The 72,089-nt window shown below is 33.2% G+C and overlaps 2 protein-coding genes and 3 long non-coding RNA genes across 5 annotated transcripts in view; 1 reads left to right on the top strand and 4 right to left on the bottom strand.

Annotated features, from left to right (window-relative positions):
• LOC134238836 (fibroleukin-like) overlaps positions 1-475 on the top strand; it is a 3,192-nt gene extending 2,717 nt beyond the window's left edge. The window contains exon 4 of the mRNA XM_062720949.1: positions 106-475. Coding sequence (XP_062576933.1) covers positions 106-368 — 263 coding nt within the window. The 3' untranslated portion in view covers positions 369-475. The remainder of the gene's footprint in view (positions 1-105) is intronic.
• A 14,728-nt stretch (positions 476-15,203) lies between these two features.
• On the bottom strand, positions 15,204-40,575 carry LOC134238815 (transient receptor potential cation channel subfamily M member 3-like). The gene is made up of 16 exons (XM_062720927.1): positions 40,569-40,575; positions 40,336-40,448; positions 39,803-39,906; positions 39,241-39,523; positions 38,898-38,983; positions 38,715-38,763; positions 38,435-38,566; positions 37,661-37,921; positions 37,353-37,521; positions 36,646-36,799; positions 23,783-23,985; positions 23,125-23,206; positions 16,531-16,564; positions 16,172-16,255; positions 15,877-15,894; positions 15,204-15,321 (listed from the first exon to the last, which is right to left on the bottom strand). The coding sequence occupies exons 1-11, from the start codon at positions 40,573-40,575 to the stop codon at positions 23,940-23,942; spliced, it is 1,404 nt and encodes a 467-aa protein (XP_062576911.1). The 3' UTR covers positions 15,204-15,321; positions 15,877-15,894; positions 16,172-16,255; positions 16,531-16,564; positions 23,125-23,206; positions 23,783-23,939.
• On the bottom strand, positions 19,044-23,090 carry LOC134238826 (uncharacterized). Its single transcript, XR_009986095.1, has 4 exons — positions 22,536-23,090; positions 21,737-21,857; positions 21,021-21,078; positions 19,044-19,081 (listed from the first exon to the last, which is right to left on the bottom strand). It is a non-coding gene; the product is annotated as an uncharacterized LOC134238826 (long non-coding RNA).
• A 359-nt stretch (positions 40,576-40,934) lies between the features above and the next one.
• On the bottom strand, positions 40,935-49,541 carry LOC134238835 (uncharacterized). The gene is made up of 4 exons (XR_009986099.1): positions 49,462-49,541; positions 42,712-42,779; positions 42,185-42,325; positions 40,935-41,019 (listed from the first exon to the last, which is right to left on the bottom strand). It is a non-coding gene; the product is annotated as an uncharacterized LOC134238835 (long non-coding RNA).
• A 4,468-nt stretch (positions 49,542-54,009) lies between these two features.
• On the bottom strand, positions 54,010-54,811 carry LOC134238834 (uncharacterized). The gene is made up of 3 exons (XR_009986098.1): positions 54,741-54,811; positions 54,386-54,512; positions 54,010-54,070 (listed from the first exon to the last, which is right to left on the bottom strand). It is a non-coding gene; the product is annotated as an uncharacterized LOC134238834 (long non-coding RNA).
• Between the last annotated feature and the right edge of the window lie 17,278 nt (positions 54,812-72,089).

Genomic DNA, 72,089 nt, shown 5'->3' with positions numbered 1-72,089 from the left:
TGAATATTATAGATTTTTTCCTTAAGCTTTAATTTTTTACGTAAACAATAATGATCTAATCTGAAATAAGTGTCCATGTAATATTTTTCTTTGATTATTGTACAGGTGACGCTATGTTAGGTACTGTATTTTCTGACTACGATCTGTCTGGGATGGCCTTCTCCACCCCGGACAGAGATAACGACGCGTGGAGTGGTGGTAACTGTGCTGTTGTCTTTAACATGAGAGGAGGCTGGTGGTTTAACTCTTGTCACCTCGCCTTCCTTAACGGTCCTTGGTCCTCGACATACTGGTACTTACCATGGGCTCCCACGGTGAATGATGGTAGAGAGATAAAGGAGACTCTGATGATGATAAAACCTCACTGAATTTTTATATCTTAAATCTTTATACCCATTCTTGTTCACGCAAGTTATGAAAAGTTAAGCACTTATGTCTTACAATTTATATCCATAGTTGTGCACACATGTTTAAGCAAAGTTAAACATTTTAATAAATGATAGACTTTATTCTTGACATAATGATGGTATCAATAGTATATACTATGAAGTAAATATATAGATTTAAAATTGCCATGTTTACATAATTTATTGTAAAATCCTAATATGTATTATGTTTACATATAGTGTTATACATGTAACCTTACTTCCTAAAACAAGAAAATCGCAATGAATATTTGTACATATTAACAATTTTGTTTTTTATATTATTATTACTCGTTACTCAATAAATGCCTGGAAATGTTCAAAAAGACTACAAAACAAAATAGATTATGAAATCGATATAATATAGTTTTAACCAAATCGTATCTATTTAAAACTTTTATTTTGAATTAGTACTAACTGAAATATGTGTCTTTAGAAATAGACGTAAAGGGGAGATTTGGATTCTGTTTTCGATGAACACATTTATTAATTTATGTGAAATGTCAAAATTCTAGGTATATTGAATTAAAGCTTCCTCAAAAATGGAAGCTACATGTAATTAAATAATAAAAAAATCATTCAAATTCAAAAGCATATTTCTTTAAATAAAATAAAAAATAATGTTATATTTGTTTTTCAAAATCAACAGTAAACGTTTAAAATATGTCAATACCTATGACAGTTACATTCTTTTTCTCTTGTCTCTTTTATCAACCAACTCTATTAATATTTATCTATCTTATTTATATACGATGGGACTAACTTACAGGAATGAAGATATCGTGGATTTTTTAACTACATTTTTTTGCTTTTTCTTTCCGATTTAATACATCTTCAATTTAATTTATCTTTATTGTTTTCTTCTACATCTTTAACTCGTGTATTGGAATAACCAATCCTTTAGCATGTAAGTTTTCTTTCTATTTATGTTGTTGTTTATTCCGTCTTGGAATTTCTTCCTTATTCCTTAAAACAATATTAAAATTTATTTACAGTTACTTATATATAAAAATAACAAATTAAGGTACATTCATAAATTTACAAACAAAAATATATCCAAGATATGATTTCTTTAGCAGGATTAAATGCATAAATTTTAATATTTAATGGGGAAAAAACATGATTCGCCTTATTTTTTCTTTGTGTCATTTTCTAATTTACCTGTCTCACAATAACGATTTCACTGATACATTCATCGTTCAACAAGGACGATATATCACTCTTATCTTGGGAATTCAAACTTTAGCACAATTAATATCCTTTTTATGATATATTCAAAATAGTTTGCTTTGTTTACATCAATCACCGATTTTTTTTTAAATACGCACATATATCTCATCTTTTTTTGTAAACGCCTGTTCGTAAATAGCATATCAGAACTGAAAAAAAAAACATTTTTAAAATTTAAAGAACAGAAGTTCTGCGCAGAATAATTTTTAAATCATTTACTTTACACTGAAGTACAAACAAATTTATTAATGATGTAAGCAATAAGCAAATACATGCAGATTATGGGTAGGTAAAGATGTTTCCTATACGCAGTACTCTTTAGCTTCCAGGAGCTTTAAATGCATTTAAAATATAAAACTACATTGCAAAGTTGATTTTGAGTTTTATTTTTAAGTTGTGTTTGCTATTGAAATGCACTCTCAACCACTATTGATATAATTATTTCAATAGTGGTTGTATTTCAATAGTGGTTACTAACTATGTTTGCTATTGAAATGCACTCTCAACCACTATTAATATAATTATTTCAATAGTGGTTGTATTTCAATAGTGGTTGCAACATACGTCATTACATAGATAATAAAAAAAAAATAATAAATTATAAATCATACGATTGATTTAATAGTTTATTACAACAATCCTTACATGGAAAACATAGATCAAAAACCTTATCGAAAAACAGATGTTCCTGACGGAAACCTGTTGTAAAGTCACCTTTGAAAGAAATAAATTTATCTGTTATATCTTATTATGAAGAGACTTCAAACCCTAGTATTTATTTTCATTAGTAGAAGTTTAAGTCATATATATCTTTCAAAAATTAAGAAATTAATTGAATATAATCCATAACAATTTTTATATTAATATGCATATTAAGAGAATTAAGGAAAATCAGATATCTTTAAAGATTTTTTTAAAAGGAAATTAAGTAAAATATTGCCCGTCTGTATAGGTACATTGTTGTGAAAAAAGCTCAGGTTTGTTCGTCATGAGTTAAACATGTAAGCGATAAATTTAATTTTTCGAAGATGATTTCACGCAATATCATCAAAGGATTATTTATTGTGTGACCTAACAGAAATTATTTTTTAAACATTTGAATTTTGATATCTTTTAAATTTTCCAAAAAGAAAAGGAATATATTTTTTACCGATTAGAATCAGACTAAGCGGCTTTAAAAAATGAGGTAAAATGTGTAGAGAAAATTTCTGAAGTACTAGAAGGGGGTTAAAAGGACAAACTTTATTTTATTTCAAAGAAGTTAGCACACCCATTCACACAATAGAACAATCCAAGGAAAAGGCACAGAGAAAGCTTACTGTGATATTTGGCGGAAAAGATCAAAACACCCCTTTTGTAGAATATAAATGGACTGATCCAGTAGTACAGAAATGCAGAAAAAGAATAAACTTTCATGTTGAAACATTGAGTATTAATTGTTCCATGCAAAAAGATGAAAGGAAGTAAACACTACAGTATTTTGAATCAGTAGTATCATTCTTTTTTCTGAAAACTGTTTCTTTTAAAATGCAGTTAAAGAATTCCAATTTAAATCAGCTTGCACAAAATCTAGCCCTCTAGGTATGATGTATAAGTTTCGGATTTTGCAAATATCAATCCTTTTACAGCCTGACGCCCTGACTTCAGACAATCAGCTTGATAGGTTTGTTTCTTTTAACGTTTGTGAAATGCTTAAATCAACAGAATAAGGATTTTATTAAAAGCTTTACAGATTTCTTACATTATTAAAATACAGTTAAATATTTCTTTCGATCGGTCTTATAATAAACATGTAATACACGATGTCACTTTTGAATTATTACTACTTTATTTAAATCAACAGTTAGGTCTACATCATATATGCACAAAATTTTACTCTGTCCCTATGAAACTTTTAAATAGTATATATTCTTTAAAAGGTCAGGAAAGTCCTAATTTGATTCCATGACACCAGAATATAGGCTCGGATATATGATTATGGATACTGCAAATCATAGTCTTTTGATACCAGCACTTTTTACAGAATAAATGCAGTTAAAGCAAATCCGTCTGTTCCTTAAACTTCAGTATGCCAATAAGGGAATTGACGTGTAAACCGGTTAATATAAATAATATTAGAAAATCAACAGTCTCGTTTAAAGTCATCATTTCGTAAATTCTATGGTCGATACAATGACCTTGTCAGCAAATACAATTTATCATTGAGTCATATGCTGACTGACGTTTTTCATACCAATTGTTAGTCCATTATTTATACACAGAATTGACGACGGATTTTTTCCGCTATTTCCTGATCATGACAACGAGCACACGGCGGGTGTGACCGGTCGGCAGGGGATGCTCACTCCTCCATGGCACCTGATCCCACCTCCCATGTTTCAGAGGTCCGTGTTTGCTCTGCTCTTATTTTGTATATTGTTTAATGGACGTTGAGATTGAATACTGTACGTTATCTCCATATCCTTCTTCTTAATCAAAAAAGGGTGCAGTCTTAGATGACTCCATATTTCAAGTAAAAGACTACACATCGTATTTCCAACAAATATACATCGACCCTTGCTTTCAAAATTTTCAATTACAAAAAAAACTTTACATGGCCTGGATATCGAGTTACTGAAACATAATCCTCCATAGAGTTCATGTACTTTAACATCCTTTAACTACAATCCTTCATTACAGGTGACATAATATAGTTGATATAGAGGACCTTGAATCACTTATTTGAAAAGATGTCACAATTTCTTAAACGAGGTAAATTATTGACAATTAAGTTGATGAAGCAAGAATATCATCAGTCTTGTTTAATCCCAGATGCAATGAATAGAAACAAAATTAGCTTTAATCACATTTATTGTAAAACAATATTACATTTCGTGGCAAGTATTTGTCACAATCTATTTATACATAGATGTAAATACCCCGGCGGAATCCAGAGAATCACTACCTGCCTACCGGGATTACCTCCCTACTGACCTGGCGCGATAGCGCACCCACAGGTGACTGTGGTGGGAACAGACCTCTTGGAACCCACAAGAGTGAATGCCACATGGAATGAATGAATTCAAGTTCTGACCCAGGTCCTCACTCTATACCTGTCTCCCCTGGAATACAACAACAACATGGGGATAACACCCCCAGGGGTAGCTGGGTACCTTAGACCCCCAAAACCTGCCCTTGGTACCACAAGGATCAAGCCGGTCCCTCAGGTACCGCTGAGGTAACCCCAAAATCTTCCCCAGTTCTGAGGATAGATTACCCAGAGTTTTGAGCCAGACATGGTAGAAATCATCATTCGTGGTAATCCCCGAACTCCGCCGCCCCCAACCCAGATTGTGACTTCAAGAACGTTACCATAATCCCAAAATTATATGTATACAAGCTTTGTTGCTTGCGATACTTTAAAAAAAAGTAATTAACACTGTACAGTGTACATAACACATAATTATCAATGATCACCAATGACACTGACTTTCTGATTATATATCACACCTTAGAAATTTCCAATAAAACTCAGTATTGAATCATTTGTTACAACAGAAAATGTCCGATGGACACCAAACGGTCCCCACCATATACATAATGACCACATCCATCCTTTGATTCCGATTCCAACCGTTTGGGTGTTCCACATACACAACACTTTCCATTAAGGAATATGCTTCTGTCACTGAAATTACAGAAGAGAAAACAAAAAAATCATGTACACAAATTTTAGGGAAGGGTGGGTGGGTGAAATTTTGCAACATGTCTACCCTTCTAGCTTTTTCGGTAGATTATGACAATCAGCGTCATAAGGTGCTTGATAATATTACGTCATCTATTTAAAACCCATAGTCTCGATAATGTTTAACTACTACAATTAGAACGCACGAGTTATCTCCCTTGCACTGGTATTAAACGCATTTATCAAAATATGGTGATAAATGCGATTAATCCCAGATGCAATGAATAGAAACAAAATTAGCTTTAATCACATTTATTGTAAAACAATATTACATTTCGTGGCAAGTATTTGTCACAATCTATTTATACATAGATGTAAATACCCCGGCGGAATCCAGAGAATCACTACCTGCCTACCGGGATTACCTCCCTACTGACCTGGCGCGATAGCGCACCCACAGGTGACTGTGGTGGGAACAGACCTCTTGGAACCCACAAGAGTGAATGCCACATGGAATGAATGAATTCAAGTTCTGACCCAGGTCCTCACTCTATACCTGTCTCCCCTGGAATACAACAACAACATGGGGATAACACCCCCAGGGGTAGCTGGGTACCTTAGACCCCCAAAACCTGCCCTTGGTACCACAAGGATCAAGCCGGTCCCTCAGGTACCGCTGAGGTAACCCCAAAATCTTCCCCAGTTCTGAAGATAGATTACCCAGAGTTTTGACCCAAACATGGTAGAAATCATCATTCGTGGTAATCCCCGAACTCCGCCAAATGAACTTGTCTATACAAGTTCACCCGCCAATAACGCGTAAGATGTATCTATGAAAGTTTTAATTCAGCATTTCACCCACCTGACCTTTAAATATCAAATTTTATAAATGTACATGTATAAGAGACACTTGTAAGCTAGGGTCCGCATGTAATGAAGACTCGTTCTTGTATCTTGAGATAAACTTCTATCAGACCGACTAATTGAATTTGTACCAATAACTTGCAGGAAAGTTCTATACTATGAAACCATAATGATCCAGGCGAGATTCCCGGGTCATTGAAACCAACATGTACATGTTCCATCCAAGTGCAATTCAATTTATTCTAAAACAAAGAATCAATTAAATTCCTTTTTTTTTTTAAATCTTTTTATCAAATTGAGGGTTTTTCCCTCACGGACAAATGGTCTCACATTGGGTATCTCAATATCTTATGAATGCCCTATCCCAATATCCAAAACTACACACAATCTATGGATACCTGCTTCTGGCCTTTAGTTTGATAATTTGTTCGGGAATGACCTATAATGCTGCTGCTGAAAATAGTGAGATCTAACGCAGAATTTGTTCATGTTCCAGAAATGGCTTGCCCTACCATACGATAATACTGTATTTATATAAAAGGGGGGAAGACAAATACTGAATAGATCATGTAAGCCCCTATGCCAAGCTTTAATCTGTCTTACATATTGTTTTTATTCCCCGGGCAAATGGTTGGTACAATTCACTTGCACCTCCCTTACATTTACTAGCCACGGGTGTCAGGCAATGGGGTATGTCATCACCCGAATAATGCATTATAAGTTAGGTGATTACCATTGAAATAAAACCCAAAATTGGACATGGCTGTACCAAGTTCAGACTATAATTCTTCATGATTTTTTCCTCCAGTTAGCTTAATGATGCCAATGTGACATTGCTTGAAAGGAGTGGACCCATTATCGAAACTTCTGTTTCTGTTATTGACCTGAGATGCACGAGGACCCCAAAACCCAAAAAGAAGCCACTGTCAAACAGAATCTGCAATGTAATTTGATATAACTACTAATGAGCTCTTAAATAATTTAGCTTAACTAAAATAGTGAGATAATTGATATTAAGTACAAATTTTGCTCGTCAGTATGAAAGGTACCTCTCGACTCCAGATGTTAAACGTTTCACTGGAAGTGAGCAAACTGTATCACCCGAGACCTTAATCATATTATAGTGTTTTTATTTATTTTAACTGTGAATACTGTTTCTAAAATTTTTATCTTCACTAATAATTTAATACGTTCCCTTTCCAAAGCATTGAAATTTACTTTTCTGTACTTTTTATATCTTTTAATCAGATGCGCACATTACTCAGAGTACACAAAATTTGTGGGCGAGTATTGAGAGATGGATAGATAGATACCTACATGTATAATATTTTGTATAAATGTTGTTTTTATCAAATACCAAACGTGTCATTCTTATCTATTCGAACATAATATGGCGATCCTCTAAAGCTTACTCTTTGTGAAAAGAAATTCCCCAAAAACCCTAGATATATCACCTGTATATATCTACTTATAGTTATTATATATATCTGTAAATAACTGTAATGTATTGAAAGCCAATGACCTCTTCTTTGGAAAAAGAGTAAAAGGGGGGGGGGGGGGTGGCCATTTTTGACTATTTTGATCTCCTCTGGAAGAAGGGCTCCATCTAAAGATACACTAAAATGATCAAATTAAAACTAAAATTTATGAGATTTCCCTTGCCAAATGATAGTTGACAGCTTATGATATTATATGACCCCCTAACCTCCTTAGACTATTAAAATGAATAAGGCAGTCAGACCCCTCGGTTATAAAATCGGCAATTAATTGAACATTCTCAAAAAAAAAAAAAATGCTAACTCCTTATAAAGTAATGTGTATTTACATTGTACCAATGATATTTCTTCGAACTTACATGTATCGTTAGAGTTACCTGAAATCATGTCATAGAAAGAAAAAATTATCCAATTTCAAAATATGCATGTTTTCAGAAAATGCAAATGAAAAACCCTAAGCTAGTTGTGCAATTTTACATTGTAAATTCGTGGAGGAAAAAAAAAATACATTTACAGGTATCCTGGCATTTGGGGGAAATGCATGACATGTTATTTATATACGTTATGGTATTTAGTTCTTATATTTTCTTCAATCCTTATATAACACATACCTGGTGTAAAAACATGTGCTTTCCCTAAGAAAATTATCCATATTGAATATAACTTTTTTTTTTTAATTTTATTTGTGTTACTTAATTGGTGTTAGGCATCTAGACACCTATCTTTGGGATTATTAAATAGCTCAGTTTAAACACATAAGCATAGCTAGTCTCCATACTATCCCATAGAGTCAAACCTGATGTGAGTTCCGCTGTCTTGTCTTTGGATACCTGTATGCCACGTTCAACACAAACCTAATGAAAAATATCTAGCACATGCTTACAAATAGTGTCTCCCAATTTTCCTGTAAAATGAAAAATTATCTTCATTCATGTAATTAATTACATTTTGAATATTTTTTCAAACTTTGTCCGACCTGGCAAGGGTTTGTTAAAGAGATATTGAGGGGGGGGGGGTAATATACGACAAACAGAATGCATTCTAGATATACTCAGGCCCAATAGGTGATTAATAAATACACTGTACTGGTTCATCTACTTTACTTCATTTCACTGTACATGTATCCAGATCGGGGACTTGCATCTAAATTGTAAAAGTCAATAATTTATAAGTGAAATTACCCCCTTTGGCACAAGGCTTACTCATGACAATATGAGGTGATTGTGGTCATAACTTCTACCAGTCAGAGAGAGAGCCATGCTTAGGACCGGGCGGGGGGGGGGGGGGGTACCCGGGTATCAATGCCCTTTTGGCATAAGCTGTAAATGCAACATTATCTAATTTCCCATGAAATGATCGTAGAGATAATTATTCATATTGTAGCCATGATGATAGTTACATTACCCATATAACTCAAACTCAATCCTACCCCAATGACAATTTATTTATTGGAATACTGCTCCTAGTTCGGATCCGGCATGATCCGGAGTATTACCACCAACCAAAAATTAACGCACACTAGCATGAATAATCTATAGCGTTGGTATATGAAAAGGATAATTGCGAATTTATATGGAAAGATAAGAAAGGAAACTTGTTACACATCTTGCTAAACATGCTCTAAACCAACCAAATATGGTTTTTTTTTTTTTTTTTTTTTTTTTTTTTTGGATGAGCTTATGCTCGAATGTTTCATCTTACGATATTTAACGAAGCAGACTCTTCTCATTCAATTTCCACCGAAAATAGTCACTTTACATAGCTAGTGAAATACCCTGTACTCTTTTTTTTTTATTATTTTTATTTATTTATTTTTTTTTAATTTATTTATTTATTTGACAATCTAGAATCCGAGGTTCACTTCTTGGGAGTACCTTATACTTTTGACTGAAGATTGTCACTTTTGAATATTGGTTGTTCGAATCATTCGATTGTCACTACTGAAACAATGCCATGCCCCAGAAATGTATATAGAACTTTCTCGACTTCCCCACAAAAGAAGATAACTGCGAGGTACTCTCGATTATCATTACGTACACACATTTATCATCATGGCCGCACAACAAGCCACCAACACGCACCCCGACCCAAATCCAGAGACCCAAGCCACGTATAAACACCGACATTCCGTATACTCGAGTAATAATATTATTCCTTTTTTTTTTTATTGTTGTGTCAAAATAATAAAATTAATGCATGTATACATATCCATGATACATATTTAACCTCACCCCCATGAAATTTGCCACTTGTGCTCCTTTTAGCTATGGATGACTGGGTAAATCAGTGATCCCGATCCTGCAGAACAGCCTGCACTACATCTAATTTGGGTTGCTCAATCTCCAGACCCGACCCATCTAGAATCCGGAGCGGCGTGTGTGTCATCCTCATACCCCCCTCTTGGCTGCTATCTCGGCCATCCTTTCACTTGGTATCCTTATACGATTTGATGTCGCAGTCTAAATTGTTCTTTCCCCATCTTCCTTGGATTGTGTGACATTACGACCCGATGGCAGCGGATATTTGTGATAGTGTTATGACATGAAATTTTGCAACATGTCTACCCATCTAGCTTTTTCGGTAGATTATGACAATCAGCGTCATAAGGTGCTTGATAATATTACGTCATCTATTTAAAACCCATAGTCTCGATAATGTTTAACTACTACAATTAGAACGCACGAGTTATCTCCCTTGCACTGGTATTAAACGCATTTATCAAAATATGGTGATAAATGCGATTAAAGTAATCATTTCGTAAGATCTATGGCCGATGCAATGACTTTGTCAGCAAATACAATTTATTATTGAGTCAAACACAGACTGATGTTTTTTTTTTTTCAAACTAATGGCAAGTCCATTTTTATACACTGAATTGATGACGTATTTTTCGCTACTTTATGTCCTATGCTCGGCAGGCAGGGCCATTGAACAAGAAGGGATCTTTTTCGTGCCTGAACATACAATGACACGGGTCTGGAACTCTGTTTATACAGTCTCATCCGAAAGGACCGGTCTCCACGTCTTACAGTGGGATTCGAAACCGCGACGTCAGGATCAACTCCTTACTTCGCGACTTTAGAGCAGATGCCTAACGACTGCACCACGCGGGCGACGTTATGTAAAGAAGGTATCATATAAGTTTAAACTTTTTTTGTTGTTTCAGTAGTTCTTGAGAAGAAGGTTTTTAAAACATACCATATTTTTACTATTCATAATTTATCTCCCTTTGAGTGAAGACATTGCACTTCGTTGAAACAAACAGGAATTCCCTTCACTCATGAATGCTTTGTGGCATGTTTGGTTAAAATTGGACAAATGGTTCTGGAGAAGAAGTAGAACACTTGAAAATTTTACAGAGGAACAGACCTACTAAAACAATATGTGGTCAGAAAAGCTGAGACATGAGCTTTCGATCAGCTCAGGTAAACTAAAAAGCTATACTAAATATTTTGTTTGTTTTAAATAATGGTATAAAGTCAAAAAAGAATTTATTGATAGTATAAAAAATTATTTACAAATACCTCAAGAAGTAAGAAAAATCTTTAAATTGTCAGTTAAAATTGTATATAGCTTGTGTAAATAAAAAATTATCAACAATTCTTCATAAAATTTTAACAATATTTCAGTGCATTTCTCCTGAATAAACGGAACACGATACACATAGCTGTTTGCTTAAAAAGGCAACTTATTGGATAGTGTGTTATGTTTGATAATACCTTTTTGAGTACGAATGATAATGTCAACGTAGCTAATTAATGTTCTTGCTAAAAAAGGTTTTAAAGTCCAAACTTAAATTGGACATTCACTGATACACACACTCTGGTTACCGTATGTTCCTTCATGGAACCTTCTTAAGATTTCAGCTAAAACAATAATCTCTCATCTCATTAACTAAAGCAATTTCTTTTTCGATATTTTGTGAAAGAGTCTCACTGTACTTTATTTAACACACATTTCTACAAAGTTTGAAGCTTCGGAAATTGGATTAAAATTCAGACATCGTAAGCTTATCTGTAATTATATTATACATCATAGCATATAGGAGGGTTGTCCCGTAAAATCGTGGAGAAGTTGTCTAGCGTTCTGAAATTTTCACTAATATTCAGTACATATTTTAGTAAAATACATAGCAAATTTCAGGTAAATATATGCATAAATAAACAAATTATGTGATTTTATGCCATGTATTATATCACCTTACGGCGCATGGATTATAACGTCAAAGTGTCTAAAACAGCATCACGTTTTATCTTTGCTGGAAATTAAGTTGGATGAGTCCGACTTAAATATAGGTATTTCATTGATACACATTCTTAAGTGTCCATAAACAGTCGAAGAACCTATTGGCACTCTTATCGATCTTCTGAAAATTTATCAGTAAGTTACGGACAATATTCCCACCATCATTAAACTAATAGAAAATCTCATATCGGCGGTCTACTGTAACAGCGTCTTTTGCTGTTTCATTATGAGTTTGTCCGTATGTTTTGTACTCCCTAAGGACTCGATCAAAATAGACTTCGCTTTGAAAAGGATGTATTCGCTTTGACAAAAGAATTGACCTATAGGAGAGAACAATTTCCCGGAAAAAGTGACATTCAAAAATTAATCTTTATTTGTTATTTTCTATCGTATATATGTCTAAATTTTTCAAATTTGTATTTTATACCTAATATTTATTATTTAAAACTAGGGATGTCAACGAATAGTCGACTATTCGACTGTCAGTCGAATGGACTGACGATCGAATAATGAAACAACATTCGAATATTAAAAAAATGCAAGAAAAGGGGGTGAAAATGAAATTCTCATCTCAAGTTTGAAAAAGGATCCTTCGTCAAACTATACAGCTGTAAAGTGTACGTCCTCAGACGAATAAGAGCTCAAATACAGTCACGGTATATAAATAATTTTCCACATTGTACATAAAGAAAAACAGTAATTACATACAGTAATTTTTTCTCAATCACTGACTTTGTTTTGTTATTGTACGTGGTAAATTATGCAACGCTATATTGGACTGTGGAAATTATTTAATTGACTTGTACCAATTATATTTATAAACTCTAGAAATTTCAAATGCTTAGGAACACACGGTACTTGCATAGCCGTGAAGTTTTAAAGTTTGATTATTATTAAAACCTTAATAATCTTACATAAAAGAAACATTGATATAGCTTGGGCAATCATAAATTTAACAAACAGCATTTGACATTTTCATCAGATATGTTGATAGTGTGTGTTTACATTTCCCCATTTCCAATTTATTTTAATTAATAAGATTTCAAAAACACTGTGCTATATAAAAAAAATAATATTAAATGTTCCGAATAGTCGACTATCGTTCGAATAATGCAATCGAATGTTCGACTAAGGAAAATTAATATTTTGACATCCCTATTTAAAACTGTACAATAAACCTCCAAAGTTGGCCAAAACACCATTTTGTCCATTAAAGCGTTGATTTTGGCATGTATTTTGGCCTAGAAGTCTTTCAGGGCAGGCCTGTCCCTAAATAAAACTGTGATATTTTGATAGGTTAGGATGTAAAGAATAACTTAAGATATGACTTTTTTAGGGGCACCCCTGCCCTAGGGTCGAAATTCACAAAACCTACAAAAAATAAGGAAACCTGATTTTGATAATCCGTTAAAATTTATACCAAACAAATGTATAGTCAGACTAGCTCAGTTGATACATGTGCTAAGTTTTACATTGACGATACTTTTTTTTTTAAAGTCGAGGGTTCGAATCCACCTGGTACCACACTTTTAAAGTTTTAATTTTTCGCCTTTTCAAAGACTATTTCATTTTTTTATAGACCTGTGCATTTACTTTCAATTATCTATCCTTTATGCATGCCCATTCTTGATATGAGAAATTCTACAGAGATATCAGATCGTAACAATCCAATGTACAATTGTCAGTCAGGCGGAACAATATAAGCACACTTTCTCCGAGGACAAGAAAAGCTCACTTTGTGTTACTCGATACAGGTATTCTTGGCAGCATCGAGCTGCGATGAATTTCATTTGTATATATTCTTTAGAATTTTATCACATTGACTTTGTCTACATATATCGGCAACTGTTTCCTTGGATATTATTTAGGCCTATATAATTTGCACACATTAATTGCATGTTTTATTATATCCACGGATAATTAGCCTGAACATAAAGAATAAATTTCAGAGACAGAAGACATTACCATTAAGCACAATGAGAAGTAAAGAAAAATATCAATTATTATGTTTGGAGATAACAAACTCAGAAATCTATGAAAGGGTTCAGCTCCCAACTCTCCTCACTGATATAAAGATTTAGGAAAAACAAATTGTTATATGTATTCAGTCTAATGTCATTAATCAGAACGGAAATCGGCAAGCTTTTTGTAGAGAATAAAACCAAGCCCGGTCATATAGGTCAGATCCCTATTTATAATGAAGTGATCCTTTCATTTGTATACTTTAGATATGGTGATACACTGTATTTATATAATCTTTTTTTCTTCTATGGTCATTTCAAGTCTCTAAAGGTGTCATTACAACATCGAATTAAAACGGGACTGCTCTTCGGTGCGCCGTAACGTCATAAAACGTCGCCATTTTTTATATGTCGTGTTTACCACTTTCCCATTTCGAATGTTTGAGAAACTGCCAAAAATTAACCAAATGCCTTATTTTTTTTTAAAAGACTACAAAATTGATTGTGGAATTGAATTGGGAGAATGTTAATCCGAATCGTATGTATTTAAAAGTTTTATTTTGAATTCAAACTTGTGTATTCTTTAATAAAACCTTGGTTTTTTGGTCCGTGCGCAGAAGGACAATACCCTGTGCACATTTAAGCATTATAAAAAATTATTTTTGCCTAGACTTTATCAAAAATATTATCATGCACTGAATATGATAAATAAACTTTAACTGAAATTTTCAGCTTATTGCGCCCATTACTTTTCGAGAAAAACGCTTTGTCCACGATTTTACGGGACAACCCTCGTACAAAGATTTGGTGGTGAATCTAAGATGAATACTACATAGAGACGTATAGATGTATCAATATACAAATCAAATAAATTACAATTTATATGTCAATGAATTATATCTATTTTTCCAGACAAGGTAGAGTGTTTGCTTCGTGATCGGGAGGTCCGGGTTCGATTCTCGTTCCCGGTGCCGAGTTTAACATAAGACGTAAAAATAGGTAGTGACTGTTCCTTCGCAAAGCGCTTGGCATCAGAAGTGAAAATCACGGATCTTTCAGATATGACCTTAAAACGTCACGGTAGGCGCTGGCACGTTAAAGAACCTTCACTGCTCAAAGGCCCTGAGTGCCCAGTGTAGGTCTAAATTTGAAGCCCTTCACCTGCATACAGTGACGTCTCCATGAGTGAAAAATTCTCAAGTGGGACGTTAAACAATATACAATAAAACAATCAATCCATTTATGAAAAACCTGATTTTAATTATTAATGCATATATATAAACGTTTTTCTGATAAAAAAGAAAATACATTGTTTAGATACACGTCATCATTTTAAACTTTGTTTTCTTTCAAAAAGTTTATATAATGGAACTTCTTTGTCGCTGCAGTGAAGTCCTCATTATGGAAAGTCTTGGCCGCTGCAATGATGTCGTTTCCTTAAAGAAAATATTTTTTATGAGGATCTCTCTGTAGAATTCATAAATTTGATTTGAATTTGGCATGAACGTATGTAAAGTAGAGTTAAATATTTTAGCAGTCATCGTGTTTAAGAAGGATATGGAGATAACGAACAGTATTCAATCTCAACGTCCATTAAACAATATACAAAATAAGAGCAGAGCAAACACGGAACTCTGAAACATCAGAGGTGGGATCAGGTGCCATGGAGGAGTGAGCATCCCCTGCATCTCTTTCGATAAACATTTTGAGCCATTTAAGGACACACTAAAAATATGTTAATAACAATTATCAAAAACAGATTACTTTCTGTAAAGATATAATTAATTTAATTGATACATGATAATTTTAACCATTTAATGTGGGAAAATTGGGGGGAATTCAGAATGGTCTTTATTTTGTATACTTTCATTGGTGTTTTTAGTGCGCCATTAAAATAGTAAGCAAGTTGATACTGTAACAAATCAAAACAAAAATTAATGTTATATGTACGTGTACTAGAGAACAATTTCTATTATAATATATATGCCTACCTTCGAACCTAGAAGATTCTGAAAAATAATAAAGAATTTCAATTACAATATAATTTTTTGTTTTTTATTTTATTTTTTTTTTTTTTGGCAAAATGGGGAGTTGTACTTTAAAAAGGAGACTATTAATTATATGAGATTTTTTTTTCTTACTTCATATCATCAACTTTTTCCAATCGATTGATCCAATTCTTCATTCATTTTTTCGACCCATTTAATTTTTCTTCAAATTTTATATCTTCTATTTATAATTAAAGATACAGCTTTTTATTTTTAATGTTTAACAATATTATCATACTTTCATATCCTTTTTCAGTTCTTCAATCATATTCTCCATCTCTCTTTTTACTTCTTTCATTTCGTCTTTCAAGGATTCCAGCTGCTATTTATTTTCAATGAAAAATCAAATTGAAGTTTGGTAAAAAACGAATTCAAGTATTTTTGAATTTTACAAGAAAAAAAAAAAAAAAATTAAAAACGACTAAAAATAAATTGGATATAATTACACTTTTTTGCCAAGGATATACATGAAGCATATTGAAAACCTCTCAAGCATAACAAAGACGGTATTATTTTTGAATAACATGAAAGTACCGCTGTTTGAGAAGTTTTTTTGTTTAATATATTCAATATAATTTTAAAAGTTTTTCTTTTTACCTCTGGAAAATTATCAGTGTCAATCTCCAATTTTCTATATAAAAAAAGAATAAAAAATAAAAAAGCGAAAGATCACCCAGCCGAAATATTGCTGAAATAAATCATACTACGTAAACAATCCATCAACAAAGCAAAAACTCAATAAATAAAATTACTTTTCATAAGAAGAACAGAAAGCTAACATCTTCACTGTAAATTTAAAATACAATGAAAAGATATCCTTTAATTAAAAATGAAAAAAAAATGCAAGAACAAAAATCTTACACCAATTTTTTTCATTCAAAAATTATTTTAAATTAAGGATGGATTTTCTCATATTTCTTATAATTGCAGAATCTTGATTTCCTGAATACTCAATATTCAGACTGTGTACACTTATTTAACATCCAAACAAACCGGTGTAATCAGCCTTGATTTTCGGTCAAGGTCATTTGAAAGTCGGTCCTAAAAATAGTACTTTTACACAGAGAAATTTTGAAATTTACGCATAGGAATAAATTTTGCTGACAGAAAAAAATATCTTGCTCAATAAAATTAAAGTTGTAACTTATTTTTGATCACTAACTAACATGAATTGAGATGGTGGAAAAAAAAAACATGAAATCCTCAATTTTCAATTAAAACATTTAATCCGAATTTCCTCGATAATTTATTTCAAATTTCTCAGTTTTCATTAATTTACATGAAATTTCATCTCAATTTTTACAATTGATCATATAATGTCAAATATTTAGATTTTTGTCGGATGAATATTCAAATGTTGAAGATTAATTTACAAGGTAGAAAAGATATTGTATTCATGCTAATTATAGAACAAATTTAGCCCGAATTTACTATACAGTTTCTGAAATCTTCAATTTTACAGAGTGGTTTTAAAATCTACAAGAAAGATTTTAAACCCCCCAAAATATGGCAATTTGGTGTAATTGTGACACATATATACATTCAATTCTTCCAGTTATACATTTCATTTAATGACAGTTTGAACTAATAATATTTTAAATATTAATTTCGAATTTCCTCTGTCATTCTATTCTTAGGAATAAGTTATGTTTGACAATTTTATAAAATACATTCTGGATTTTTTTTCATATTCTATATATTCAGAAAATAATGAAATTATGCATGGAAATATTTAATGATATGCACAATAAAATGACAAGGAAAAAGTGTGGGGGCATCATCCTTGATTTTGCTTGAAGGTCATTTGAAAAGTTGATGCTAAAATTAGTTTTTTCCTCCTTTGGAATTAAGAAAATCCAATATTGTATTTTAAAATTGATGTTTTGGAAAAATGGAGATAATAAGATACGAAAAAACAATTTAAGTCTTAAGTTTTATGTTAAAGCAATGTACTAAAGTAAAAAAAAACCAAACTTTTGATCACAAATCACACAAAATATTTATTCCGAATTTCCTCTGTACTCTTTATTAAATGATATCTTAGTCTTTGACAATCATTCTTTTTCATTTAACTTTTTTAAATAAAATCATATATTCAGAAAAAATTATTTTTACAACCATTGGAAAAATAGATGTAGAATGAATCATTTAAAGCACAAAAATGAAGGGGTATTCATATTCATTAAATTGCCAGGTTAACTCGAATTTCCTCATTTTAAAAAGTATCATTGAACAAAGAAAACGCTGTCAATATATCATATAGGCTAATAATTTAAGAGACAGTACAGGCGGTTAGATAAATACATTTTCTCTGAAATGCGATATGATGTATTATTGAAGAAATAATTGTTGAAATTATTACCATGAAAAACCCAAAAAAGTTCAATCCGAATTTCCTCTGTTATAAAATATACTGGTTTCATTTTTTACAAAAAAGTAAAGGTTCTCGATCAAAATACATGTATATTTTTGCAGAGTTAGGCCAAAACTTTGTTATATTATGGAATCTTTATATGTATTGTACATGAACTAATATATGACATGCATTTATATACCAGAGAAGTATAATTATGTATATAAATATTTATGGGCGCCAACACAATTACAATAATTGTCACAGGCACAACATACTAGTATAAGAATCAGCAATTGTTCATACAATTTTATACAATACACTGTATCTAGATTTTGAGGCTATACATAAATCATACCAATATATAATTTACACAATAATACACAATAATTATGTATTACAATGATTTCTAAATATATGATATTTCTTAATAAATAAGTGTTATTTTCAGTATTTCTGGATATTGAATAACAATTGAAAGGTATACGAGACAAATTTGATACTTTTCCTTTCAAGAAAAAAATACATCAACTTCCTTTCAAAAGATATCTTATAATTATTGTATTTTTGGCAGCTGAATAGAAAATGAAATACATCTTAAATCTCTGCTGTGTTACAAATAATTTACAAAATCTTTCATTAGGGAGTGTATATATAGGCAAATCTATCGATCCCCTTTTCTGTGGCAAGGTTATGTCCACTAAGTCTCGATCAAGCTGTTAATGATTGGTCTCTCTATTCTTTTTTTCTTGGGGGGGGGGGGGAGGGGGGTTACATCAGTGTAATCTACAGCATCTGAAATCATCAAAAACAACAGTAACTTGATACAAGAGGCCCAGGGGCCACAGCGCTCACCTGAGCACATCGGGCTTGAATTTACCCCCCCCCCCTCCAGGCGTTCATCATTTGAACAAACTAGAATCTACACTACCTGAGGATGATTCCATATAAATATCACTAATCATAGCTCTGAAGTACTTGAAAAGAAGATTTAAGAAGGTTTCCCTATATATCCCTATGTAAAACTTGGGTCGGCCATTTTTGCCCCACCCTAGCCACAGGGGTCATGATTTGAACAAACTTCAATCTACACTACCTGAGGATGATTCCACATGAGTTTCAACTTTCCTGGCCCAGTGGATCTTCAGAAGGATTTTTAAAGATATTTCCTATATATTCCTATGTAAAACTTAGGTCGGCCATTTTGGCCCCACCCTTGCCCCGGGGGTCATGATTTGAACAAACTTGAATCTACACTACCTGAGGATGATTCCACATGAGTTTCATCTTTCCTGGCCCAGTGGTTCTGGAGAAGAAGAGTTTTAAAGATTTTTCTTTTATGTTCCTATGTAAAACTTGGGTCAGCCATTTTGGCCCTACCCTTGCCCCGGGGGTCATGATTTGAACAAACTTGAATCTACACTACCTGAGAATGATTCAACATGAGTTTCATCTTTCCTGTCCTAGTGGTTCTTAAGAAGAAGATTTTAAAAAAATTTTCCTGTATATTCCTATGTAAAACTATGGTTGGCCATTTTGGCCCCACCCTTGCCCCGGGGGTCATGATTTGAACAATTTAGAATCTACACTACCTGAGGATGATTCCAGTTGAGTTTCATCTTTCCTGGCCCAGTGGTTCTGGAGAAGAAGATTTTTTTAAAGATTTTTCCTATAAATTCCGATGTAAAACTTGGGTCGGCCATTTTGGCCCCACCCTTGCCCCTGGGGTCATGATTTGAACAAACTAGAATCTACACTACCTGAGGATGCTTCCACATGAGTTTCATCTTTCCTGGCCCAGTGGTTCTGGAGAAGAAGATTTTTAAAGATTTTTCCTATATATTCCTATGTAAACTTGGGTCGGCCATTTTGGCCCCACCCTAGCCAGGGGGGTCATGATTTGAACAAACTTCAATCTACACTACCTGAGGATGCTTCCACATGAGTTTAAACTTTCCTGGCCCAGTGGATCTTCAGAAGGATTTTTAAAGATATTTCCTATATATTCCTATGTAAAACTTGGGTCGGCCATTTTGGCCCCACCCTTGCCCCGGGGGTCATGATTTGAACAAACTTGAATCTACACTACCTGAGGATGATTTCACATGAGTTTCATCTTTTCTGGCCCAGTGGTTCTGGAGAAGAAGATTTTTAAAGATATTTCCTATATATTCCTATATAAAACTATGGTCGGCCATTTTGGCCCCACCCTTGCCCCGGGGGTCATGATTTGAACAAACTTGAATCTACACTACCTGAGGATGCTTCCACATGAGTTTCATCTTTCCTGGCCCATCGGTTCTGGAGAAGAAGATTTTTTTAAAATGCCATTAATTTTTAACAAATTTATGATTATCTCCCCTTGGAAAAAGGGAGTGGCACTTCATTTGAACAAACTTGAATCCCCTTCACTCAAGGATACTTTGTGCCAATTTTGGTTGAAATCAGCCCAGTGGTTCTTGAGAAGAAGATGAAAATGTGAAAAGTTTACGACAACAACGACAACAACAACGACAACGACAGACGACGGACAAATTTTGATCAGAAAAGCTCACTTGAGCCTTAAGCTCAGGTGAGCTAAAAATTGTAGTTTGGTGAATAATGAACCTTTTCTCTTTTGAATATTGATCTGATATTATTTGTTTAAATGCTTCTCAGAAATGATTTTTAATGACTATAAGGAAAAATCTTAACTTGCTGAAAATTGAGAAAATCTTTTTAGTTCATCACTCACTTGATGTGAGAATTTCTTGCTGAACATCTGTTCACCTGCTGAGAGTCATTTTTTTTGCCTACAATTAAAAAAAGTATTACGGTAAATGTATGTTACAAAGCAGTACAAATGCTGCATTACATGTTACAGTGTATCATACTTTCATGTTAGATACTAAAATCTGATTAGTTTAGATGCATCTAACAATCCTTATTGTTATACCTTTAAAAATTTGTTCCTATACAAATCAATATGAAAAAAAGTCCAACATTTCTAATGTTTTGCCGAGCGGGCATAAACAATTGATGTTTAACCACTGATGAGATGTTGGACCGGTTGATGAGATGTTGGACCGCTTACATGTACATCACACAATTGGTGGAGCTTACTCTAATTTGCATCTGTTAATGTTTAGCAGTGACGGATGTGAAGTTCAAGACAATACAAGATACATGTACATCAAAATAAATCACAAAAGGTATCACAAAACATTTATCGACTGTGTTCTCGAGCAAATACATTCTGTCGATCCTAAGGTAGACAGTTAATTTGGTTTTTGGCTCTGATAAAACGCATGTTGCCCTTGAACTCAGTCAATAATATTTGAAATTGACACCCCTTGTGTCAGTTGACAATGGTTTTCCGGGGTGTCAATTTCTACTGTAGCCCTCAAAAAACATGCAATATTTATATAATAGTTTGATACAGTTGTGTTCATATTTCTTATAATTATGTACCTCAATAGTCCATCTGCAAGCAGATTTGTTCAATCATCCTGCCTAAGTCTGGCCTTCAGTCTTTTTTCAACTACAGGTAGTCCACTCCTTGGTAAATTAAGAACTGTAGGGTTGTTTCCTCCTAAGAATTTAAAATGAACAGTTCTTAGACTATTGTTTTTAAATTAGCAAAAATTGGTTATAAGATTAAACAATCAATCTTATCTATATTTCATTTATTGATTTATTAAAAAAAAGGAATGAAGTTTTATAATAAATATATTTTATTTTATATACCACATTGTATAACAGTTTATAATGTCTTGTATTATATAATGTGTACTATAAAAAAATATAAACCTAAAAATACAGAAAAAAATACAATAATATAAATAATTTCTGAACCATTGTGTTTCATTTTGCTCCATAAATTAGACAACTGTTTGTTTCAATGTTATTGATATTTCCACATACAATATCCTTATTTTTTCACTTTGATGTGTACCCCAACGGAACACCTTACTTTTCTAGCAACTTGATGATTGTTGTGTCTTTAACAAATAAGGCTAGCTATAGTAATATAACTCGTTGTAATCATATACAAAAAATGCTATTTTTGTGAATAAATATTATTCTTAAAACTGACGAACAAACGGAAATGATTTTCAATCCTCAAATGTTGAACTGCCGATCGCGGGAACAAGCATACGAAATACATCGATCTATAATATCCTTGCGATTTCCCATTTATCAATAAAAACTATGTAATTCATTTTCGAAAATTATAAATTAAATTGTCAAACATACATAACTTACTTACATGTACAATCTCACTGCACAGTGACACGACATGACACCAGCCGATCGAGGAAACTCGCATGTTTGTGACCTTCAAGTTTCTTTTGGTTGATCGGGTGACTCGGGCATAAAGAAATGGGTGACATAAAATTGGTTAAATCATCCCTGGGCTTCTACAATGCTTCAATAATGATCACAGCTTGTAGATTTTACAAAACAATCCCGTCGGGGTTTTCTATGGGAAACGACCTGGACATGTTGACATTCGCTACGGAACTGCGCATATTATGGCATTTGTCGCAAATCAAAGAAAAAATTACGAACAGCTTATATTTTTTAATAGAAATAGATTCAAAAATACATAAACTGATAAATTAATCAATAATTTTTCATTCAGATTTATTTAATATGTAATTTGCATTTTACGACTTGCAAAATCTATGGAGACCCATTGACGACGTAAAATGCTGACAAGAATCCATCCTTAAATGATAAATACATTTTTTTGATTTCAAAGCAAAGATCATTTATATTAATTAATTTTGATGATAAACACGTGGCGTTACCATCTCTTATCAAAATTAATTGTGAAAATAAACGCGTGACATTACCCTTGCATTTCAAGGATCCCGTTCCTCTCCGCCTCAATAGTGTCTTTCTGGATGACGTCATATCTTTCATCGTATAGAAGCACTACATTGATAAATGGAAACAAACAATTGTTTTATTTATTTCCAGACATAGAAAAAAATTATACAATTGTCTAAATGATGTATCGACAAGTCATATACACAAGGAGGGCTTTCGAAAAACACCCCTAAACATATATTGTTTTTTCCCTAAATAGATGTAAAATTTAGTACACAGAATCTTTTTAATACGCAAGAGGCTTTTATTTCTTATGTATCTCTTGTAACGCTAACTTTAATTGATTGCGGGTATAAATTTCCGGGTAAATAAAACATGAAGTCACAATATATGGTTTTCTATGATTAAAAAAACAAATCACATGACGTCATGATGCACTGTCATACGTAGAAAAATATTATCGATATGTTGGGAAACAGTTGATTAGACTACGATCCCTTCAAAGAATTTTTATGATACATAGGCAATAAATTCGTTATCCAGGTCAAATCAAGGATGTACCAGGATTTACCCCGGGTTGTATTCCATACACCCTTCGGCCCTAGGGAGCATAAAAAATATCTCGGGAAAATCCCCGTATATCCTTAAATGATGTTTGGAAATAATTTATCAGATAATTACCTCTTTCATATGCTGATTGTCCCTTTTTGTTTGTCACACAATTCAGAATTGATGATATTACAAGATGGACAATAAAAGCGGCCGCTGAAAGAAGCTTGAAATGGATAGGGAAGATATTTCTGATGGTGTATTCCTCAAGGAAATTCGATTGTAGCTGTCACCAATGCATGCGAGAATTCTCATGCACCATTGCAGCGGTGTAACTAAAAAAAATAAATAATGTTTATACTTATTTGATAAAAAGTTTTGAATTTATCATTGACATGACACGTTGAAATAATTGATACATTGTAATGCTCAACGTATCCAGACTGAATATTAAAAAATTATATTTTTCAAAAGACTCAGATCTATTTTATTAAGCTAAGTAAGCGTTGCATATCGACAGCAAACATTGTGAGATATACTTGATGTGTTATCACTGATTTCGAGAATACTACATGTTAATATGATCTTATGACCAGCTGTGTATCTCGGATATATGCCTAAAATTGTTGATTTCGGGTTTAAGGAGGCTCCCCAGATAGCAAGCTTACGTTGGCCCAATGTTGGGCCAACGTCGTAAGTTACGTTGGTCCAATGTCGGAAAATGATGTTGGGCCAATGTAATTTTGCTCATCGGCGCAACGTTGCGCCGACATGTTGGCGCAACGTTGGCCCATTGTCATAGAACGATAATTCTGACGTTGGTCCAACGTTGGGCCACTGTTGTCAGTTATGTTGGCCCAATGTCGGAAAATTTATATTGGGCCAATGTAATTTTGCTCATCGGCGCAACGTTGCGCCGACATGTTGGCGCAACGTTGGCCCATTGTCATAGAACGATAATTCTGACGTTGGTCCAACGTTGGGCCACTGTTGTCACTTATGTTGGCCCAATGTAAGAAAATTTATATTGGGCCAATGTAATTTTGCTCATCGGGGCAACGTTGCACCAACATGTTGGCGTTACGTTGGCCCAATGTCATACAAAATTTACAATTCTGATGTTGGCCCAATGTTGTCCCTACATATTTTTGTACAAGGATATTAAGAAATCTATGGAATTCCATGGAAATATAAGAAATCCTAGGAATATACAATGAAAACTGAAATAATGATAACATTACAATTTATCATAGATCAAATCTATATTTCAAAATTAAAAATTCGTTTCTTTTACAATGTGTTTTGAAACAAATATATATTATTACATATAAACTTATAGATGTACAATGTAAGCACCTTTTTTCAAAGTATTCTCACTGATCGACATTCTTTGTAATAAAACAAACTATTTCTTTTTTTAAAATATGGCATTTGACTTAATGACATTGGGAGAGGTCATTGCAGTTACAAAGAACTTCCAGTTGCCCATGTACATTTACCGTACAAAGTTAATGAATAGACTTGAGTGACAAACACATGTATTAAGTACAAAATATCAACTACACAACTACATTAATAAAAAAGATCCCATAAAATCAACACATGCTATTTTCACCGAATATGCCAAAGATCCTAATTTAGTTAGATCCGAAATTTCTCAAGTACCTGCTTGAATCACTTCTTCACTGATATCCCATGAAATTCACAATAATAAACAAATAAAATATGGCGTTTTGTTACAGGGTAGCGAAATAAATGGTCATGTCAGTCACGGAAGGTTCAGAAAGTTCAATATTGATCATTTCCATAGTCACTTCAAACTTTGCAGGCGCAATTTCTGAAAGAAAAGATGACCATTAGGATGTATTATAATCAATATCTATCGCATATATATAAACAAAAATATATGACAAATAATAAAGTAAGGCTCTACAAGACTGTAAAGACAATTGGTTATTTGAACCTGACAGTTCAGTATAGTGTAGAATAGAAATTCACTATCTTGTATGTTTTTATTTAGGCAAAATTAGGCAAGGTGTCTGGGGGCCGCCTAGTGGGGCCCAGGGGGCGAAGCCCCCGGAAGCTCCTGGATTCTAGATATTTTGTAGGGTAAAAATGAGGTCTACCAATTAGACATATTTACATTTTCTAGACGAAACTGTGATTTACGCTAACTTTGACAATTTAAGGGGGGGGCGCCGGGGTGCGGCACTTCGCCCCCCTTAAATCCGCCACTGTTTAGATTACCTGTCAGAATCCATTGTTATGTATTTTAAGGATAAGGAAATTAAAAATGAAGAATATAAACCTCTTGTTATATGTATGGTTACTCGCTTGGCAACATATAATAATTCAAACAATTCTCTTGATATTAAATGACTTCGACTTCAAGCACGTTTTACTTCATTTTATTATCGGAACTCTCTAGTCTCAAAATTATACAACTCAAAAGTGCACGGTCAAATATCCGGATTGCTATGCAATGCCATGGTCAATACAACATCCCCCCACAAAAATAAAATTGTTCAATTTTATAAGAACCATGAGATTGACAAAGCAGTCCGGGTATAACATACATATACAATGACCATAATGTATATCCATATATCACAAAGCATATGTAAGTATATTATTGTAGATGATAAATGATACAGTCACACACACCAAAAGTACACAAGATTCATGATCCTACAAGCTGAATTCAAGACTATTCTAGTAAAGTGATAACTCAGTCAAAACTGATATGACATCAATGACATAAACAATACCTCTTTCAAGCATCAATCTATGCAAACACAAGTTATATGGTGTGAAACTCATACAACATTATTGAGCCTAAGTGACTATAGTAAACATTTACTGAATGTATATCATTATACAACTTACAAGTAATATTATGCCATTTCAGTGATAAATCCACAATAAAGCAGACCTCAAACAAAGTGGTCACATGTAAATGTATGCAAAAATATTATTGAAAATTTAAAAAAAAAAAATACATGACAATAGGTATCTCCTCTAAAAAAAAAATTACAATAAAAAAGAAATTAATATCATCATCAAATAATATGCAGCACATGTTATTAATTACTATGTTGACATCAGCTGACTAATTTCAGGTGAATTACCATGTCATACAATTCATTACATCCTCAAGATAAATGTAGTACATGTACAGTAATGCATCCATAGCAATTTCAAATACCAGTATATGAAAGAAACACAACTCAATTGTAGTATACAAAAATTACTTTAACATTGGGGGAGGTTTTTGTTTGATTAATTTTTGTGTCTTAGTGTTCAAAGCATCCCAAGGTAACCACATAGAATTCTGAGCTGGTTCCCCAGAGAAATGCACTAGGAACTCCTTGGAATTACCCGATCCTCTTTGTCCTAGCACTCGCTTAACCTTGTAAAGTGTTCCAGTGTCCGACATTGAACTAACTTCGACTGAAAGAGGATCTCGATGGTCAGAGTCTCTATAACGAAGAGGCTTCTTACACATGCGGCGAGGTCGCACTTGTTCGGGTAACACAGATACATTAGGTTCACGCTTCCCTGAACCATTTTTACGTGTAGAGTTCATGTCCAGGTTTCCTCCCTGAGAATTCTGGGGCAAAGGGTCATCACCTGGGGTATGTACCATGGGATTCTGGAGATCTGGTGTTTGGTTGGAATCCGGTTTGGTATGAGTGTCTGTCTGTGTCTGTTGATCAGTACAAGCAGGCGAGACTGTCGTGCGAGTTATAACCGGGCCAAGTAGATAGGGTTGTGGTGATGGTGCACGAACATAAGCCATCTTTAATCTGTTCACATGAATGGGTTCACTGAAAACTTTTCCAGTGTTCTGATCTACGAGTAATACACGAGAGTCTGAGCAAACTTGATGCACTATATGAGGTCCAGAGAACTTGGCTTGAAGCTTCTGTGCAGGGCCTACTGCAGGAATTGACAGGTAAACATAATCCCCTTTCACGAGGTGTAAAGGATGAGAGTTTTGGTTTGCTCTGGTAACCATAGTATCCTTATTAGCCTCAATGTTGTTCCGTACTTCTGTGCGGATTGTATGTAGTTTGTCAAGAAAAGCATCCATGTATTCCTGACTCCCCTTCGGTAAAGTATGAAGGTCAGAATTAAGGGTCACTGGTGATAGGGGAAACCGTGGTCTGTATCCAAGCACTATCTCAAATGGGGAATATCCTAGAGTAGAATTGATGCTCTGATTAATGGCAAACACAATGGATGAGAGCTTCTCGTCCCAGTTTCGTCTCTGTTTGTCCATATATGGTGTAAGTCGTTCCTCTAGTGTTCTGTGCATTCTTTCACATGCACCGAGACAGTGGTGTGCAAAACTAGGAGTAAACTGTTGAGATATGCCTAGCATTCTACAAACTTCTGTTGTTACCTGTGCGGTAAATTCAGTCCCTTGATCACTGAGTATGGTGTCGCATCCACCATATGTAGTAAAGAGCTGATACAAGGCAGACGACACAGTAATAGCGTCCTTAGCTGGGATGGGTACAGCAAACAAAAATTTGCTGAACATACAAGTAGCAGTAAATATGTATGTATTTCCCTTATAAGACACAGGTAGTGGTCCTTGTAGATCAATTTGCCACACATCAAAGGGTTTACCTGGAGTAGGAAAGGACACTATATTTGCCTTTGTCTTTGCTTGGGTCATTTTCCGACTTTGGCAAATATTGCAAGATTTCACAAAATCACTTATGATGGATGACATCTTGGAAAAATAATAATGTTCTTTGATGCGATCCAGGGTGTCATTAATGCCACCATGAGCTCCCATAGGTGACTCGTGGTACAACTCTAGAACTGTTTTGATAAGAGCCTGTGGAACGACAAGTTGATAGTTGTTAAGGCCCTTGGTACGCTTTGCTTTGGCTATACGCGAGTGAAATAAAACACCATCGGTCACTAGATAATCCGGGGCTTCTAGAATAATTTTTCGAGCAGCTTTCTGTGAAAATGGTAGTTTGTCTTGCTGCAAATAATCTAGAATAAGTCTCAAATCAGGATCTGATTTCTGTAACATGGCAATGCTGGACAGAGAAAGGTCTGTTTTGGTAAGTAGCTCGAGTGCACTATCCTGAACAGGTTTGTCTGGTATTCTGTCCGAGGTCTCATTCTCAATTACAGTATCAGCACTGTATCTGTCAGTCACACTATTGTCAAGTACAGTATCAGAGTTAACAAGGTCCTGGTATCCATGGTTACTATCACTTGTAGCATCGGTATTCCTTGATTCCTGAATCACAGTGTCAGAATTAACATCACTAGCACTAATTTTGTGAACATGAGTAGAAGTGTCAGTAGCACTAAAATTATCATGAAGCACAGTGTCAGTATGATGGTCAGTATAAGTGTCATTTTCACTTGTTGTATCATAAAGCACAGTGTCAATGTGATGGTCATTCGCACTTTTAGGATGATCAAGAGTACAAGTATCACTATCACCAAGTTTGTTGTCACAGATCAAAGGTGCACAAACATTTGAGTGTCCATTAGTTTCACTTACAACAGTGTCAATATCACTTTTGTTGGTATTGTGAGTAACAGTGTCACTATCACATGCACTCATTACCTGGTCAACTTTGACTGGTTTTTCCAATTGTGATTTAGGAAATGGCTTTCCATTGGGATATTTCCTCCATGGTGGGAAATCCAGAGATTTCTTATGTGGTTTTGGAAATATTTTTGCAGTTGGCTCATCGGTATCTGCATCATATCCATTGTCTAGATGAGGTTTTGTGTCCAGTCTGAGATGATTAAGCTCCTTGTGACCAGTGTTGATCAGATGCGGAGTCAGGGGTTTCCCACATGGAAAATGAATTTGTCCAGTTTCCTCTTTAATGTAGGGAAAGAAGAGATCTTCCTGGTCTGGACTGTCAAAACTGGTGTCACTGTTTTCTGGTAAGTCACGAGACAATGAATCAGGTACACACATTTCCTTCCCTGGCTTGTAAACAATATCAAAATTAAACTCCTGTAGAATGGCTAACCAGCGCTCATAAATGGCACCCTTGATTTTCTTCTGGTACAGGGGTTTCAGAGCTTGATGGTCACATTCCACAATGAAATGGGTTCCTCTGATGTATGACGCACATTCCAAAACAGCGTATGTCATTCCCAAGAGTTCCAACTTTGTTGGTCCATAAGAACGCTGCCATTTGGACAGTCCTTTGGAACCATAACGTACGACATGTGGAGTTTCCGAGTTATCCTCTCCTGGATGAATTTGGTACAGCATGAACCCAATGCCCCGACTTGATGTATCCACAGCAATGCGAAACTGCAGATCAAAACGAGGGTATGCAAGTATTGGTGAGTTCGAAAGTCGCTTCTTTAGTTCTTGAAATGATACCTCATGCTGTTCGGTCCACCGGAAATGCACACCTTTTTTGAGAAGGAAGAAAAGTGGATCAGCAATCGAGGAAAAATTTTGAATATACTTCCGAAACCAGCCCACCATGCCCAAGAAACGTCGAAGTGATGACACAGATGATGGTGCTGGATATTTCTGGATGGCATCTACCCTATCTGGCGGAGGGGACAGACCATCTTTGGAGATCACATGTCCAAGGAAAAGACATTTCCTTTGTGCAAATGTGCACTTGCTGGGATTAAGTTTAAGGCCAGCCTGTCGGAATCGGTCGAACAGCTCTGTAAGGTCCTTTAAATGTGATTCGAAGGTATCAGAACATATAATCACATCATCAAGATAACATAATGCTGAACGAAAAGTAAGTCCATGTAAAACTTTGTCCATCAAGAGCTGAAATGAGTTTGGCGCTGTGCTGAGTCCCATTGGTAAGCGAAGGAATTTATAGGTGCCAAAACAGGTGTTAAATGTATATTTGGAAGATTCTGGAGCTATGCCCATCTGAAAGAATCCAGAGCTCAAGTCAATAGATGATATGAAGTTTGGTATACGATGGGTGAAAGATTCTGCCAACTCCTGTAAGTCAGGTATAGTATATCTAAAATGTTGGGACTGGGAGTTTAAATAACGGAAGTCACAGCAGAAACGATACATAGACAGACTGGACTCTTTGGAACCAGGGTGAACACCCGCTTTTGGTTTCTTACGTTTGCTTACGAGCACAATAGGGCTAGTGATGGGAACATTTTCATCAGCTTCTACAGGTGCAATGATACCTTGATGTAAGAGCTCCTGTAAGTGATGACGCAACACTTCCTTCTTGTCTGGGTTTAACCGATATGGACGTTGATGTTTAGGTTTAGAATCTGGTTTAAGATGGATATGGTGTTGGACCAGTGTGGTGAACCCTAAACTTGGATTTTCTTTTGTAACAAACAAATTTTTATGTTCATAAAGTGTTTGTGACAATTGAGATATCTGAGAATCGGACAAATGTGAACACTGTTTGTCTAAATCAAAATTTGACATAAATGTCTGAACTGCATTAGACTTGATATCTACATTGTTACATTGGTCATAAGCTTGTCTACTACCCTGTAATGAAATAACATGACATGAGTCATCTAACGGTGACAGTTTGGCTAAAAGGTCTCCTTTCTTTAACAGAATATGAGAAGTAGTAGTATTACAAACTTTCAAACAAAGTACATGATTATATGACACAGTAACAATTGCTCTAGCGACCAACAATCCTAATTTCAATGCTTTGTTTGATGTCATACAAATACCTTGAGTACCAACAAAAACAGATCTAGGTACTCGAACTTGTACAATACTCTCTTTGTTAGGTGGTAATTCAACATAAGCACCACACTTCAAATTACAGTTTTTAAATTGCACAGAAAAATTTCCGAAATTCAACATTATCTTATGAGATCTTAAATATTCTGTACCTAAAATCAAAGGATGTGAGGTATGTCTAAGTACATAAACAAGAACTGAATGCTTCCCAGAGGGAACTCTAAGTTTCACACATGAAGTACCCACTATGTCAACTCTCTGACCACTAGCAACAACAATCTCATTATCCGTACAACAGGTAAGTAATGGGGTACAAGATTTCTTTGGCAGTGAACTAAACAATGCATATGACATAATATTAATTGTACTACCGCTGTCTAACAAAGCAGAGATTTTTACATGTTTCACAGACACTGGCATGTACAAAAGCTTTGAAACATCATGTATAACATCTAAACATTCATCATTGACAATATCAGTACTGTCTGTATCAGTACAAGTTGATAAATTATTGTGAACATCATTGTGAATACAATTTGCCATTGCTAAAACACTGTCACTATCAGTGGAAGTAAAGTCACATGCACACGGCTTGTAAGACTCGCGCATATTGTCTGCAGATACACTACTGTCAATATCAGTTACATGTGCACTGCAGCGTGAGGAACTGTCACTATCAGTTGAAATAAAGTCACATGTACACGGCTTGTCATAGTATTCACACGCGTTCACAGCTGGTATACGATTGCGACTAGGAGATCGACTCCGGTGACGCTTTAATTGCCCTTTTTGGTCCGCCCGCGTCCGGTGGCGCCCGAGCCTCTCTGGTTTTCCGGGTGCGAACAAGGGAACAAGGCACAGTCTGTCGCAATGTGTCCATACTGTTGGCACAGTTGGCATTGTGCTTCTGGATTACTGGGTGTCGCCCCCGTCCACTGACATTCACTTCGGCGATGTCCTGGACCATGGCAGTTAAAACAGATGATCCTGTTCACCTCAGTGCGTTGCTGCCTAGTCTGTGGACGAGGAGGTTGGGGTGGCTGTTTCATCATTTCTGTCAAGGATGTCATCTTTACGGTGAGATCATTAATTTGGTCCTGTAAAGATGAGCTGGGTTGAGTTGCTAAAATTGCATTGCATCTACTCACAGCGCTACCATATCCCACTGACTCCCCTACCCGTGCACTCTGCAGTGCTTCGTCGATGTCGGTAGGCCTCCCTGCCCTAACAAAAAATTGTAGCTGTGTCGGAAGCCCGTCGATGAACTTCGTCATCAAATCGAGCGGTGACTTCTGGAGCTTTTTCCCTAGTTTGAGTATGTGGAAATAAAACTCCTCAACAGTAGTTTTCAGTTTTAGGCTGTTAAATGCTTCAGTGTCCGCTATGAGAGAGCCATTCATATGGAGAGTAAAGGACACATACTTGAGTTTGAATTCTGCTTCAATGCGGTGCCAGGACGATTTTGTCACAACTGGTAAATTATCGAACCACAGAAAAGCTGGTCCTGCTAAATATAGGGAAAAAGCAGAAACTTTGGGATGATCCTGTGTGATTCCTTGCAAAGTCATGATGGCTTTGAAGTCCGATAAAAATTTCTCTCCATCTTCATGCGCAAACCCACTAAACTTTGAAAGGGTAATGGGAATGATTGGTGCCGAATGAAGTACAGGTGCCCTCGGCGGTTCCACGTATGGGGTAGATTGATGCACCAACGGATGTGGGGGACAGTCATACGTTAGGTTCAATGGGTCCTCCCTGAACATGTGCGATTTAGGTGCAGGTGTATTACACAAATCGTCAAGGGATGGTAGAACTCGACTAATTTCAGGAGGATTAGTATCGTCTTGATAGGTAGCCATTGTATAGTGGTAAAAAGTTAAGTATTATATGTGCATGACGATCAATTCCGATGATACACACCTCGACAGAAAATGGCGGCAAAATGTCAGTCGTGCCTTCCCCCGTGAGTTTCTGTCACACAATCACGAAATGTCTAATAAGATGTTAACTCACAATCTTCTTCTTTAAATTCTCCACCATGTTATATGTATGTTTACTCGCTTGGCAACATACAATAATTCAAACAATTCTCTTGATATTAAATGACTTCGACTTCAAGCACGTTTTACTTCATTTTATTATCGGAACTCTCTAGTCTCAAAATTATACAACTCAAAAGTGCACGGTCAAATATCCGGATTGCTATGCAATGCCATGGTCAATACAACACTCTTGTTTACTTTAGTGGATGCAATATTTTTTTTAAAGTTTTATGCTAAAAGATACAAGTTAATAAAAACAATGTTAGGTTATTTGTGTTACTTTAAAATAAAAAAAATTGAGCTGGTTCTCACCATTTCTACAAGCTGACAACTCGCTGGCGCTTAGGGAATCGTCTCGGGCACAGTCCACTGCATGCAACTATTAAATAATCAAAATAAGTGCTGAAAATTATCTTGAACATGCATTTAAAAATAAATATATATTATTACATTGTACAACATACTCTGTAAATGTTGAAGAGAGGATTCACTAAAATTCCTGAATCGATCCCAAACGAGGAAATTCGTATTGAAATCCATCTTTATGAGAGATGTTTAGAAGTGTTAAATTATTAAAACAAAATTGAAATAGCGCTTGCTCAAATGATTTCACTGCAAGGCGTTTTATGTGTAGTGTCCTGACTAAGGAACAGTAGCAAAAGCAATTATTCATTCAAGGACAAATGTTAAAATATTTTGTACATTGTACCTACCGCAGTACCGGGTCGTAAAATGTCTTCATCTTCTGTCAAAACAGAAATTCTATCTATAGCTAGTCATAATTCTCCTTTTTGCAACACTCTCTTCCGAACTTTCCTTCTGTACAACATCAACATGGCTGCGTGTAACCCACCAAAAATTTAAATTTCGGCGCGGTGTGTTGGTTAAATTAATTGCTTATCGAGCCCGACTTCGATCCCGACGTAATTGTGCTATTAGTCGACAGTTTTAGAGAAAAATCTAAGTTATATTCCATAGTTTTGAAAATCTACGTAAGGGTTAAATAACTAGAAATGAATAAATAAACAAAGAATTAAAAAAATAAATTTATTTAAATAAATATTTTTTTAAACGTGTCAACATAAGTTTACATAGCAACATTGGTTCAACAATGTCGACCCAACATTACAAAGATGTCCATACTTCAACATTAAAAATAACAATGTTCAGGCACGTAGCAACGGGGGGGGGGGGGGGGGGGGGGGCTGGGCCTATAGTGAAATCAAAATAGCAAAAAAAAAAATGGAAGTGAAAGGAAGTTGACCTTGAAAAAAAGTTGTCCACCACCACCCCCATCCTTTTGCTTGTCAACTGTTTCAGGTAAGTAAAAAAAAATTCTATGCCCCCCCCCCCCCCCCCCCACTTTTGAGAACGATGCTACGTGCCTGATGTTGGCCCGACGTTGGAACAATGTCAGTGCACCAGCTGTTGTAATGACAATGTCGGACCGATGTTGGTACAACGTCAATGCACCAACTGTTATAATTACAATGTCGGACCGATGTTGGAACAATGTCAATACACCGACTGTTGTAATGACAATGTCGGACCGATGTTGGCCCAATATCGTTCTGCCAACCGCGATATGTAGCCGATCTACCAACCACATGCCAACATCGGCCCAACGTCAGCTTGCTATCACCACTTTTTGATGACGTACTACACAAAAAAACTAAACCTCCATTTTGTAGACCCCGTGGGGATCCGGGTTAGAATAGGTCCTCAGTAACCCCTTGCTTGTCGTAAAAGGCGACTAAATGGGGCGGTCCTTCGGATGAGACCGTATAAACCGAGGCCCCGTGTCGCAGCAGGTGTGGCACGATAAAGATCCCTCCCTGCTCAAAGGCCCTGAGTGCCGAGCATAGGCCTAAATTTGCAGCCCTTCACCGGCAATGGTGACGTCTCCATATCAGTGAAATATTCTGGAGCGGGACGTAAAACAGTATACAATCAATCAATCAATCAATCCATTTTGTAGACCTGTTCGGTCAGGGGACGAGTAGTATAGTTACCTCTAAAATATGACCCTGACCTTTAAAACGCTTTAAAAATAGATGAAACATGCGGTGTTGTAAACAGTGAAAAACAAAGTAATGGATTCATTATGCATAAACCAAGAAGAATTGCTTTTAGGCAGAAACAAACCAAAGCAACAGTCAAATCTTCGCCAAACAAGTAATGTCAATTTCATAGCGATGCATGCAGTGAACTATCAATCACTGACCGCATGTATGTATGGAGGAAATTCGAGTTAAAATCTACAACCTTGTTGGAATTAAAATTTTATTTAATTGTGCTATTTACTGTGTTGGTGTTAATTTATATATTTGTTTTATTGATTTAAATGTATACTCTGGCAATTTAAAGCTTTATTCTGAATTTTAGATGTAATATCAAACGTTCCATAGTGTTTTGAGTCTTGGCTAATTAGGAAAGATAACTCTTGAAAGTGGACTTTCTATACCAAATATTTTTTAAATTGGATTTTTCATTTCGTTTAAACTTTCTTCATTCAATTTGACACATGTAATTCATTGAAATACATTCCTTGTCTCTTCAGAACACACTTTTAAAATGTTTTATGCATAGATTAAAGAGATAATGACATTAATTTTTTTCAATGAGAAAATTATTTTTTCTAATAAAATTATTATTAGGTATTATGAGGTATTTTCACTGCATGTACTTGTCTTAAGAAGATGCCCATCATTTGACACTGAAAGTTCTAAAATTCTTTGAATACTGAACCTGAAATAAAACATTTCACTAAAATAAAACAAAAACTAAAAAATTCTATAAAAAATATTTATGATATCAATACCCCCATCTGGATATTTGACATCTACATCATAAGTGGTGCTGTATTGAAATCTAAAATAAACTGTGGATGTAATGAGCCACCTTAAACGTTTACACTTTACACACAAGTAATGCTTTGTTGGGTACAACCTGGCAACTTGACAAAAAACTCATATTTATCGAATACTTGTACCGAAATGAATGAGGTTTCACTGGATTGTTCGCTATATGACTCATGTCCAGATAATTTCTGTCTTACGAAAGTAGTTTGTCAAACCTAACCTTATGAACAACTATTTACTTTTGCTAAATAAATGTATCATTTGATATTGAAATTAAAAAAAATATCAAATACAAACATTTGAAAAAGACTTAAGGGTGCTTATAGGGTTGGGCAGTAATTAGGAATTATACGGTAATAATGATAAATAAGACGATTCAAGCTAACCCACCTGTAGATAGCGATAAGTAAATTAAGTAACATCACAACAGCTATCAGACAGTAAATGCCTCTCAGGTAAGGCGATATTGCACTGCCAAGGGACGTAGGGCATCTTTCTTGTAAACCAGCTTCGTATATGGTAGCATTGTCTGTACAGTCTTGACCTAAAATACATTAAAACATTAATATACAATTAGGTCAAACTTGTTTCGGTTATAATTGCTTTTATGAAGGTCAATATTAGCTAAATATTGTGAAAGTCTGTTACATGTATTATTGAGAGATCTCTCATTGAGAGATCTTCTTTTAAAAATAAACATTTCAATGAATCTTGAAGAAAGCAAAACCATTAATTTCACTCTGTGTCTGAAACGGAAATAAAAAAAAAATTTGGTTAACAGGAAGCTCATAAGAAATCTGGTTCACGTAATAATAACATTATAAAAAGAAAGTATTGCAACTGACTCTGAGGAATTATAGTGAAAATAAAATAATTGAAATCTCTCTCTCTTTCACTCTCTCTCTCTCCCACTCTCTCTCTCTCTACCATGGTAAGGAGCACACTGGGGTGGTACCTTATCCCGACTCTGATGTTTTAGAGGTCATTGTTTGCTCTGATCGTGTACTGTAATTTTTTAAGGATTTTGATTTAAATATTGTTCATTAACAACATATATTTCATCTCTCTCTCTCTCTCTCTCTCTCTCTCTCTCTTACCGACATCGACATCAAACTCTCCATATAAAGTCCAGTATCCATTTTTCATAATATTCTCTACTTCTTCCCAGCTAAACTCGGTGTTTGGAAACAGAAGGGCGTAGTCCACCACATTGTAGCACATCATAATAATCAGTACAATGGCCATAAATGCTAGTGTGTTCCCAAACTAATATAAAAAAAATATAAATACATAAACAAAAAAATATTGGTACTTTCCATAAGAGAAACAAGTATTATTTATATCAATATGTCTATACAAAAAAACTTCTAACCATATTTATTCATAAAACACTTGAAAAACTTGCCATTTTCTGGATGATAACAAGTTGGGTTCCAAGAAACTCTGATGTCCAAAACATGTTGAGAATTCGAACATTTAAGATAATGTAAGCAGATATATACAGTAATTTGGCAGCATCCTCCTTCAACGCATTGTCAAATGATTTCAGAATGGCACCCAAGGAACAGACAATGATAATTAACCAATCCAAACGATTCCAGAAATCTCCTAAGTAGATTTTTATTGCGTCAGGTTTCGTCTTCCTTCTTTCAATGGCAACAATGATCTGAAAGTTACAGCTTTTGTAAGAAAACGGTTAATTTCAACTGATTTATAGTTTACAAATACTGGGTTTCTCTATCAGTATGAAAGAAAAACAGTATTGGGTAAAATAATTGCACTTAATGGAGAAAATCATAAGTCAAGAATTGGACAGTTAAAGATGACATTTACCAATGACCTGAGATGCGCAGTGGTTAGATCATCTGCTCTTTGGTCGGAGAAAGGAGCTGATCCTTATATCGTGGATTCGAATCCACTACGAGACATAGAGAGCTTTCCTTTGGATGAGACCGTCTAAACAGAGGTCCCGTAAGCAAAAGGTGTTAGTGCGAAAAATATCGGATAAAACCCTATAAACCGAGGCCCTGTGTCGCAGTAGAAGCTGACACAAATTAGATCAATCCCTTCTTAATGGCCCTGAGTGCCGAGTATAGGACAAAAGTGGTAGCGTCTCCATGCAAGTGAAAAGAAAATCTAGAGAGATATGCTTAGCAAGGTACATCAATTAATGTCATACCTGTTCTAATTCGTCCACAAATTTACAAGCTACCCAGAAAATGACAGCTAATTCAGAGCGTGAAACTGTTTCTTTGCTGTAATCAAACAACAGCATGTACGCAAACACACCGAGGAAAAAGAAAACTCCAACCTAGTAGAGAATAAAAGAAACCAATGTAATTTACAAAATATGTACTAATGATTAAAGTGAAGATAACCAGCACTAATTGATTTAGGAAAAATTCACAAATCAACATGAACCTTCCATAATTATATGATAACCATAATTTTATAATTACCATATTTATCCATAACTTCAGGATTGGGATGTGGTATTTCTTGTAGAACCTTTTTATGAAGAAGGCATTTGATTATATTAATCAACATTTTGTTTAAAAAAAAGATCAATAATGATATCATTTTCAGCTGACAAAGTTATAAATGGTTTAGAAAATCACATACTCTAATAATGAAATATTTACCATGTTAAAGGTGGTCTGTCAAGATTGACAAGCAGTAGAGGCATAAGGAAAATATGGAGCACAAAAAGAGTAAATGTTGTTAGCTTCTGCAAAATTAATTCACCTTATCAAAAATGGTCTTAAACATTTTATTGTCGTGAATTACTTTTTTATTTAAAACGATAGCTTTAATTAAATCTTCAATTTTCTATATATCCAACATGTTGAATTAGTTAATCACAATACATACTAGTTATTTTTTTCTTTATGTTCGATGCATTACATAAGCTTAAGTTTAACAATAAATAACTAAAAATGTTAATGAAGGGGGACTATAAATTTGATAAAGTTTTAATATATATACCCCCAAGTAACCTCTATTTTTCGTATACCCCATTCCATTCCATAACTCCTTTATGATAGTTTTCAGCTGTGGATTTTCCAAAAACCACTCATTCTCAGTTTTGTATGCAACATCTAGATAACCATGGTTTAGAAGTAATCTTCCCGCGTTGTTGACGTCATCCTTTTTCTTAAAAAGAAACGTCATCACTTTGTCTGATATACTTGTCGGCTCGTCCGGTTTGTCTCTCTCATCTCTTTCATGAATATAGTTCATGATACTTAGTGCATGCCGACCAAACATCCTGAAAAGGATTTATTTAATACTGATTAATAAATAATTATAATTTTTTTCCGATAATAAGCGCATGAAGACAAAAACGTTATGAAATAAGACTTAACTTTTAAAAATAATCGTTGCCCGAAACTAGTGCATGTCGACCAAACTTCCTTTAACAGAATTTCGTTAATAAGCTTGATGATCTTCACACATATCCCTTGCTTTTTCATATAAAATGCATAATTTAAGCAGATTTTGAGAGAGGCTAAGGACTGGATGATATTTCATTTTAGTTTAAAATTACCTTCTTAATCTATGTAATTCTTTCTCTTCTGAAATTCTTACTTTCCAGTCTTTGCTGAGATCCTTCAAAATCTTGCAACCAATCAAAATTGGCTTTATCCCCACCTGTTATAAAGACATTGGTTGAATAAACATACATTTATAGGATGTAAAATGTGTGTCTTCGAAAAAAAAATTGAGTTCCCAACCAATACAGAAGAAATGCACCCCCCCCCTTCCCCCAATTAGCTTAATTTGAAATCTTTAAAGAAACATTTGGAGCGAACAGACTGTATTCAAAATCAAAAGTCCATTTAACAATGTAAAACAGGACCAGAGCAATCTGGGACATTTAAAACATAAGAGTTGAGATCAGGTGCCATGGAAGAGTGAGCATCCCCTGCCTACCGTTCACACCCTCGTGTGCTCTTTGTCATGATCGGAAAATAACAGATAAATCCGTCGTCCCGTCGGTGTATGAATAATTAAATATTAGTATGAAAAAGATTTATTATTATTTATATGATAAAAAATTTATTCTCTTCTGAAACCTACACATCCTGTTTCCAGTAACTGTCTGGCTCCATCGAAATGTTTTGTTTGTAGCAGAGCGTAAAACACAAGGTCCAATATGCTGCAGCCTTTGCCTACTTCCAACTTTTTTTCCTCTTTGTAAGAAAACAAAACATTCCATCAGGGATAAATAATAAGTATTTGTGTATACATGCATATTTATGTGGAATCATTAAATTTCTTGATGGATTAATTTTCGTGGAATTTATGGGTACCTTTCATCTACTTGTTAAGATCCTCCAAAAACAATTAAACTATGAGTATATTTGCGTTTGTTTTTATGAGAATACAGGAAATTACGTTCGTGTAATTTTTGTTAAATTTCGGCAATCCATAAAAATTGGCCGAAAGGATTTTCAATTTTTCGACAATATATATAGTCTAGAATCTTCCTAATGCACATAATCATATGCAAGAAAATCCCTTAAAAATTAGTCAAAGTATTATCAAAGTGAACTCAAAGTTGTTTCTCAAAACAAATTTGCATAGATCCCTCGAGGTCAGCGATCTTGTTATTAAAGCATTTTTAATAAACATGTAATAAATAGCCGTTAATTATTAACTCTAAGGTAAATATTTACCAGTATACTTCGGAGGCTCATATGCGGATTCTGTTGTTTTTCTAAGGTCTTCGAACAATCCAAATTTAAAGTCTTCTTCCATATTCTGAACATTAAATATTGAAATACATGTATAGATGGGCTTTTTATCTCTAATCAAAATTTTGTTCCAAGTCAAAGACATGGCAAAAAAGGTGCATGGAGAAAGAACAAGGTTCACCTTTGCCTTTTTTTTGGCCCGGTGAATTTCTGAAAAACTGAAGTTTTAGTTAACAACGCATTGACTAACACGTAGATCTTTGTTTATTGCGTATCTTTAAAAATGACGTAATTTTCTAGCTAGTCGATGCATTAAGACGTCACGAAATGCGTCAATTTTCTATTCTTAAAAAATTCTACAAAACGGCTATTTTTCAAAGATATTTTTTGTTATTTAATATAGAGCGCAACGTCTGATCTAAAACATGCAACTAGGAAATGAAGAACTGTTTCTGAGAATTACAAGACATGTTTTATATTTAAGATCAGAGAGTGTGCTTTTATTATTTTTCTTCAGTAAAAGTACTCATATATACATGTACACTGTACCTACTTAACTTAAAATTCAAGAAAATTGCAATTTCATACATGTAAGTTCACTTCTCCAAGACCTGGACATTTAAGAGAAAAAATTGATACGAAATTAAAGCACTAAGTTTATATTTTATTTTAATGCTTCAAATGGAACATCAATTGTTAATCAATCAATTGGTATGTCTATAGGACCATTTTGTGCATAAATTGAACCGAGATCTTTGTAAATTTATTTTGACCGCTTTTTACCCTTCTTGCTAAATTCTGGAATATTGATTATCTAATAACAACAAAGGCACAATTAAGCAGAGCATTCATCTACAAAGGAGCTAAGTGAACTTAACATGAATTATTAATTGTTTTACGTTTGTTACGCATGTACTTTCTTAACCACGCCCCACCTAACATACACAACATATACACACAACGTCGATCCTGGTGCAAAAAAAATCACTTCCGTTAAGTACAAAAGGACAAACTAATCAACTCACATGTCGATCGTTTGTGGCTAAAACTTTTTCTTGACAAAAATAGACTTAATCTAAGGAACCAACTTTAGAATACAAGCTTGTACTTGGTTTTTAATTTGAAATAATTTTTAAGCATGGAAATTTCAAGAAATATTTGTCAATTAAATTCATCTTGACAATAAATATTTTATCTCTGTTTTGAAAGGAGAAAGATTTTTAAAAGCTTACCTTTTCAAAGATAAATTGTATTGATTGCTGATTAAATATTTTCTCTAATGTTTCCGTAACGTATGATCCAGGAAAATTCCAGCGTCCAGCCTTTAATAACTGCACAGGAAGAAAGTGCATATATAACGGTATTCTTTTTCCCTGGAAAAAAAAATGAAAACTGCTTATCCATTTTTGTTTACATTGATTTAAGTGTATATGGTTTCTCCTTAAAATGCTCTGTAATACATGACATTTTATTCCACATCTAATTTTTGCTCCACACCTGACTGGAGTTATTAGTTTGAATACTTAATCCTCGCTGTCTAGTAAGTATAGTATGCAAGGGCATCAAAGATGGTTTGAAACGATACAAAAATTACATAACGAGCATATCTTTGCATTTTATTGTTTTCTGAAAGAAAAAAAAGTTAATTTTTCGTGGCGTAATTAATTATATTTTCCGTAAAAATCAGGCTCCGCCTCATTTATGCAGCCTCAGCTGTACTGCGTTCCTAAAATATGATGAATTAAAGAGAAAAAATTACCAATAAATCTGTAAATTCTTCTTCTGGTGAAACATGGACTGCTCTGTCTTTCAAAATGTGAAAAATAACTGTGAAATAATATAAACATGCACTTTAACTTACATTGGAGAATAAATAATTGAGTTAAAACATTGCAACAATTCAAATAGATAAAAAAAGATAATAAATAAACAAGGTTTATATCATTAACTTTTCGGGACATCTTATTTTAATGCAACGGGCATTTGACCTGTTTTACTAAGATAATCATCAGTTCTTATTACCGGTATTGCTCTGTATTATCTTTGTCAATGATACTCTAATAAGATAGATATCTCTTAATGACATAAAAGTCTATTATTCGTTAGATGCTTATAGATTTTTCAAGTTGAAGTGTATTTCTTTTTCCCAATTTTGCTTCCTAACCTAAGCTATATTTGTGTTCTACTAAAATAATACATTTTGAAAAAGCATATAAGTTCAAGCAGAGGGTTATAATTTTTAAGAATATAAATGTAGATGATAGTTATATTCTTTTGCATAAAATTAATAATAATTAAGATAAAATTATTTTTTTGAGATCACGTGACGGGCTCACAGGGTATGGACGTTACCTTTCGAGCTCCGCTTTTTTGATCGAGTTCTGTGGATTTATTTTCATATTTTGAAATTCTTTGTGGTCTATATGGACAGAAGACTACATAGATATATTTTCTTGTGAAATTTGTGAAATATTTGATTGGATTTATGTGCTTTTTGTATATCCTGTTTATCAGTTTATTGTGTGAAATTCGGTGAGTGAGAGATCAGTGAATTGAGTTCATCGAACAATGGCACAGGTCTTAAAGCCGGTCTATTTAAAGAACAGTGAAATACTTGGCTCGAAAGAGGGCAAGGTCACTAATTTTCTGCTTGTACAATGCGCTTCAAAGGTAGTTGGTGACACCATTCGGTGTATCCAATTAGATAGAGATTTGTGGCGGATCTATTTGAACACTAAAGAGGGAAGGGATGGCATTAATCTGCAGGGCTTAGATATTGGAGACCAACATGTCAAGGTATATGACTCAAATCCATATTCGACAGGCCTTGAAGCTCCCGACGATAAGTCTCTAAAAGTCACAATCTGCGGCCTCCCTCTATCAGTGGATGATAGTGCCGTTTTTGAAATGTTGTCTAAACTTAAAGTCACACCCAAAACTAAAATGTACTACGAGAAAATTAGAAATCCAGAAACAAAAAGAATGACAAGTGTTCTAAATGGAAATCGTTTTCTATACATAGATCCATTACCACCCAACGCAACCCTACCCAGAAATGTATATTGTGCCGGGCTAAAATGTAAACTATACCATCAAGATCAGCATATAGACAAACCAGCACTCACATGCACCAATTGCTGGCAAAATGGGCACAATAAATTCCATTGTGAAAACGAGACGTGCTGCGCAGTATGCAAAAAACCGGGGCACAAACCAGGATCTGAAGATTGCGATTTCTACATTCCCGTGAAACCCAAAAATTTGGAAACTTTTCAAGGAGAAAACAATGTATTGTCAAATTTCTTCCCATGTGAGATTAAGATCTTTGGAGAGTCATTTAGGTCGGCAGAACAAGCCTTTCAAACAGCGAAGGCACTAAGATCAGGTGATGTAGGTGCAGCTGAGCGCATTCGTAACGCTAAGACTGCCCTAGAAGCAAAACGTATCGGCAATCTTGTCCAAAAATCAGATCAATGGAAGGAAACGGAAAAGGGAGTCATGGAACAAATCATCGCAGAAAAGGTAAAACAGTGTGAAAAAATGAGAGACGAACTACTCTCCTTTAAGCCGTCTGTGTTCTTTGGACACCCAGTTTATGATCTATACTGGGGAACTGGCCTGTCTTATGAAGAAACAATCAAAACATCACCAACGGCCTGGCCAGGGAAAAACATGATGGGGGAGATAATTGGTTGCGCCGCTGAAAATCTAAGAAAAAGCAGGAAAAGAGATCAACGGAAACGTTAACGGTAACTGTCTAAGTTAAGATGTATGAACACACAGAACTCTTCTATTTATGTCATCGTTAAAGTTGTTGTCGTTAAATGCCCGAGGGCTTAATGATTATTCTAAAAGACAGGCTTTATATGATTGGCTTAATGATACTAATTGCAAAATAGTTTTTCTACAAGAAACTCATTATATAACTGAAAGAGAAAATATTTACAATGCTAGATGGCAAGGTTCAAGCTATCATTGTTTTTCCAACTCTTCCCATAGTAGAGGGGTATCTGTATTATTTCATAAAAGTTTACCAATTATTGTTCATAACATACACAAATCAGATGATGGAAGGAGAATTTTAATTAATATTGAGTATGAACAGAACATTATAAATTTAGTAAATATATATGCGCCAAATTCAGAAAATGAAAGATGTAAATTTTTCAAAAAACTTGCTTCATGCGTTTCTCAATATTGTTTAAATGAACAAAACATTATATTAGTTGGGGATTTTAATTCAGTACACAGTGCAAAAAATAAATGTTCAAAAATAATTAATGATTTAAAATTTAAATTTCGATTGATTGACATATGGGACAAAATTAATCCTGAAAAAGAAGGGAATACTTGGTGTGATTCAAATAATAAGCCTAAAAGTAGAATTGATTACATATTCACTTCCGAGAATTTATGTTATCCTGTCGAAAAAATATTACTTAGAAAACCTCCAGATGTTTCAAATACTAGAATGAGTGACCATAGGTCTTTTATTTTTTACTGCACCCTCTCAAAAAATGAAAGAGGTAATGGTTTTTGGAAATTGAATACGTCAATTTTACAAGATGTTGAATTTTGTAACATTATCAAAACCTTTTTCGAAAATCTGCCTGAAAATATTAATAACCAACCAGATCCACAGATACGTTGGGAAATGATTAAATATGAAATAAAAGAGTTATGCATTGAATATTCAAAAAAGAAAAACAAAAGCATAAACAATCGTATTAAAGTAATAGAAAAGGAAATTGAAGAAATTGAAATGTCTAAGTCAAATGAAATAAATATGCTACATAAAAAGCAATTGGAAAAAGAATTAGACAATTTATATACATATAAATCAAAAGGAGCAAGGGTGAGATCCAAAGCGCGTTGGATCGATGACGGTGAAAAAAACACCTCCTATTTTTTAAGACTAGAAAATAAACACCAATCACATAATGTCATAAATAAATTATCGGTAGGAGATAAATGTGTATATGAAACAGAAGAAATTTTAAATACACTTAGTTCATACTATGAGAAACTATACTCGTCTAGCAATGTATCAATTAACGATGTAAAAAGATATTTACAAGAAACCGAACTTACTAATTACCTATCTGATGTAGATAGAGAAAATTGCGATAAAGTTATAACAATTGAAGAATGTGCAGAAGCCGCTTATAATATGAAATTAAAAAAATCACCGGGATTAGACGGAATTCCCGTGGAATTTTACAAAATGTTTTGGAAATATGTAAAATTTTATTTATATGAAAGCCTAGTGAGATCATTTGAGAAAGGCGAATTATCTTCTTCACAAAGATCTTCTGTTTTATCACTCATACACAAAAAAGGAAGCTTGATAAATCTCGATAACTATCGCCCTATTAGTTTAACAAATTGCGATTATAAGATTTTAGCTTTCGTATTTGCAAAGAGACTACAAACTATTATGGACAAACTCATTAATGATAATCAAACGGGGTATATTAAGGGAAGATTTATCGGTGAAAATGCAAGATTAATACAGGATATATACAATTATTGCGAAGAAAATAATGAGGAAGGAATATTATTGTTTGCTGATTTTCAAAAGGCATTTGATTCAGTTGAATGGACTTTCTTGTTTCAAACTCTTAAAAGGTTCAACTTTGGAGAGAATTTCCTTCGATGGATCAAAATTTTATACACAAATCCTTATTTTCATGTTAAAAATAATAACTGGTTAACTAGAAAGTGTACAATGTCAAGAGGCATTCGACAAGGGTGTCCCGTCTCAGCATTGCTTTTTCTTTTTGTTATTGAAATCCTGATGTTAAAAATAAATGCTTCTGAAAATATACAAGGTTTCAAAATCGGACAATCAAGCGAAATAAAATGTTTGCAACATGCAGATGACTGCACATTGCCAATGAAAAATCAGGAATCTTTAAAAGAATCTATTAAAGTAATAAAATCTTTTGGGGAAATATCTGGTACAAAGTTAAATTTAGAAAAAACAAAGGGTATTCTCTTAGGGCCGCTTAAAAACACATGGGAAGAGGTAGAAGGAATTAAAATGACAAATAAACCTATTAAATCATTTGGAATTTTCTTAGGACATGACAAAGTATCTAATAATGAAAGAAATTGGCTAAACAAGCTTAAGGAATTTGAAAAAATATTAGATTCATGGAGAACTAGAAGTTTAACTCTTTTCGGAAAATGTACCGTTATTAATTCACTAATAGTATCTAAATTAGTATATGCATTCACAGTTCTTGAAAATCCAGATGTTAAATACATTAAGAATTTAAATATAATTATTTAAATTTTTTATGGTATAAGAGAGAGCGAATTAAGCGGAATTCACTCGTAAGACCAATAAACGAGGGCGGTCTTGGTCTAATTGATATAGAATGCAAACTAAGAAGCGTAAAAGCCGGATGGATCAAAAGACTATATAATAAAAATTCCTCACTTAGAATTTTCCTAGATAACGCTTTAAAATCTTATGGAATAAATTTTGAATATCTGCTACGCAGCAATATAAAAAATCCGACTGATTTCAATATTTTAAATAAATTCCCAAATTTTTATAAAAAAAATCTTCTGTAGCTTTAACGAGTGTAAAATGTTAACATCACCACGAAATAAAATAACAGAAAACCTATGGTTTAATAGTTTCATTACACAAAATAACAAACCATTATACTTAAAAAATTGGGCAAAAAGTGGTATTTTATATGTAAAAGATATGTTTACAACAGAAGGTATGAAAAATGTTACGGAAGTAAAAGAGATCATTGAATCAAAGAGTAATTACTTGTGTGAATATCTTATCATGAAAAAAGCGATTAAAAAACTACATATAGATTATTGTAATGTAAAGAACACTAATATACAAAACCCGTATTTTTATTTTCAAGGGAAAAGTATAAACCCAAAATTTGAAAAATCGGGATTTTATTATAAAATTTTACTTTCTAAAAAGAAACAAAAATCAATAATGGAAACTAAATGGTCAAAAGAATTCAATATAATGAATGGTCAATGGAAAGATATCTATACAGCTAAGATACTAAATATTTTCGATAAACAGATAGCAGAATTCAATTCTAAACTTTTACACAACCAACTGAATTGTAATTATCATGTTAGTAAATGGAATAAAGAAGTGGCAAAAAATTGTACATCTTGCGGACAAGTAGAATATATTAAACACTTAAATTTTGAATGTACGGACTCAAAAGGAGTATGGGAAAAAATATCTCAAATATTGAATTTAAATCTATCCTGGAAACATATTGTTGTAGGATTTTATAATGAGTTCAATAACACAACATTGATTTTTAATAATGTCATATCAATTGTGGGATACAAAATATATAAATATAAAATGAAATGTAGGTTGCAGAACGAAATAGTAAATCAAAATGCAATGTTATTTTTTTTGAAATCGTCTTTGTATCAGTATTATGTAATAGCAAAGAGTGCAAAAAGTGTTAAATCTAACTACTATCTTTTGAAAAAGTTAGCAGACGAATTATAATCTTTATTTTTCTATATACGTTGTAATTAAATTGATATTTTATCTATATATCTATTAAATATGAAATGTTTTTTACTGAAATATTTATGTCTTTTTGTGAAAATGAAATACTGGTTTTTCTCTATTGTAAACTTTTGTAAATTGAAAAATATACCGATCCAGGGAGCTCCTGGCACCCCAGGTGAGGTATTAACCGAGGGCTTCTGAGGAAGTTTTGCCTCAAAATTCGTTGTATGTTAATGGAAATAAATGTTAAAAAAAAAAAAAAAAAGATAAAATTATTTTGAGGAAATATACTTTTTGTGATTACAAAAAAAGACTCACAGGATATTCATATATTGAGTGTAGATTTTTGTTTTTATAATACGTAAAAAAATTGTCTTTGGTTTAAATTTTAGCAAACATGTGGCATCGATAAAGAAAAAAAAATAATTTATTAACTTTCGATATTTAAAAGAAATGATATTTAATTAAATTAATTAACTGCATTTGCATCTATCCATCTTTTAAGTCATTGCACTGTTCAAATGTAAACTATTTCAAGTCAAAATCACTACTATTCAGGTTACAGTCAATTTTTATTCTAGAATTCTTCACAAAAGTCGTATCAAAATTGCCTTTGAAACGATAATGATACTGTAATTCATCGCTTTCTTTTTATTGATTAGATTTGAGGTACTGTGAGCAATGAGCTCACTTAATGATACCCCCGCCTCCCATATGTATAAAATGACAGTGTCCATGTTTTGGTATGTGAAACCCAAAATATGTATCGGTTCGAAAAGTAAAATAGGAGGTGCACAATAGAAATATGTAATAAAGATTCTGTAAAAGTTTCATCAAATTTCACTCATTGGTATGAGAGGAGTTGCTGATAAGAGATTAGTACCCCAAAGCGTAAAAGACAGACGGACTGACGTACAGACGGGCGGACGGACATAACGATTACTATATACCCTCCCGCTTTTTCTTTCGGAGGGTATAAATATATACCTCCAGTAAGGATTGATGAAACTCGAATATCAAAATCTTTCACGTCTTCCGTGGTGAACAAAATACTTTCACTCTCATCAGAAGAATTCATACAATCTGACTTAGATTCAAGTCTTTTTATCATCCAAGGCTGTTGAAAATCAACATGATAAACCATCTTGTTTTCCTGCGATTCTCTGGTACCACCTTCGGAGTCGATTTTACAACCTATTCCATGCCATGTCACAAAAACAGAGGTGAGTGTCTGAAACAAAACAGTAACATTTCTTTTTATTTTGCAAGAAAAGTATAAAACATAGATATGCGTTTTCCAAATGTAACATTTATTCATTTATATAATGTGTCTACAAGTTATTATCCTCAAATGGCCTACATGTACATCGCAATCCTATCGCAATTTAATTTTCTTCCATTCTTATATATCTATATGTCAAATAAATTTTCCCTATTGTTATTTACAAAATAGAATACTGTTTTCTTTCTCATAAAATATCATTAAAAATCACTGTTATCTACATTGTTCCGTCATAATACCGTACCTGATGTGAAAACTATAGTGCGAACTGTTAAAATTAAAAATTGAGAGTTTAATTGAGCAATCTAGGGCAACTCATCAAAAGATGTTAATATAATGAAAATATAAGAATTGAATCTAATTCTTGAAAATTCATAAGGTACCTGAACTACAACGCTTCACGCCAGCATATTTATAAAGAAGTGCTAACGTACTTCATAAAATATGTCGATGTCAACGGTTATAGTTCATGTCCTCATGAATCCTCAAAAATTAAATCCATCTCCATCGTAACCTTTTCATCATACATTGCCTACATCTATCGGACGTGAAATAATTGTACAAAAGTGTGCATATACTGGATAATTTGTTATCTCAAAATCGTATTTTTCTCTTCCTGTCAGGAAATCAAAGAAATATTAGGAGGTTCACCAATTTTGGTCTCATTTTCACTTTTCTACTTTAAATTCCTCTGGAAAAGTGAGCCTGTGATCAGAAGTGAGCTTATCTAAGTTTTAAAGCCCCCAGGCCTGTTCCCACCTCTTATGTTTATGAGGTCCGTGTGCATGCTCTGCTTCAAAATTTGCATTGCTTAATGATCTTTTGAGTCAAATGCTGTTTTTTAAACTCCATATATTTTATTTCTTTCCGTTATATTTTATGTTTTCAATACCTTGAGGTATATAACTGGGATTGCCAGTTTTTCTGCCTCCTTAACCATATTTTCAGTTGGTGGTTTAGTTGTGATGATAACGGGCATCATCTCTTCTCCCATTAGATCTGCCAAAACATCATATTGCAAATTTTCCTTAAAATTACCGGGTAATTAGAAGCATTACACACTGGGAGGCCAAATAATTATTTTAGCATTTAATTTCATTTTTTATGATGGTCTTATCTAAGACTTACGCTCTGCCAATCCAAGGAAGTATTTCACTAATAAATAATCTTCTTTGTATTGTTTTTCTATCTGTTTGAAAACTACAATTCCGTCCTTTACTACACTCTATTGAAAAGTAAAATTAAGATTCGAAGATTATTCAAGATTCTTTAAGGGTTTTGGGGAAGTGGCCATTTTCAGACTATTATGATCTCCTTTAGAAGAACAGCTTCATATAAAGATATATAAAAAGGATAAAAATTTTAAACTAAAATGCATTTTTTTCTAATTCAAATGATAGTTGGCAGTTTAAGATATCAAATCTAAAAAAGTAAGTTAAATCTGGTGGTTAATTTGTTGACCCCAAGCCTCCTTAAATTAAAAAAAAAACTATAAAGAGACTCTCAGAAAAAAATTCGAATATACGCAAAAACTATAATATAATTGTAAACCTTGATTACTTCTGCTGTCGTTGATTCGTGAACTCCACATGCCTTGTTTTTAACGTCCAGATTTTCACCGATGAGAAACTTGTCGTTGACAAAATGACACGGACAGCAGGTTAATTCTTTCAAAGTTTGTCACAATAAAGAAAATATTAACTGACATTTCGGGATACCGGTAATATAAAAATATTGATGGACTTAAAACACATTTTTCTATGTTATTAACATAAGTTTGAGTCTGTATTTTAAACTTTTCTTACTAAGTAGGTGCTTATATCCAATTGCACATTCAAATAAAAGGTTATCTTACATCAGCAAAATTGAGAAGCTAATGAGAATAATTAGATATGACCCGTTTAAACTTATATAAAAGTAAGCGTAGACCTTCCAATCTGAGTCGCAAAAAAGTATCCTCCACAATATAATGTAGAGATGGCCTGAACGTTGTTTCTTTCTTCACACAGTTTCCATTTTTCCATATTTGAACCTGAATTTTCTTTATAAAAAATAAAACTTTGTTAGTAAAAATATGAAAATAAAACAGGAAGCCAAGGGGCGACATCGCTCACCTGCACCCAATGGCGAGGTCAAAATAAGAATCAGTTTAATATTGAAAAGAAGAAATACATCAGCGGTCAAAAACTAGCCCCAAAAGACAAAAATGTGGTCGCACCTTATGAACATACTTTAACTCACTTGAGCCTTTTTCAAAGGATACTCCGTGCAAAGTGTGACCGAAATTCACCGATTACTTCTGGAGGAGAAAATGCAGTTGTGAAAAGTTTATGACAATGAAAAGGCCAAGAAAGACGAAGGGGAAAATTCAATCAGAATAGCATACATGAGCCTTCGGTTCAGGTACCAAAAGTAACATGTTCTTATTTTTTATCAAAATAAGGAATTTTCCATTCTAAGTGTTTTCAAAAATATAAATTGAAAGTTGCCTTAAAACATCAATGCTGTGAAAAGGCATAGTTATCACCATATATGTATATATGCTATTTTATTACGTCAACCAGCAAAATGAAAGGCGGAGAAGATATTTTTTAACAATCCAACCATAGAAAAAGGCATAAGTTTTCTTACCTGATACTGTGCTTCTGTCTCTATATTCACCACAGAGTTTCTATTTTTCCAAATTTCAACCTGACTTTTCTGAATTAAAGTAAGAGCATTTAAGTTAAAGTTTTAAAAAGAGAAATATTTTTTTTTTAAACAGCATTTCCAGTGTTTCAATAGTCAAAGGGAATTGGAAGAAAAAAATGTTTGGAATATCACATACGATAAAAAGATGTATCAACTCAAAATAAACAAAGCTGATTTTTTGCTCACCTGATGTCTGGCTTCTATCTCTATATTTGCCACCTTATGTTCCAATTCATCTATAAATTGAATCATTGGTTGAAGAAATTTTAAAGATTTTTTTTTCATTATTTAACACTATAGTGTGAAAGCCTGAAAAGTTAATTTTTATGCGAGAACACATTTTGAAAATCCCAAGAAAATTCAAATAACAAATATATTAAGTATAAAATAATCAAAAGAGACAATATTGAAACAATTTAGAATAGTTACATTTTTATTAATCTAAATTGGATATAATGAGGGGTTTTTGGCTTAGACATTTTTTAATAATGATGGTAAATCTAAAAGAAACGCATTTTATACACCAAAAAAAAAAAACGTCACTCAATATTTAGTGCTATTAGAATGAAAGATTTTTATAATGTTTAATCAATTATTTTAAGCTAATTATAACCTTCTCCTATGATTGGCAGATGATCTTGATAGATGAATGTTGCTGATTTAACGTTGGTCTGACTTTTTTGAAGCATCATTTCAGAAATGTCTCGTAGAAAAATTTCTCCATCCTGGTTTTGTAGAAGGACAGCGCAATGGTATAAACATCTATGAATCTCTGCATCAACAAGATAACCTAAAAAGAATTTACCGCTCTTTTATAACATTGAAGTTTTTGTTTGCCTTGCCTTGATGTAAGAAGAGGATATATTAATTACTTTAAAACTACTAAATTTTGAATATAAAATATATGGAGATAACGAGAAGAAAGTCCATTTGATAACACAAAACAGGATCAGAGCAAACACAGACATCCAAAACATCAGAGATGGGGTCAGGTGCCATTGAAGAGTGAGCATCCCCTGCCGACCGGTCACACCTGCAGTGTGTTCTTTGTCAAGTTTGGGGAAATAATAAAAATATGTCCTTTCGGGTTAATATTAATCTTCTGTAAAATGTCCTTTAAAATTAATCTGCTGTAAAATCTTACGTGTTTGTTTTGAAGAAGCAGAAAACAAAGAACGCCTATCCTGCCAGTCCATGCCTTGGACTCTGTCCCATTCTTCAAAGACATGCAAATTAGTATTCACTTCAGAGAGGTTGCTGAGATTTCCTGTAAATCTAAAATGTTGAAACAACCGCTACATCAAATATGTATGAAACGTCATGTGATGTATTCGATAAGATCTAGACTTATTTAATACTTAAGTTTTATTGTTGTTTTTTATTTAAACTGTAAACACTTATAAAACCAAAAAATGACTAACTTGAAGTGTTTGGACACCCATTCAAGCTTCCCTCCACATTCATGCTTTCCTCTGATGTAACACATAGTGCATATATGTAATGTGCATATATTACATTTCCACAGTAATCCTTTGATGCGCGAATCAGACTTTATCTCTGCCCCGTTCAGATGAGTGGTCGGTGGCTTACTGCATTCTGTACATTCATCTTTTTCCAAAACTCCTGCAAATAAATCTTAATCCATATAAATATGCAAAACTAACACTTCATATAGAAACTGAGAGAGCAATATCTGAGCTGCCTTATCTTTAAAAAAAATTTATTAATCATTTTGCAAACCCGTTTACAATTTCTGACTCGGGCCAGAATAGTAAGTATAACAAATTATGCAAGCTGCCTTAAAATTTCAAGAAATCTAATGACAGAACTGCTTTAAGCTTTGATGATATCATCAGAATTGATCAACAAACTAATTTTTTCAGATCACGGTCCTGTACTATCTTTGGAATTAATAAAGAAACTGAAATAATTCATTACCATACTCAAAAAGATACAGAGCATTGTGTTCTTTCGTATCCTTTGAATGTTTTGAAACGTTGTAAAATTTCTTTTTGCACAAATCCCTCTTTGCATCCCAGTGAATTCTGATCTTCAAATTGCTCTTCTGTTTAATATTTAAAAAAAGAAAGATTATTATCCAAATAACTTAAGATTCTTATACATATAAATGTATTTTTTCATGCAAAATTTTTGTGAAGAAAATGAATTTATCTTGATATTTCAAGCGATAGAATAAATCTTATTATAATAACTATTTATCAGGGTTAAAATTTGAGATTCTGATGGGATTGGTGTATTTTACGTCAAAGTTTGTTGGAAATATACAATTTACATCATCGTCTGTTTCCTTGTATGACACCACAGTTCCCGCTACAAATTCCTTGCCTTCAAGCTGCATAATGACTCTGATTTCAGGTAATTTCTCTATCATGTCTTGGAAAAAATGTGAAAAGATACCTATATTGAGATGGCGTCAATGCAATCTTTATTTTACTTATTGTTTAATGAATACTGGTATATTATGTATACCTGTTCAAAGGCACCTAATTCACCCATATTATCTTTTTTCATGCTTACAGAATGTTTTTATTCACTTTTAATTTCAAAACCCCTGATTTTACCTTTGGTGAGTGGAGGAAGAATATCGTTTGGCATTTTCTCAGGTAGACGAATTCTAATTTCTTTGGCATCCTTATAATTTTTCCTAATAGTTTTAGAATCTATCTCCTTTTCGGGATTTTCTGCTTCTTGAAATATGTATCTATATACATTTCCTTTCACAAATCCTACCACTGTGCCTAAAATATTGACAAACAAAGCAAAATATATTGAAAATGTAGTGTAATAGATTGCTGCATATTTTGTTTAACGTTTGCAGTTCCACGGAGAACATTGGTGACAGCTTACTTTGCGTTGATTTATACTACGCTGGAAAAAAGAAATTTTGAATTACATTAAAACAGAAATAATGATCAATATTAAATCCCATATTATAAAGAATATTGTTTCTCTCGAAACAGCGAAATTAAATGCACATGAAACTTTCTACGATGACAGAAGTAAAAAATTTTTATTCCAAAAAAAAAAAATGTAAAAGTGTGAAGGAGGTTTACCTTGCGTATTTTCCTTGTGCAAATCAACCTTGTTACCAACTATAATACCTCGAACTTCTTTCCTTTTACCATTTTTTGCACTTCGAAATCGACTTGGCATGTCAAGACTTAAACAAAAAATCATATAAAAGTTAAAGATATGGATTATTATTTCAAAAATTCATAACAGTTTTCATATTCATAACAGTGAAAACGGTCATTTAATAACCAGCTCTAATGCGATAGCAAAGGAAAAAATCATACTTTAGTAAGAGGTTTTCAATATTTTGATATATTGCTTTTTTGTTGTTTATTTATCCATTTTCTTGCAATTTGAAAATTTGGTTATGTTTTAAAACCAGATTTTGATGGATAAAATGTTTTAAATCCTCCAAGGTTTAAGAACAGAATTTTTACAAAGGGGAATTAAACTTTTGACCCTGGTTTTGAAATTGATAAATTCTAAATAAATGAACCCATCTTTGCATTCAGAAAAGCTTTATTGGCCAAGATGCTGTTTATCTATAAATAATCTTCACATCAAAAGATGTATTTAAAAACAATTGTTTGAAAAATATGCACATGTTTATTTTTTTATCTTTTCATCGCTTTTTTCACCGAAATGGTGCCAAAAATATGTACACAAGATATCATCTCGCTCTGTGCTTCGATCAAGCTAATGAGTTCATACAGAATATTGAACATTATTTCTCTTCAATTGGTTCATCTGAGAGAAAAAATATATGCAAATGTAAATATTAATAAATAAAGCATTGATTTTTACACACCCGTTCAGGCCCTTCGTGAGCATTCTTTTATATATGTGATTACTGTTTTCCTTATCTGTCATGTAGCATGAGGTGCACAGATTTGTGGAATTGCACGTGATGCACGTCCAGCGGATTCCATGTAGGGGGTACTCTTTACAACCGTCACACTGGATGTCGTCATCTCTGATAACTGCCAGTTATTTTAAAATAATGGGTAAAAATGTGTACATTTTGTATAAGAAAAAATATATATTTCATAGAAGCAAAACAAATAAAACAAGAAGTCTGTGAGTCATTGAACCAATGCTCACTTGTTATACCCTCTCTGATGATAATTTACACTCTCATATACGCAATATACACAAGTTCAGTTATGGACAGAGCAAGCATCTGCAATGAAGAGTTGCTGGAAAAACTGCGACGAAACATCTGTTATGCAAGAAAGAGACATAAGCAAAGATGAACAAGAAGTTGAAGTCAGATTCAAGGAAAATGAATACCACCATATGGCATGCATCACGAAAGAGTGTGCTAAAAATTTTAAGCATGTACGATGAGCAGTTGCTGAAAATACTGCGACGAATGACGAAAAAAATTGTTGCAGACACACACAGAGACACCTCTCACGCACACATACACACACCCTAACAGTCACATAAAGGTAAAACAAAGGTAAAACAGTATACCCCTCTCCTTCGAATAAGGGGATAAATATTTGATCAGAGGAATAAATGTAAAACATACATTATTTCTGTATTGAATTAAAATACAAACTGTGTCAATTTGCAGCCAGAAACATGCCCATTTAGGTAGATTTTTGTTGTAACCGTTTTAATCACATCTATGAAATTACATTACTACATCATGTAGAAATAATGAAAAGAATTTAAATTTATAGGAAACTATTGTAGCAATGTAGTTACCTATAAAATCAAAAGATTAACCTATAAAACATAAATATGTACTACCTGAAATTATATATAGTCACCTAGCTAGACTTTAAGAATAAAGTGGATTGTTTTATCTCTGGCGTAAAAATAATTGAATGACATTGTGCCTAGCTAAAATAGGATACATTATTTTATAGGTAATTTGTTAAATGACATTTTAAACTTACGATTACATTCATATAATTGAAGTTCAAAGAACTCAGGTCCTATAACACAATACTCCTTCTTTCCATTGTCCCAATAAACCTCCACAAAATTAACATCTTTTTCCTCTCTGTAATCTTTGATTTGGAATCTCTTTTTAAATGCTGAAAAAATGGATATAAAAATAGAAAATACAAAACAAAAGCATTGCGAAACAATCTTTTACTTTATCGTTGGCACATATATGATAATTTGAAACAATTAAATGCAAAAAAAGAACTCACAAAAATGCATTCAAACTTATTATTCAACATGATCAAAAAAGAAAATGCAGTAAAATATGTCTTATCCAGCAACTTTTGATTCCAAGGAAATTGGACAGATCAGACAACATATGGAATTAGATAACATATAAAAAAAATTGAAAATTACTAAAAGGGATTAGAATTGAATGGCATATCAGACAAAATTTCGGAATAGCTAGACAACATCCGAATTAGACAAATTACACTGAACAATACATTTACCTGTAATATCTTCACTCGGAGCACGGACCGCTCTCTGTTTTTTATAATTCCCCCTTTTGGTTGTAAACATACAAAGTATTGGTTTGGCATCCTCATCGAAGTCTACACGTAATATGGTACCGATGTAGTTGCCCTCCACTGCGGACAGTTTACTTTGGTCATAGCCCGGCCCCTTGACGACTCGTGTCCCTCGAGTCAAGGTTTCTTTTTGTGATAAAAAAATATATATATATATTTTAGAGTGACAAATCATCTCGCTGATTTTAATTTTCACTATATTCGCGATCAATGTTTCCTACGAAATAAAACCTGTCGTGAATGTAAACATTAGTTTTTAAAAGATCAACGTAAACTTTTAACACAGCATGGAATTAAAAAAAACTTACTGTAATTACCATGATAACCGCTAAGTAAAAAAAATTGAATGAATATACATGTAGGTTGTTAAAAAATTCGTATATGTATGGAGGAAATATAAGACACAAGAAAAAGTATTAAAATTACTTTTTATTACAAAAGACTGGGTAGGATGGTTGTATCATTTCTTTTTTTCAAATAATAGGAAAATTAACTTGATATAGAGGAACATATGTTTTATGCAAGGTGAAAAAACTAATAAAAAATCTTAGCAGCAATGTATAAATTATCATAGTGAGATTTATAAAAATATGTAGAATTTTTTTTTAAATGTATATATTTTTTATTAAAAGAGAGGTTTTTTTTACAAAATACTTTCCTACATGTGACAGGTTAAACCTTATGTACTATATGTATTCACCTTTTCCTCCGTATTTTTCTGATGTAACCTCCCCATCCACTGCTAGAGTATCAAATGGTTTCTGCAACTTGTTGTCTGTTGTACTCTTTAAAGAAATAAATTGTGAATTACAATTACCATTTCCAGGGCAAAATACCATTTAAAGATAATATGTTTAAGAGTATTAAAATGTAAATCATGTGAAATATGTCGTTATTTTTCAAAAATTACGATTATTCAAAACAAATGTTCGAAACACTATGAATAAATTATTTACTACTTTAGCAACATGTATTCGTAACTCCTTCCTAAAAGCTTTGAAATAAACTGGCAATTATTAATTTTGCGCGATTGAAAAAAAAATTCTAAGTACATTATCTATATATAACCTTCTTAGTTCGAGGCATTATGATAGAAATATCTAGGAAAAAAATTGTTTAATACTAAAAATTTAGTTACTGTATAAAGCCAAGCTCATTTGATATCTAAAAACCTCTGCAAGGCACATTGCATGCAGAAAGTTATGCATTTGCTGCTTCAATCACAAGTTTATTCAAGAGAATTGACCTCCATAAAAAAACAAAGTGAAGGGACACTTTGCAATTTTGTAGAAATCAGTATTTCTGCAGAGATATTGAGAAATTTACATGAAACAAGCATGAATTATTTTTTAACATAAAAAGCTTCACAATGAATTTGAAGATGCAGCATCAGAATTAAAATTTTACCTAGAAAGATGAAAATTGAATCAACAGAACATCAATTTTTAAGGATTAATGCAGTTTTGACAAATGCAGCTCAACAGAATATATTACATCTCGAGCAATATGGTTCAACGTACTATGGTACAATATATATCCAAGACATCTTGTATAGATAAATAAAACCTACAAAGGAAGTACTTTATGACTCCTAAGATTATTACTAGTATTAATCATTAAATATATTCAGAAAAAAATCTTTTTCACCATACGGCACTCACCATCTTGAGTGTTCAGGGTTGTCTTCTGAAAGAGATTAGAAGGTATTAAATAACTAAGAAACGTACATGTAGCTCACATGATGTATGTTTGTATTAAATTTTCTTCCAATGTTATGAAAATAAAGGGATTCATTTACATAAACGGTTCACAATACAATGAATTCATATATTTTTGAATTTATATAATTCAAAAGTGGGTTAAAGGTAAATGCTCTTATGCAACACAAGTAATAAAATCTCTATAGCTGACGAACTAGTAAATAATATTACTTCACTTTTGTTATTTGTAAATAGGAACATACATTATGCATGTTATGCCTCCTAACACAACTGCTATTTTTTGGTCCTAAATTGTTGTCAATGCAATGCAATGGGTTTTCTTTTCTTCGTGCATTTCAGATTTAAATTTGGTTTCCTTTGGAATGCCTTAAACATCTGAAATATCTTATCTTTCAATAAGATAACTAGCAGATTGATTATTTAAATATGTAATATATAAGCTATAATCCTTTACATCAATAAATCATCATGTAAGGTACAAGACGAGCTATACAATTGTTATTGATATTACTTCAATAATGTTATATGTTACCCAATTTGAAAATGCTTCCTAGTATTGTACCAACTTAATGAGAGAAAGAAAAAAAACGTTAAAGAACTTGAATTACTGTGAGATGCTCACCTTTAATTTTGCCTCATCGCAAGACACTGTATATATACACAAAATAGCATACAAAGAATCATAATTTGCCTTCTGCTTCGTATTTTATAAAGTTCTGGAACATGTTTATAAAAGATTTGCCTTTATATATGCATTATTTCTGGCACCTTTTCGAAACCGTTCAGCTTTTTCCTTCTTGCTTTATGAACAAACTCCTAAATATGTCTTGTCGTTGGTTAATGCTTTTCAATTGATGCATTAAATATATGCAGATGACAAATAGAATTGCAGAATAAGTATGAAAACGAAATACCCAAGAATTTAAATGTGGCATTATTTCGACATTTTTTTTGTAAAAAATATCTTAAATATATCTTAAATTATGTTTCATTTATACGTAGGAAAAGAGGGGTTCTCATCTGGGCGGTTATTTTTGTATGGGTTAATTCGAAAATAATGACCAACAAACTGAATTTTAGTGAAACATATATGTGGTAGAGATACATGGCATCCTACTTGCTTTGGCTAGTGGGTTAACCCTTTAGATCAATTGGTAGAGCACTGGGACGGCAAGTCAGAGGACCCGGGTTCAATCCCCAGCAGAGGCACAAAATTGTCCCTGTTATATTTTGCGCCCACGTTGGGACCCAGATGTTCTCTGGTGGGTGAAAGTGATTGCCTCTAGAATCTCGTCCCACAGGCGTCGGTTTTCCAACAGAGGTGAGGAGATCTCATTCTCTGGAAGTGGTCCATGCCGCAGAGTAAGATACATGACATCCTACTAGGTTGGGCTTTTGGATTAACCCTTTAGCTCAATTCATTCGTAGAGCCCTGGACTGAAAAGTTAGAAGCCGGGTTCAATCCCTAGCAGAGGCACAAAATTGTGTCTTTTACTTTTATTTCACGTATATTATCATATTTAACATATATTCTAGTGAAAATTCCAGTGGCAATAGAATATAGAATTGGATAAAAATGTTTCAAAATTTTTATTTGTAACACTATTTGAAAAACAAAATATATCATTGTGTCCTGAGAGACTGTCTATAATTTGTAATGAAAAGAAACCATATATCATTTTTTATACATATACAAATTGTCATTGAGTAAAATACTCCTGACGTTATTAATATTCATTGTTAGTCAATTATTTATACACTGAATTGACGACGAATTTTTCCGTTATTTCCCGATCAGGACAAGGAGCACATGATTAGCGCTTTATGAAAAATATTCCTTCGTGCAAGTCTTTGTAATTCACACTCCAATAATCCACACAAACAAATACCTCCATCACCTACATACGGAGTTTATATATCTCAGTTGATTCGATATGCAAGAGCACGTACGTATGAACAATTTCTAAAACGAGCTAAATTATTGATAAGCAAGTTGATGAATCAAGAATATCTGCAGTCTAGTTTAAAGTTATCATTTTGTAAGTTCTATAGTCGATACAATGACCTTGTCAGCAAATACAATTAATCATTAAAGCTGAACACGATTCATAAAAGGAATCTGTACGCCATTTTTATTTCCGAGTCTCGCAACTCTGCAGACCCCTATAAATAGGGCAGAACTTAGTCACTGTTCAGTGTTATCAGTCGACATCGGTGTAGACCGACTTATGCTATACATAACTCGGAAGCGAGAATAATAACGTAATACTTCGTCTAATGCAGGAAAGTAAGATACAAAATAAATTTACAATTATTTGTATAAGTCAGTGCAGTATTCAAACAACATAGATAAACGTAACTGCAATAAAATATAAACAAAGGTAATGCAAGATAACCAGAAGAATCTCAAGAACACGGGTCGCCATTCCACGCCGATACAATAAAGCAGTCAGGTGTAACGAATGCGACGATTACATATACCCTAGTATTGATGTATCGTAGATAATGCTATCGAAAATGGCGTATGCCTATTTACGAATCGTGTTCAGCTTTAAGTCAAATGCTGCATGAATGACTTTTTTCATACTCATTGTTAGTCCATTATTTATATAATATTTACATTTGCAAATGTTTTCTTTTATATTAACACTACTGAAAGCAATGTTTATCTATAACTGTATAAATACCGGTACGGGGTCAAGACGTCATAGATATGCGTATTGATAATCGTTCGACGTAATTTCTCAGTAACGTCATAAAGGGTTGACGTGAGTTTAGTGTGTTTAGTGATTGTATACATGACGTTCGGTTTGAAAAATAATGCATTTTACACGTTAAAAGTCACAATCAGGCAAATATAAAGTATGTATAAGTCACAAGTGTAATAAAAGTAATAAGGTATCATTTTACAACAATCTTTCGGGTTATAAATACAGGTTGGTACAAGACTATATTCATCATAAAGCCCTTCGGGCGTTAAAGAATTTAATCTCGTGACCAACCCCTATTTATATCCCGATAGATGTTTTAAAATGATACCTTATTTCATTATTGATTTGACGACGGAATTTTCTGTTATTCCCGATCATGACAAATAGCACACGGCGGATGTGATCTGTCAGCAGGGGATGCTCACTCCTCAATGGCACTTGATCCCACATCTGATGCTTCAGAGGTTCGTGCTTGCTCTGCTCTTATTTTGTATTGGAATTTGATATTGAATACTGTTCGTTGTTTCCATATCCTACTATTCAAATCAATTTCACAATTTGCTTGATAGAAAAACACAGCGAATGTAAATTTAATGTTATGAACATCTAAAAGTATCAAACATTTTTTTCCATTTATTTTTTAGATAAGATAGATGAAGATTATGAAAAATTGTTACACGTTCTTTTTTTTTTATTCCTGATTGCAAAACATTCATAAAGTGTGGGCAACCTCATTTGCTATGAAATTGAGCAATACTTAATTAAAGATCAATACTTGAAAATTTCTCTCAGAGAGAAATATAAATGAATCTCCAAACAAAAAATGAATTTTAAGTTTTAAAAGGCGCAAAAATTGTGTTATAAAAATGGGATCATGTATTACAGAAGTTTATGATTTATGTTCAGTTGCATAATATTTTATGCTCTGTATGTCTGCTATGCACAGACACACTCCTTTTTTAAGGGAAAAGTGCACTTATACAATTCTTAATGGACCTTTTTATTTGCGGATTTACTTTATAATATATTACTGACTCGTTCTCTTTTGGTAATAGTTAAACCTAGTGGATATAACTTATCAAAAATACGTTAAGTATCACCTAAATCAGCATGTATAGGATGCAATTAAATATTTTAAAATGCCCATAGTTACCCTTTATCCTGAAAAGTCGTACCAAACCTACTTTGAGTTTCGATTTAATTCAAATCAAGGGGGGTAGATATTCAAAACGACATTTGAACAATCTGAAGGTGGATCATTGCAAGGCACGTTTGCGGAATGTTATTTTTGCGCTAAATATGTTTTGATATTTCAGAGTAAGGGCCATATACTAGCTTACGGCTGATAAAGAAAAAAAACATTGCAGGTACACCCTCTCTCCGCTAATTTCCTCAGTATTGGGATGTTTTATATTAACCCTTTTCAAATAAAGTGATCAATTTCATGTGTTATGACTGAAATTTTATTGACCATTACTTTCCTAAAAATGCAGCAACTTATATCTTATCACTGGCAGTGTTGTCGCTGCATGCTAAATCTCATGCACGAGGAATGTTTATTTCGTTTATTATGACTTTGTGTGGAAAATTTGAATTTCAAAATATTAGTGAAAATAAGTTGCTGGTCATCCTTATACATTTCCGCAATTAGTTCAATGATGAATAAAATTAAATTTTGCACCTTTTAGAACTTGTATGATCTAAATGTTAAGATACTTATACTCGTACTGTAAACATGACTATGCGTTCAATATATGACGTTATAGACATAAAACGCCAATTTTCCATATATTTCAATAGTTAAGCGTTAAAAAGTACTAAAAACTGTTTACATTAATTTATCCCATGTTTAACCCTTTATCCCGTTGATATAGCTCATGTGATGTCGTTTTCATATCACACAGTTGTGACGTCACAATGGATTTTGCGTTAGAGTGATGAAGTAAAATGAAATGGAGTCCTATATAAAAACAGTGTCAAACATTTTTTGTCTTGTTAAAAACATGGGATAAAAAGAACCTCACATGTTTTTGTAGTTGGATATGATTTTTATCCAACTCGTTGTGTGTTTTTATCCCCTCGCCAAGGCTCGGGGATAAAATCCACACAACTCGTTGGATAAAAATCATATCCAACTACAAATCATGTGAGATCCTATATATATCACTATAACTACTCAAATTCAATGAAATTTGCAGATAATACACTGTAATTTTTAGGAAATATATATATTAAATATTCAAGATATGTTTTCTCGTACGAATTTTTATTCAGTAAACCTGCGACTTACCTGAATATCCAATAGTATATATATATGCCATGCTTTAACAATCCTTCCTTAAAGTTTAATCAAACTTCCTCTGTATGATATCACTTGATTCTATGTATGATTCTGGATTAGGCATAGCATCAAGCCTACAATGCTTCATGTGATAATGGAATGGCAATTTTAATTACATTCACAATCTTACTTGTCAAACATAATACCATTTGATTCGGTAGTTTATTATAAAACTGAGGATTAAACAACTTTCATTCAGCCTCTTTTTATGATAAATTCTCATTAATTTTATACGAACGGCATGTCTTACAATTAGTGTCAAACATTTAAGCTTCATTTAAGATTATTTAAGGCCGAGCTTTTCACTCGGTCGGTTTTCCTCGGGAAAGTTTGGTGTGAAGTGGAGCTTAAAGGGACTGAGAAAGATGGAAAGACGCTGGCTTGTGTATACCCACCGATGCTCCTATTTTGTATTGTTCTATGGACTTTGATATTGAATACTATCTGTTATCTCCATATCCTTCATTCAATAGAGTGACCTTGTTATAAAATACAATTTATCATTAATTCAACATATTCAAATGCTTACTGATATTTTTTCCCATAGTACATATGGTAATCATGAGGCTATTATTTACACACTGTTTTGTCGACGGTTTTTTTTTTCGTTTTTTTTTCGATCATGACATGGAACACACGGTGCCTGTGACCAGTAGGCAGGGGATGCTCACTCCTCCATGAATGGGACCTGTGTCCACTTCTGATGTTTAGAGTTTCCTTCTTTTTTTTTGCTCCAATTTTGTATTGTTTAATCGAATTTTGAGCTTGAACACTACGTTACTAGCAAGTAACCCTATATCTTTCATATGAAAATCAAATATTGGCAGCAGACTAGCAGTAATCCTCTTTTGCATGGTAAATTGTTTGCTCTAACGTTGTCGATACTTGCTGCAAACACAAAGGTTTTTAAGTCTGTCGTGTTGTTTTAGCTTTATGGCAGCAAATATGCAACAGTGTCTGTAACAAGTTGCAGCAAATGTTTGCAGAAAGACTGTATTTTTATAAGGCATTCGTCTTTTGATATATCCAATTAAGAGATTTTAAACACATAGTGACATTTTTGTCAATGAATTTGGGAGTTTAAAAAAATCATTTAAAAAATGAAACCTAGATTAAAATAAAGGTGTCACAGCTTGCAATCATCTGTCGTCAATGTCTGTCATGTAAACGATTATCTACTGTTCAAGACAGCCAAAATCACTTGACCCATCAAACTAAAACGCTTGCAGCACACTTATTAAACAACAAGGACTATCCATATAATAAAGTTTTGCCGTAGAGACCTTTAATTTATTATATACAGCAAGAGATGTGACCGTTGAGTAGCAGTTTTATTTCTGAATTGAATTGAACATATTTTATTGACAAAGTCAAAAGGCTCGGACAAAAGTTCAGTAACTTAGAAAGTCCTCTCCTCATATAACATTTTGTTAAATTGCCAAAATAAAAGAAACATATATACATATGGTCAACTACATACATTGTAAACATCGTAGCAATAAAAAGGAGTAAATTCTTTAAATATATAAATATAATTTGTGATGGTGAGAAAAAAAAAAGTAAAAAGTTTTATTTCTATAAGCTCCCTTTCTGTTCCTATTTTGTTTTTGTTTTGTTTTTAGAAAATCGTATTTTTATATTCGACAAAAAAATAGTTTAAGGTAAGATCAAAGCGACTTTCCATCAAAAAGGTATATGAATGCTCTGCTCTTATTTTGTATTGTTTTATGGAATTTGATATTGAATACTGTTCGTTGTCTCCATAAGCTTCTATTCAAAATAGAAAAACACAGCGAATGTAAACACTCCTTTTTGAAAGTACAAGTGCACTTATACAATTCTTAATGGACCTATTTATGTGCCGATTTACTTTAAAATATATTACCAAATCGTTTTCTTTTGGTAATAGTTAAACACAGTGGATATATCTCATTAAAAAATACGTTAAGTTTCACCTAAATCAGCATGTATAGAAAGCAATTACATAATTCATAATGCCCATAGTTACCCATAATCCGGAAAAGTCGTACCAAATCTAAGTTTCGATATAATGAAAATCAAGGGGAGTGGATATTTAAATCGACATTTGAACAATCTGAAGGTAGATTATTGCAAGGCACGTTTGCGGAATGTTATTTTTGCGCTAAATATGTTTTAATATTTCAGAGCAATGGTCATATATAAGCTTACGACTGATAAGGAAAAAAACATTGCAGGCACACCCTCTCTCCGCTAATTTTTTAGTATTGGGATGTTTTATTTTAACCCTTTTCAAATAAAGTGATCAATTTCATGTGTTATGACTGAGATCTTATTGACCATTACTTACCTAAATATGCAGTCCTGAACTTATATTTTATCACTGGCAGTGTTGTCTGCATGCCAAATATCATGCACGAGGAATGTTTATTTCGTTTATTATGACTTTGTGAGGAGAATATGAATTTCAAAATATTAGTGAAAATAAGTTACTGGTCATCCTTATATATTTCCGCAATAAGTTTAATGATGAAAAAATTAAATTTTGCACCTATTAGAACTTGTATAATCTAAATGTTAAGATATTTATACTCGTACTGTAAACATGACAATGCGTTCAACATATGACGTTATAGACATAAAACGCCATTTTTAAAAAATTGTCATTTAAAGTTTTTTTGTTGGGAGATTCACTTACTTTCTGAAGATAGCTGACTATACGTTGGGCCAACATTGGTTAATGGTTGTATATTTGACCGATAGTTGGCGTAAGGTTGACAATATTGGACCACCGTTACAATTTGAATCAGATTTTTGTACCCAACTATGTTGGAATTCTTTGACCCAGAGCCATAGTGAAGAAACCATAAATTTTGTACGCTGTATTTGAAAAAATATACTATATATATATGCATTCACATTAGTTTCTTTGAATGAAGGATATAGAGATAACAAACAGTTTTCAATATCAAATCAATACAAAAAAAGGGGTAGTCCAAACACAGTCCTCCAAGTCCTCAGAGGTGGGATCAGGTGCCATGGAGTAGTGAACATTCCCTGTCGACCGATTTCGACCGCTGCGTGCTCTTTGACATGATCGAATAATTTGAAAATCCGTCGTCAATTTAGTGCATTAAAATAATGGACTAACAATAAGTATGAAAAACGTCACTCAGCATTTGACTTAATGATAAACTGTATTTGCTGACAAAGATTGTATCGACCCAAGAACTTATGAAATTACGACTTTAAACGAAGTTGCTAAAATTCTTGTTTCATTAACTCGTTTGTCAATAAAAAAGTTTTACCTTATTTTATAGATATTGTGCATTTTTTCACATTTTATCGGGGCCCACTCATGTAGGTGCACTCGTTCTCTAAGTGTTGAACCTTTATAAACCATAATGTTTAGCTCGTCTCAGCAAAGATGGAGTAAACTGAGTAGTTTCAATGGCTTTGAATTGAACACATAAACATGGGCGTCATAAGCAAATTAATACGTGAGGAGGGGGGCTAAATGAAAGAGAAAACATTTTTTTTCAATTAAAATAAACTTAACAGGCATAAAAAAAAGGGAAATCGATTTTTTTTTTCAAATCCGAAAATCCTATTTCGAGAAGGGGGTTTTAAGTACCAATTTCTTTTTTCAAACAACACTTACCCTAAGCCTTACTTGACTACATTGCAACGTGCATGTTGAAGGGGTGGGGCTTAAACGTACTCTCGAATGATCAACACCTATATCATTATCATCTATATATCGTAGATTATCATCTTTCTTTGCATAAGCAATCCTATTTTTGTGATTGAATATAATGTTCACTTGAGTGGAATTTGGATTCAGGTGTAATAACTTCAGAATTGTTTTTATTCTATTTTTAGTCAAATGTACGGAAAATTAATCCTAATATTCACCTGGAAGGTCAATACTATGGTCTGTCTTTAATGATAAATTGAAAATATTAACCTACTTCAATATACACAGTATTGAAATGTTTCCATATTGACTTCGAAAAATGTATCAATGTTTTAAAATTATTTTTTTAAGAAATACACGTATGTATCCTTTTCTAAGACGATCATCTTAAGGACGTTCGATCCTGATATTTAAACTTTTAAACTTGTTCGCCAAGTGTTTTTTTTTTTAGTTTCTACATACATAGGTTAATTAAAATTCAAATAAAAAAATGGGGATCAATACGCTTCCTTTGGCGCTAAAGTACATTTAATATGACCTTTTTGCACTGAAATTTAAGTCTTAATTTAAAATTAAATTTTTGACGTTTTCCCTCCAATATTCTTATTCAATTAAAGTATTATACAAAATGAACTCTATAAGTTTGTTTATAAAAAGACACTTAAAAATTATGTCTTAGAAAAAGCTTCAAATTGCTTCGCAAAATCAATTATTTGACCTTTCTATATTAATAAAAAGTGATTTCTGGCATTGGAATTCAAATAAAAAATTGGGGATCAATACGCTTCCTTTGGCGCTACAGTACATTTAATATGACCTTTTTGCACTGAAATTTATGTCTTAATTTAAAATTAAATTTTTGACGTTTTCCCTCCAAATACAAAATGAACTCTAAGTTTGTTTAAAAAAAGACATTAAAAATTATGACTTAGAAAAAGTTTCAAATTGCTTCGCAAAATCAATTATTTGACCTTTCTATATTAATAAAAAGTGATTTCTGGCATTGAAAATTTAATAAGCAAGAAAATTATTTTAAAGTCTTAAACTTTTTCTGATTTTAGGCAAATAGGTCAAAATTATCTTGAATATTTAGAAAAGAACATCTTTTTTATACATTGTACATTGTCGTCCATAGCAAATTGAAAGTTGACACCCCGCCCCACTCAAAGGCAAGCTCCGATTTGCAAGGTATATGATGTAAATTTTCAGATATTACTCAAAAGTGTCAATTTTAAGTTAAAATTGGCTCTATTTTTTCCCGGATTTTCATAATATATTTACCATATTTGTCACACTTTGTTGATGGAATTCGTAAGATTAATTTAATAGATATTTCAGAAACAGCATAACACATTTCACTGCAAAAAACAAATTAGTGTGCAACCAGGATTGTCAAATTAAAAACCAAAATTAACAGTACTGTTATTAGTTCAAAATGGAAAATTAAATTTGAACTGCAGAATAATTCAGATTTCATGTTAGAACTTAAAAAAGATGCAGTGTTGCAACCACTATTAAAATAATTATATCAATTGTGGTTGAGAGTGCATTTCAATATCAAACATAGGTAATAACCACTATTGAAATAATTCTATCAATAGTGGTCGAAAGTGCATTTCAATAGTAAACCTAGTTAGTAACCACTATTGAAATAATTATATCAATAATGGTCGAGAGTGCATTTCAATAGCAAAAATAGTAACCACTATCACTGAGAAAATTACCTAGTTGATTTAACTAGTGTGCCTAGTAAAGAGTTCTTCGTGATTAGTAATCACTCTGTGTACTAGCTAACATAGTGAAACGTGGAGTAGTGGTCGTAAATATACTTAGATACCTAGTGAAAGTTACTTAGAAATTCTTAGATTTACAAATGTTATCTAGTAAATCTACCAATACTTGGTAGAACTACGAGGGTTGATCCAAAAGTAATGTCACAACTTTGATAAAATTGCTATAAATCGACGTAAAGCAACAAAATTCTACATGATGGCAGCTTTATTTATTTCAAATCAGACCTGAAAAATTCAAAGAAATATGATGTATACTTTTCAAAATATCGGATTTTAAACAATGCGCGTTTATGGTAGTCGCCGCACCTAAATATAACGGCATATGACGGATACACATCGTCATACTTTTAAGCGTTTCCCCTTTGTTTCATTAAAAAATATAAAGTGATTCGCAAACACTTTCACCAATTCCACTTTCTTTAAGAATTCTTGGTACCATTATACACTTACTCTTTTCATAATTAAGCCCTCTGTCAAAAGTTTTTGAACGGTAGCATAAGACAAACTTAAAAATTCACATGTCACTCTATATACGTCTGTCTTTTTTGACAACGTCAGACACCATTGAACGTTTCTGTCCGATCTCCTATCTTTCGGTCTTCTTGTCCTCGGCTAATCATTCAGTGACCCATCACCCGCCAAAAATTGCTGAAACCATCTATTAAGATGTCTCTTATTTACATTCTTTATTCTGTAAGTCTGATTGATTAACGAAAATGTCGCTAGTGATGATTCCCATATTTTGAAGCAAAAATGAATTACAACTCGTCGAGCCTTTTTTCTCCATTTCGACAATCCTTTTGCTTAATTCAACAGAGTAAAACAACAATGTTTATGATGATCACAAATACCAATGCCATCATTTAATTTTCAATTAAAGACTAGAAAATGACGAGAATTGTGTCTTTAAAAAATTGGGAGATTCTAATAGGTGCTTCTTTAGAATATTTTTAATGTGTTTGTCTTTTTTCATTCTAAGAAAAAATACACTTTAAAACGTGACGTTCCGTTGTGACGCGGCGACACCCCCTATGCTCTATGGTTTAAACATCTATAAAATAAATTCAAATGAACATTATGAAATTAAAATATCAATGTTAATTAGATTTATATTTGTGCATCTTTTGATATATTGTATTTGATAATATGACGCCAAATATAAAAGATATGGACCCTGTGACATTACTTTTGGATCAACCCTCGTACTTTTAAGATAGTGATTGTATGGACAGTAAATTTACTAGTCTTCCCAGTGACTTTCACTAGTTTATTTTTTTCAGTGTAATGAAATACGACTACTATTGAAATAATTATATGAGTAGTGGTTGAGAGTGCATTTCAATAACATCCATAGTTACATGTAGTAACCACATTCAATAGTGGTTGCAACAAAGCATCGTTATTGAAAGTGGGAGGTGGAGCCAGAGAAAAAATCCTACTTACCTGAAAAATTCGACAAGCAAAAAAAGGGGGAAAATAGACAAAACTCGAAAATCCTACATCTTGGGGAGGGGGGAGGGATAGAGAGTGAGATTTTTTTTTTCAATACCAACTTCATTCCGTTTCAATTTTTTATGGGGTGCATACAATACTACATTGCCCTTATTTGAATTCTTTCATATTTGTGGAAAAGAAATTCAGAAGGTAACTATTTATCAACAAAATTGAATGCACATTATACGATTGTATATATTTCACATATGCAGAAATTTTATGTCCGTTTTATGTTTGCCACGTCTGCTTCATATTTGGACGTGCTATTGAATACAGACGATATTATATATGATTTTATAAGGTCTTCCATCTCATTTAATACCCATGAACACGATGAATGCATTGTGTTTTATCTATCTTGTAGAACGAATAATGTCCTTCACG

This window comes from Saccostrea cucullata, unplaced genomic scaffold (assembly GCF_032062105.1).
Source record: "Saccostrea cucullata isolate Sc308-1 unplaced genomic scaffold, CSIRO_AGI_Scuc_v1 ctg257, whole genome shotgun sequence".
Taxonomy (NCBI): domain Eukaryota; kingdom Metazoa; phylum Mollusca; class Bivalvia; order Ostreida; family Ostreidae; genus Saccostrea; species Saccostrea cuccullata.
The sequence above is the reverse complement of the archived record's forward strand: the minus strand, read 5'-3'. Positions and strand labels throughout refer to the sequence as shown.

Coding starts and splice junctions, on each gene's coding strand:
- LOC134238815 (XM_062720927.1), bottom strand. Junction 36,800..37,352: donor AGAGTTTGATGTCGATGTCG/GTAAGAGAGAGA, acceptor AATGTATTTTAG/GTCAAGACTGTACAGACAAT. Junction 23,986..36,645: donor TTACTTATCGCTATCTACAG/GTGGGTTAGCTT, acceptor TATTTTTTTTAG/TTACACCGCTGCAATGGTGC.